Source organism: Impatiens glandulifera, chromosome 4, assembly GCF_907164915.1.
Source record: "Impatiens glandulifera chromosome 4, dImpGla2.1, whole genome shotgun sequence".
Lineage (NCBI taxonomy): Eukaryota > Viridiplantae > Streptophyta > Magnoliopsida > Ericales > Balsaminaceae > Impatiens > Impatiens glandulifera.
In genome coordinates this window covers 52478094-52550182 of record NC_061865.1, presented here as the reverse complement: position 1 = coordinate 52550182, position 72089 = coordinate 52478094, and the positions used below count along the sequence as shown (strand labels likewise).

General features: G+C 30.8%; 6 protein-coding genes across 6 annotated transcripts; 5 read left to right on the top strand and 1 right to left on the bottom strand.

The window, feature by feature from the left end:
* The first annotated feature begins 3085 nt into the window (after positions 1–3085).
* On the top strand, positions 3086–7328 carry LOC124936241 (CDP-diacylglycerol--serine O-phosphatidyltransferase 1-like). The gene is made up of 13 exons (XM_047476724.1): positions 3086–3423; positions 3545–3759; positions 3859–3924; positions 3999–4058; positions 4742–4832; positions 4969–5023; positions 5138–5217; positions 5308–5424; positions 5529–5613; positions 5922–6013; positions 6090–6343; positions 6919–7007; positions 7076–7328. The coding sequence occupies exons 2-13, from the start codon at positions 3584–3586 to the stop codon at positions 7201–7203; spliced, it is 1293 nt and encodes a 430-aa protein (XP_047332680.1). The 5' UTR covers positions 3086–3423; positions 3545–3583; the 3' UTR covers positions 7204–7328.
* An 11200-nt stretch (positions 7329–18528) lies between these two features.
* On the top strand, positions 18529–21907 carry LOC124933694 (ATP synthase subunit beta, mitochondrial-like). Its single transcript, XM_047474135.1, has 9 exons — positions 18529–19078; positions 19150–19225; positions 19317–19405; positions 19467–19584; positions 19663–19766; positions 19857–20015; positions 20748–20972; positions 21236–21547; positions 21634–21907. Exons 1-9 carry the CDS (start codon positions 18605–18607, stop codon positions 21745–21747), a joined length of 1671 nt encoding a protein of 556 aa, XP_047330091.1. The 5' UTR covers positions 18529–18604; the 3' UTR covers positions 21748–21907.
* Positions 21908–27589: 5682 nt separating this feature from the next.
* LOC124935360 (fruit protein pKIWI502-like) lies at positions 27590–30096 on the top strand (the record flags this gene model as incomplete). The annotated part of the gene is made up of 5 exons (XM_047475796.1): positions 27590–28185; positions 28406–28505; positions 29423–29521; positions 29619–29699; positions 29784–30096. Coding segments are annotated over 5 exons (939 nt in total), but the record flags the coding sequence as incomplete, so codon positions are not given.
* Positions 30097–33200: 3104 nt separating this feature from the next.
* On the top strand, positions 33201–40431 carry LOC124933648 (vacuolar-sorting protein BRO1-like). The gene is made up of 8 exons (XM_047474082.1): positions 33201–34213; positions 34295–35248; positions 35383–35472; positions 38469–38537; positions 38611–38751; positions 39294–39342; positions 39463–39566; positions 39656–40431. The coding sequence occupies exons 1-8, from the start codon at positions 33524–33526 to the stop codon at positions 40154–40156; spliced, it is 2598 nt and encodes an 865-aa protein (XP_047330038.1). The 5' UTR covers positions 33201–33523; the 3' UTR covers positions 40157–40431.
* A 1010-nt stretch (positions 40432–41441) lies between these two features.
* On the top strand, positions 41442–41882 carry LOC124935359. Its single transcript, XM_047475795.1, has one exon. It carries the CDS (start codon positions 41442–41444, stop codon positions 41880–41882), a length of 441 nt encoding a protein of 146 aa, XP_047331751.1.
* Positions 41883–56947: 15065 nt separating this feature from the next.
* Positions 56948–57739, bottom strand: LOC124935358 (probable ribose-5-phosphate isomerase 2). Its single transcript, XM_047475794.1, has one exon. It carries the CDS (start codon positions 57737–57739, stop codon positions 56948–56950), a length of 792 nt encoding a protein of 263 aa, XP_047331750.1.
* Positions 57740–72089: the final 14350 nt, after the last annotated feature.

Below are 72089 nucleotides of genomic sequence, written 5' to 3'. Positions count from 1 at the left end.
ATCTATCATAAATATAGAAAGAATGAAGAAAAACACATAAAAAATGCACAAGAAAGATGAAGAATAAAGGATAAAATAAAAATAAAATGTCTGAAATAGTTAGATTGGATTTCAAAATCTACATATACTTGAAGGGCATATATACACAATAATGATGATGATTTTTTCTTTATTTGTTTAAAAAACAAATTATACCAAATATGTTGGGAACATAAAGTCTAAATGAAGGGGGTATTTTATATTTTAATTCTCAAGACACAGAGAATATGCCATGCAATGTCATTTTCCATATTTATTACTATTCACATAAAGTAATAAACAAGTCCCCACACTTTTTATATGGGCCCAATTAATAAGAATGCAAATTAATGTTCTTATTTCAAAACAATCAAATCATTTCCTCTTCTTTATTTGTAACCACATTTTCTATTAGGAGAATTTATTTATTTCTTTCTTTCTTGATGGTTGTATTATAATACAACTACTTAAATAATTCAAAATAAAATCTTGATTTGATCAAAATTGACTTAAAGATATATTTGAACCTATATTAAAGTGATATATCATGTGAAGCTTACCAATCAACACTATTACATTAATTGAAAAAAAAAGTCATTTCATCATTGTATTGTTGGATTGGACCAAACTTTATTTTATCACCTATGTGTTGTCAACTTCTTATAGTCAATTTCTTATTGTCCCATCTTAGATATATATACATGTGGTAAATTATTATTTAATTGCAAAGTTATTGTTTTATCTAACTTTTTCTATTTACCACAATGAAGGTAAATTCCTTAGAGTGTCATGATTTCAAATATTAAAGTGATTAAAGGAAGTACGTTTTTAGTATAGTTCAATTGTTATTTAATCGCAAAATCATTATCTACAGTTAATGGACAAACAATGGTATATTATTTAACTTCATCAATTTACTCCAATGAATTAGTTGTCCTATGATTAAGAGTCGATTTAAGAGATCAAATGTCACGAGTTCGATTTCATCTTAAAACGCTTTAAGTTGAAGCGGGAACTATGACTGTGGGGTATCATGTTAGCTAGTTCTCCTTAATTTAAAATAAAATAAAATTTATTTTGTGATTGATACAAAATTTGAAAAGTTATGATTCCAAATATTAGTGATTAATTGAATACATGAGATATAACGTTCATATTGTATTGGGGCGTCCGATAAAACTATGGTTTCAACACTATTTTTTTTGTGGCGTATATTTTCGGAAGCTCTCCATTAACTATGCTATCATTTCTTCCTACTAATGTCTCATGTTTAAAAGAAACTTTCCACAATGTGTCATGTGCAAAAGAAACATATGTATGATCCTCCATTTGTTAGGGTAATTTGGTTTCTATCTATTTGTTTGATTATAATCCATCGTTTTGAAATTCTCATCCCATTAATTTCATCTTTTATCATGCCAAAGAACTACAACATCTATTTTGAATTTATTCTTTTATGTACTCTACATTTTCGTCTATTTTAAAAGGCTATAAACTAGTTATATCTAAATTTCGATCAAATCTATTCATCATCCATGAATGAAACACCCAATCCACTTTTCAATTCTTATGTTGAACTTCAAATGGGCATTTCAAAATATTTTAGTATTCAATAATTAAAATATTATAAATAACAAATTAAAAATATTTAAACTAATAAAATAAAAAGTGATCTTACTAGATCCATGAATTTTTGTGTAAGGCTATTTTTTTATATTATAAATTAAACCTTTAGATAAATGTCATGTCAAGATGTAGTTTCAAAAACAAAATAAAACTATAAAAATATGTGAAAATAGAATTAATTATAAGAGCTCGTTTGATTTTGAGTTTTTCATTCTTATTAATAACATTTTGTGATTATCAAATCAATTAATACATCTATTAAAATAGTAAAATATAATTACTTTATTTTATTAAATTGAAATTTTAAATACAACAAAATATTTTAATAAGTGGGTGCGACCAAATGTCACGTATTAATTCACATTTAATACTTCTTAAGTTTAAGTGAATGTCATTACTCTAAAAAAAACATTCTACTTACAAAATACAAATAAATATTTTAAACAAATTTTAAATAACTCAACAAGAATTTTTTTTTCCGACAAAACTCATAAATTTATAACACAAACCAAAATCAAACCAACCTTAACTGAGAACTACACGAAAAATGAATAATTTAAAATTAATCATCTTTATTTTATTTTATTTTATTTTATTTTATTTTATTTTATTTTAACGTTGGAAGCAATACATGACAATTCATGTCGAGGTCGGATTGTGGGTTCTGGCAGTAGACTAGGGAGTTGAGTGATACTAATTAACCTTAACCTCCCATGTTCAATAATTTAAGTCAAAATCTTTAACCTAACCTGAATCAAATCTACTTATTTATAATTGACTCAAACCCGATCCGATTGATCTGACCCAACTCGAATCAAACTCTATGTTTTAATATCACATATCTATTTCGCATTAAAATGAGATCAACACAAAATTAAAATAAAACTAAATGATAATTTCGTTTACATAAACCCTAAAAAAATGATGAGTGAGTAGGTAAACTCAAAATTTTATAAAAGAAAATTTTAAACGGATTAAAGGATTTACTTTGAGTTATTTAAGGTCGATTCAATTTTGACATGTTTATTAATTAAGTTAAATATGTCGACCTGATTTCGAATCGAATAAAAAGTACCTGACTCTAACATTGAACTTTTCGTGTTTGGCTCGAGTCAGAAATTGTCGGGGTCTCGATCCTCTCAAGTATACTTTCTTATCAACTTAAATTATTTTAAGTGAAAATCGAACTTATATTGATTTGAGTTATTTGATGGGTTAAACAAACCCACCAAATAAAGGAACATGAAATATAAACCAAATGAAAAAAAATAAAAAAATATTGAATGAATGAATGAATTAATTATGGGGAAATAAGATATAATTAAAGGTATAATATGATGAAATGGTGGTGATAGACAGATAGTCATTGATGTTAAATAATATATATATATATATATAATGATGGTAACAATAACAATAACAATAATAATAATAATAATAATAATAATAATAATAATGTCGTCCTTCTCTCTTCTTTTATCTATTCGTGTGTATCGTTGAATCAAAAATCCATTCTTTGACCCGTCTCTCTCTCTCTTCCTTTTTTGCCGCCGTTGCAGAAGGAGATGCTCTATATCGTCCTCTGAAATTGCTGGTTACAATCACAGTTTAAATACTTCATCCGTATCACCCTTTTCGCACTTCTTCTTCTTCTTCAGTCGCCCCCCTCAAAAACCAACAATTTCAAACTCTCTCGTCATTCATTGCCGCACCAACACACGCCCAGATCTTCGCCGAACCCAATCACCCAGATCCTACGGACTCGATCCCTCCTCTTACGTATGTTCCATTTCTCTATTCCAACTTTCATTACTTTTACCCATTTCAAATTTCGTATCTTTTCAATTGCCAATTTCACTTCCTCAATGTTTTTTTTTTTTTTTGTCTTTCCCCTCTACAGTCTCTCATTCATCAACTGCTACACCAAAGACTGTGATACATGGAACAGAACGGTAATATGAGAAGTAGGACGACTAGGGTTACTTATCCTCAAGAAAACAGATGCGTCAGCCCATCATCATCATCAACCATTGAAGATGAATTTGATCCATGGACGGCTTGGGCATACAGACCTCACACAATATCTCTACTGCTTATTGGTGCATGTTTTCTTGTGTGAGTTTTAGAAATTTCTGAATATGTTTAGTTTTTCCATTTTGTTTCTGTATTTGGATACATAAACAATCATATTCTGTATGCACTGTTGTTTATCAGTTGGGCAAGTGGAGCTCTTGACCCAGGAAGTGGTTCATTAGGAGATGTTGTTACTTCAGTTAAAAGGTTGTTTATGATGTTTAGCTTCTCAGATGTGAATTTTGTATATATTTTATCTTAATGTTTACTTTGTTGTCTAGGGGTATATGGGCAATGATTGCAGTATATCTTGCTTATTCCTTGCTGCAAGCCCCATCAACGTGAGTTTCTCCACTTTCCTTATCTCAAAGGGATGCTTTATAGTTTTGTTTTCAAAAGGTAACTGTATCATTTATGTGAAAAAATATTGAGAGCACAAAGAGGCTGATTGTTGATTACACAAATAAAGAAACTTAGTAGGGGCTCTGTTTTTTTTTTTCATATTTTCATTGATGGGAAACTATGAATTGACTCATTTGAAAGAGTTTATAAACAATTTGTACCATGACAGAATCATTATTTTTCTAGCACAACTCATCAAGATTTTGGGTTGTTAGGTTGTGATCGATTCAACAAAGATATTAGCTCAAGGTTCTCATCTTCTTCCTCCCTAGTTAATCTCCTTCTATAAACAGGTTTCCATAAGTATCATGTCTCCATCCCATTAAAGTTATCACTGATTTGCGTTTTGGTACTTAGCAAGATTAAAAAGTGTGGATGCTTTACAGTTTGAATGCATTACTGTCGCTTTAGAAAGAAAATTTCTAAAGTTTCTCTTCCTGAATGCAAAATAAGTTTTTTATGTTCTTGATTCACTTGGAAGACAAAATCTCTACAGAAAGCCTTATTTTCTTCTTGTCCTGTAATATATCATCCTCTTCTTTATACAAAGACTATAAAAGCCTTGACTTATTTTAGCCTATGCAGCTTTTACACTCGAGGGAATTGTTTCTTTGTATAACAGATTACTGATTAGACCACACCCAGCAATTTGGCGTCTGGTTCATGGCATGGCTGTTATTTACCTTGTCGCTCTAAGTTTTCTTCTTTTCCAGGTCAGTTTCTTCTCTATTTTTAGTTATGGTTTCTTGTTTATATTCATTTAGACAGGATTAGGATTCATTCCTTCTTACTACTGCACATCATCCTCTGGTTTGTCTGTTCCTGTGATACCCACTCTTTTCTTTTCAGAGTCGTGATGATGCTAGGCAATTCATGAAGTTTCTACATCCTGATCTTGGTGTTGGTAATAAGTTGGGGTTGAAAACATTTTCTTCCTGAATAATGAACTTTTTTCTCAAAATACTGACTGAAAGAATGTCTTGGTTTCTAATCGTATTTGCATGATTTACTACTGCAGAACTCCCTGAAAGATCCTATGGTTCTGACTGTCGGATATATATTGCTGAGAATCCCACAAACAGGTTTAAGAATGTTTATGTATGGTTTCTTCTTTAACAATCCTCTTACGCAATTTTTCCTTTATTTCTTTTGTTATTTCCCAATGTCACTATTTTTGTTCATTAACAGGAGACAATTTTTGATGAGTTTGTTCTGGCTCATATTCTGGGGTGGTGGGGTAAAGCTATAATGATCCGCAATCAACCTCTTCTTTGGGCACTCTCAATAAGTTTCGAGTCGATGGAGGTAAGTGTCTCGGCCAAGTCCAAACTAATCTGTTCATTTTTGCTGTTTTTTTTTTATATGTTTTGTCTTTCCTACGAGTCTTAACGGCACTAATGGGATTTCAGCTTACCTTCCGCCACATGTTGCCTAATTTCAATGAGTGCTGGTGGGATAGCATCATCCTCGATGTGCTTATTTGCAACTGGTTTGGTGAGAATCCTGGATTCACTTTTTTTGTTGTTAGTTACAGATGATTTGTATTATATATGAAAATTGCAGATAAATGTGCTTTTCCATAATTGAATAAAGGTTGTCTACTCGGCTCAATGAGACAATTTCTCAATTAAATGAGATCAGCTATATCATTTATGGACCTTTATAAATATCTGGTCTTGCTAGGGTTTCTTCTTGTCCTTCTCATTTGTGTTATTTACTTGCTTTAGCAAATTGGTTGGTAGAATTCAACATAGAACAGAAATCTAGTATGCTCCTTTCTCACCATTTTATTGAATTTGTAGGTATCTGGGCTGGAATGTACACTGTTCGATATTTCGATGGAAGAACATACGAATGGGTTGGTATAAGTAGGCAACCTAACATTATGGGGAAGGTATTGCAATTCCTTCCAAACATTAGTTGTTGTTGATGATGAATGGTATAAGTGAGAAATAACTGTTCTATTTCAGGTTAGACGAACATTAGGTCAATTTACACCAGCCCAGTGGGATAAAGACGAGTGGCATCCCCTACTTGGCCCTTTGCGGTTCATACAAGTTCTTTTCTTATGTATTAGCTTCTTAACAGTGGAGCTTAACACATTCTTTCTCAAGTTTTGTCTTTGGATTCCTCCAAGAAATCCACTCATCGTCTATAGATTGATCTTGTGGTGGCTAATTGCAATCCCAGCCATCCGTGAATACAATTCCTACCTGCAGGACAGGTATTAACTGGTTATTCCTCCTTTTTCTGTTTTTATAGAGGCTCATTTTGCCTTCTAAACTTACCTCAAAAACACGTTTTGCTTCCTCAATTTTTAAAACTGGCTCAAACTATTTTTCGTCGTCATTTCTTAGTTCACTCCGTTAATGTCTTATATTTTTGCAAAGAATTGAGATGAAAGAGATATATAAATTATGTAGAGATGGTTTAATAACTTAACCGAATTAACTAAGAAATGACAACGTGAAACAAGTTTAGCCATTTTTTAAAGTACATGGAGCTAAACCAGCCCTACAGAATTTGAGGAAACAAAACAAGCATTGATGCAAATCTAGGAAGCAAATTGAACTTGTTTGATTCTTGGGTTTTTTCAAACAAACCTTCTATCATTTCAACTATCAAATTTCTTAAATCATCAAATAAAATACCAAAACACCCTATAATGTCAAGTTCGGATTGAGGTTATTGGATTATTTGATTTCATAACACCTTCAAATAACCAAAAAATTCCCCACATCAATCGAACTCTAGTAATTTATACGAGAAGAAAGAGTTAATATTGGTTTGATTGTGTAGAAAATCGGTAAAGAAGGTTGGTGCTTTCTGTTGGCTTTCTCTGGCAATCTGCATAGTTGAATTGCTCATCTGCATCAAATTTGGAAATGGTTAGTTCTTTGTTTGTTAAGACATTTAGTTATGAATTGGAATTGATGTTGAATGAAATGTACTACAGGGCTGTTTCCGAAACGAATGCCCGTTTGGTTAGTGATATTCTGGACGTCTGTTGGAACAGTGCTCGCGGTGTTCTTAGTTGTATGGTCGTGGCATCTTAACCGTTCTTTGGGAAGAAAGAGGAAATGATTTTCTAATTCCACATTCTTTGGGTACGTAGTGAATGATGATTCTTGTTGTAAATACTTTCTTTAGTTTTTTTATTGAGTTGTAGAATATTTTCATTTTATAACCTTAAATGGTAGAATTCTTTCCTTTTTTTACTTTTGTTGTTCAAGCTCTTGTGCATTATTTATATATGTCTAAGCAACCTTGGTGAGCATCATTCCAACAAACATGTAGGCTGCAAAAATCATTAGGGATCGATACAGGGCCGGTCCCTGAAGTTTGGGGGGCTGGGTGAAAAAATGTTTAGTTATAAAAGTAATCTGATTTAGTTGGTTAAATGTTGTAACATTATTAAGATCACTAGTTCAAATCCTGGTTTACTTTTTTTTAAGGGACCAGTGACCCAAATATTTAAACTCGACACTATCTCGGGTGGTATTGTCTTGTTTGGATAATGAACAAAAGAAAAAGGAAAATTCGATAAAAATTATGTTATTATGTGAAAAACAAAGAAAATTTATTGTTTTTTAATTTTAAAGAAGTTAACTTTTTATCAGAAAAATATAAATTGTTATACATTCTACCACTTTGAGAGGTAAATCTTGGATACAACTCTTATATCAAGATGTTGTTTATTAGGTATGGTTAAAGAGAGTTGACGGTTGGTTTCTTCTTGGAATGGCAAGGGTTTACGGAGTATTCATCTTCGAACTTTATTTTCATTTTAACTTTGTTAATGGACCGATCAAATTCTATATCTAATAGGATTATGATAATATATATATTATGATTCTATATTTTAAAACGTTGAAGACTTTGCTTGAGAGTATCGATTTTGGTCTCAATTATGTATCTATTTGAGTTTCGCGGGAGACAGTGTTATGTAAACATGTAACTCTAGATTATAATGATATCATTTCTTTGTTTTCTTCTCTTCAATAATATTATCTCTTCTAGACGTGTGTAACCAAGTTTATCTTGGTGAACCATGTTAAATATGTGTTCTTTATTTGTTATTTATGTCATCTCTGGAATTCGTTCTAACAAACTGGTAATTTAATTGTTTGTTTTCTATTGAGAGAAATTGTAACAATTAACATTAATATCAACAAGTTCGGGTAGATCAAGATGTGGGTTCTGCTGAAACAACATGGTTTATTAGAGTCGTTGAAGCTGTCGACATGAGCATTAATAACCGTCGAGATTGTCATTCTGGAGGAGAAAACATATTCAACAATTATATTATGCCTTGTAAATGACGTGACAGATCAATATGCGGGCTCTACTAAACATAATGGCTTATGAGGGCTGCCGAAACTGTTGGCAAAAACAAAAATAAACGTTTCAGATTGTCATTTTAGAGGAAAAAACATATTTAACAATGTTGTCGTGTCTTGTAGATGATGACATCATCGAGCTCAACGAAGTCGAAGGGTTATGGTTCAAGTTGAAGAGTCTCTACATTATGAAGACGGTCACCAACAAATTGTTTCTATCAATTTTGTTCAACTTATGAATGTAGGAAGATATAGTAAGTATGGAAGACGTTAAACTGTCCTTTATTCGAGAGTTTTGCGCCATAAGGCGGCTGATACTATTGCAGATAGTCAAGTTTTGGGTTGTTTATCAACGGAGGTAATGAGCGAGTGAAAGAGAAAAAAAATACAATAAGTCGTCTCCTTCAAAAGATTTAAAGCCAAATGATATTTATAATTATGGTAAAAAGTTTTGTTCGTCTGAGTTTGATCAGTTCTGCAAAATCATAGGGATTGCTCGTCATTACATAGTTAGGAATAGATCATAAAAAAAATGGTGTAGCTGAGATGAGTCATACATTACTAGAGAGCAATGTCCATGTTCTTTACTATAAAGTTCGATAGAAAGTTTTGAGAAGTATGACTCACTACAACATGTTATTTGCTAAATCGTGGGACTCACATTATGATTAACTGTAAAATACCTAACAAAGTATGGTTTGACAAATTTGCAGATGACTCAAGTCTAAAAGTTTTTTATTTGTATAGTTTATTATATTATAAATGGGGTAACTAGAGCTAAGAGAGAAAAATGAAGTATTTGTGGTTATGGAGATGGTGTCAAAGGATACATAGTTAGTCTTCATCCGAGAAAAAAATTATTTTGAGTAACATCATTTTTTTTATGAGAGTTCTACACTTAACTCTATTGTGATGCCTATAATAGAAAGTAGTAGTGCTGATAAATAGGTGAATTTAGAAATTTCTCTACAAGAAAAGGAAGAACACCACGTTGAGATTGAGCTGCCAAAGTCAAAACCATAAGATTTTCAACTGTCATAAATCATTCATCAAAATGTAACTGAATATCAGTTAAGGAGGATTATAGTCAAACTATTTTAAAGATATATGGTTATGAGTATATGATTCATTAAAATGTAACTGAATGTCAGTGAAGGAGGATTATAGTCAAACTATTTTAAAGATATATGGTTATGAGTATATGGTTGGTTGTGCACTACATGTTGATGAGAAAGAGGTTTATACGTCAGAACCATCCACCCATTCTCCAAAAAAGTGGTATAAGAGATTTGTACAATTTTATGATGGCTCTTAACTACAACATGTGTGCATATGATTGTTATGTATATTACAACAAGTTGAATGATGACTCATTCATCTATATAGTTTTGTATGTATAACATGTTGGTAGCAACAAAGAGCAAGGCACAAATTCAAAAGGAGTATATGACTTGAGTTCCTTATGCTAGCGCAGTATGAAGTTTGATGTAGGCTAGAGTCTGCACAAGATTAGATTTTATAAATACATTGAGTGTTGTGAGCAGATTTATGATATAATTAGGAAATGAGTACTGACAAGCTATGAAGATGATATTTACGAAGAACATATGATGTTAATCTCATACATTGAGGTAATACATAATGTCTGATTATTATTGGTTATTCAGATTTTGATTATGTTGGAGATGTTGATATTAGGAGATCTATGACTGGTTATGTATTCACTTTTGGAGATTCGATTGTTAGTTGGAAAACAATTCTGCAACCTATTGTGACTTTGTTTACAACGAAAGTAGAGTACGTGGCATTGACGTTGTTTAAGAGGGAATGTGACTGAAAAGACTAGTTAGTGATCTAGGTTTAAATCAGGATCATGCAACTATTTTATGTGACCGTCTGAGTGTTATATGAATAGCCAAGGATTGAGTCCATCATAAACGGACTAAGAATAATGACGTTATGTATCATTTTTGAGGAGTGAGAATAGAATAAATGAAAAAAAGGGAATTACTAACAATCATGTTGATATGTTCACCAAGTCATTTTTCCTCATAACAAGTTCCAACATTGTTTGGATTTGTATAACGTCATAAACGGTTAAGTTGTCCTAGGTGCAACTCTCAAAGAGTTAAGATAGAACATTTGGGTCATCTATGTATTGATTAATACAATTGGGTTATCTGACATTGACTAATGTATCTGTGTTATCTTGGCATTGAGTATTTCATTTGGCCAACTAGAGCATCTGAGACATCTAGGTCATTTGGACATGGCAATCATGCATTGACTAATTTATTTGGGTATTGGAGAGAATTAAAGTCAATGTAGAGATTTGAATATTTGAGTTTTCGTGTCGACCCAATTCTATATCTGATATAATTATGATAATATATAATATGATTCTATATTTGTTATGATTTTATAACTATTAAAACTTATTTAAATGTGCAACTGTGCCCTTTAGAAAGTTGAAGACTTTGTCTTGATGAGTATCGTTTCCGGTCCCAATTTTGTATCTATTAAGGTTTGAGTGGAGACCGAATGTTATATAAACTCGTGTCATAACCCTATACTATAATGATGTCATTATCTATGTTATAATATCCTCAATAATATTCACTTTCTAGGTAGACATAACCAAATTTATTTTGGTGAACCACGTTAAAATATGTGTTTTTCTTTATTGTTTACGACATCTCTCACATTACTTTCTAATATTATTTATGATGGTATTTTGTAAGGTTGTAAAATTTGAAATGTTACATTAAGTTTTAATAAGAAAATATTTTATTTTTAATATTAATATATTCGGTATCTGGTTTGAATTTCGCGTACTCCTCATCAGACCAATTCTCAAACAAACCTTGTTTATTCATCTTCCCAAACTAACCACGTTAAATATGCATTCTTTATTTATTGTTTATGTCATCCCTGAAATTCCGTTCTAACAAACTATTAATTCAATTGTTTGTTTTCTATTGAGAGAGATTGCAACAATTAACATTAATATATACAAGTTCACGGGTATATTAAGATGTGAGTTCTATTAAAACAACATGGTTTATTAGAGTTGTTGAAGATGTCGGCATGAGCATTAATAACCGTCCAGATTGTCATTTTGAAAGAGAAAATATATTCAACAATTATGTTGTGCATTGCAGATGACGTGACAGATCATGATGCAGGCTCTACTGAAACATAATGGCTTATAGGAGCCGCTGAAATTGTTGGCAAAAACAAAAATAAAAGTTAAGATTGTCATTTTAGAGGAAAATAGATATTTAACAATGTTGTCATGTCTTGTAGATGATGACATCATCGAACTCTTAGAGAATGAGGTTGAAGGGTTATGGTTGAAATTGGAGAGTCTCTACATTATGAAGACGGATCACCAACAAAATTTTCTATCAACGTCTGTTCAACCTACGAATGTAGGAAGATATAGTAAGTCTGGAAGATGTTAGACTGTCATTTATTCGAGAGATTTGCGTCATAAGGCGGCTGATACTACTACAAATAGTCAAGTTTTGGGTTGTTTACCAGCGAAAGTAATGAGCGAGTGAAAGAGAAAAAATACATTAAGTCGTCTACTTCAAAAGATTCAAAGCCGAATGATATTTGTAATTATTGTAAAGAGTTTTATTCGTCTGAGTTTGATCAGTTCTGCAAAATTGCAGGGATTACTCATCATCACATAGTCAGGCATACATCATAAAAAAAATGGTGTAGCTGAGAAGATGAGTCATATATTAATAGAGAGCAATGTGCATGTTATTTAATATAAAGTTCAATGGAAGGTTTTGGAAAGTATGAGTCACTACAACATGCTATTTGCTAAATCGTGGGCCTCACATTATGATTAACTGCAAAATACCCAACAAAGTGTAGTTTGACAAATTTATAGATTACTCAAGTTTGAAAGTTTTTATTTGTATAGTTTATTGTAATATAGATGGGTAACTAGAGCTAAGAGAGAAAAATGAAGTATTTGTGGTTAGGAGATGGTGTAAAAGGATACATAATATAATCTTCATCCGAGTAAAAAATTATTTTGAGTAGCAACATCATTTTTTAATGAGAGTTCTACACTTAACTCTATTATGAGGCATGAGGCCTATAGTAGAAAGTAGTAGTGTTGATAAATATGTGTATTTAGAAATTTCTCTAGAAAAAAAGGAAGAACACCATATTGAGGTTGAGCTGCCGAAGCCAAAACCATTATAATTTCAACCATCAGAAATCATTCATCAAAATGTAACTGAATGTCAATCAAGAAGGATTAGAGTCAAACTACTTTAAATGTATGGTTATGAGTACATGGTTGGTTATTCACTACATGTTGATGATGAGGTAATATACGTCAGAACCATTCACCTAGTCTCTAAGAAAGTGGTATAAGAGGTTTGAACAATTTTATGATGGCTCTTAAATACAACATGTGTGCATATGATTGTTGTGTGTATTACAACAAGTTGAATGATGACTCATTAATCTATATAGTTTTGTATGTAGATAACATGTTGGTAGCAGTAAAGAACAAGGCACAAATTCAGAAGGAGTATATGACTTGAGTTTTGTATGGAGTTTCATGTACGTTAGAGTCTGCACAAGACTAGATTTTGTAAATACCGTAGGTGTTGTAAGTAGATTTATTGTATAATTAGGAAATGAGTATTGACAAGCTATGAAGAGGATATTTACGAAGAACTTATGATATTATTCTCATACATTGGGGTGATACAAAATGTCTGATTATTATTGGTTGTTCAGAGATTTTGATTATGTTGGAGATGTTGATATTAAGAGTTCTATGATTGATTATGTATTTACACTTGGAGATTCGATTTTTTGATTATGTTGGAGATGTTGATATTAAGAGTTCTATGATTGATTATGTATTTACACTTGGAGATTCGATTGTTAGTTTGAAAACAACTCTACAACCTATTATTATTGTGACTTTGTTTACAACGAAAATAGAGTACGTGGAATTGACATTGTTGAAGAGGGAATATGATTGAAAAGAGTAGTTAGTGATCTAGGTTTACATCAAGATCATGCAACTGTTTTCTGTGATAGTTTGAGTGTTATATGATTAGCTAAGGATCGGTTCCATCATGAACATACTAAAAATATTGACATAATGTATCATTTTTGAGGAGTGGGAAGAGGATAAATGGGGATGACTAACAATCATGTTTATATGTTCACAAAGTCAGTTTTCCTCATAACAAGTTCCAACATTGTTTGGATTTGCATAACGTCATAAACTTTTAAGTTGTCCTAGGAGAAACTATGAAAGAGTTAAGATAGAACATTTGGGTCATCAATGTATTAACTAATACAGTTGGGTCTTCTGGCATTGACTAAAGTATGTGTTATCTTGGCATTGAGTAATTCATTTGGCCAACTAGGGTATATGAGACATCTAGGTCATTTGAGCATTGACTAATATATTTGGACAATCATGAATTGACTAATTTATTTAGGTATTAGAGAGAATTAAAGTCAATGCAGTGATTTGAATATTTGGGTTCTCTTAATGTGCCGACCCAATTCTATATATGATAGAATTATAATAATATATATATTATGATTGTATATTTGTTATGATTTTATAACTATATAACTTATTTAAATGTGCAATTATGCACTTTAGAAAGCTCAAAACTTTGTCTTGAGAACATCGTTTCCAGGTTGGCTATGGATCGTAATTTTTTTTTAAAATAGAGGTGGATATCTGAACCGAAATACCGGATCAGATCGGTAGGTTTGTCCACCCTTATCTATTAGGATTTTGGGGGAGACCGAGTGTTATATAAACTCGTGTCATAACTCTAGACTATAATGATGTCATTATCTATGTTCTAATCTCCTCAATAATATTCACTTTCTAGGTAGACATAACCAAGTTTATCTCGGTAAACCACATTAAATGTGTGTTTTTCTTTATTGTTTACGTCATTTCTCACATTACATTCTAACAATATTTATGATGATGTTTTGTAATGATGTAAAATTTGAAATATTACATTAAACTTTAATAAAAAAAAATTATTTCTAATATTAATATAGTCATTATTTGTTTGAATTTTGCATGCACTCATTCTTGTACTTCTCCCCTCCCTCGTGTTTGACCACAATCCAAACCCGATTTAAAATACCTTAAACTGGCAATCGACTAACCACATATATTGAATATATGAGTATTCATTGTCTCCCCTAATTTCTTCATTTTAAATGATCTTTATAAAGAGAACCTCATCATTTTCTTATTTTGTGAAAAAATTAATTAAAATAAAATATTATATACGAAAAATCAATGGATAAATAATACAAAATAATATTTATAAAATTTTGATGCATCACAAATATAAGAACCTATAATATGAAAAGAAATTTGGTTGAATTCTCTATAATTAATTTCATGACAAATTTATTTGAAATTTAATTATAGGTGAAAAAAAAGAAAAAAATGAATAAAATAATAAAGACGTTATATGCTGAGTAACAATAAAAAAATTATATTTATTCGATAATTGATAATCAATGTTAAAATATTATGACAAATAATAATGGATCATCTCTGTATATTAATGGATCATCTCTGTATATGACAAAAAAATATTAAAAAATTAATGCAAATTAGAATATGATATTAAGATAAATGATGAATTGTAATAACTCTTTTTAACTAATGATAAACAATTTCAGATTTGACGTCCCCATTTTAGACTCGAGAAAGAATAATCAACAAAATGAGAGAATAATCTACTCGACAAAGATTAAAAATGTTATTCAAATTAAAAAAATCAGTCAAGAACAAACTTATTTGGGCTAAATTAAACAATAAATAAAAGTTTATTTCATTTCTTAAAGTTGAATAATTATATGTTATTAAATTATTTTTACACAATTTTTACATCTTAAATATATACTAATTTTTAAATAAATAATAAAAGTGCAAAAAAATAATTTGAACTATTTTTATAATTTTATTTAATGTAAGTTAAAAAAGTAATTGAAATTATTTCATTGTCTCTTAAAAATAATTTTTGCATTTAAATTATTATAATAAGTTAATATTTGTATTTATTATTAAAAAAATCTTCGAATACAACTATTTAAATTTATTGTGTCGACGGATATTTTATATTTAATTTAGTAAAATACTAAGTAAAATATCTAATGTCTTTTATTTTAAAGTATTTATAATTTTATATATTTTATTATTAATATTATTATTATTATTATTATTTATAATTGTAATAAAAAAATTAAAAAATTGAAGTATAAATAATATTATCTAACAAATTAAAACTTGATTTTCACCTTTAATTTAAAAAAGGGTATGACTATGACTTAAGATTTGTTTCATCTTATAAATTTGAAACCTATTAATTATTTTATTTGAATTAAATATTATAAACATTTAAAATATTTGAAGTAATATTTATTTTTTCAAAATGAAATAGATAATAAATTAAAAAATAATTAAACTCCAATTTTGTATATACCTTTTACTCACCCTTCAATTTGCTTACTTTTTATCCGGCCCAAACCTAAGTCCAACCCAAGCCTATTAGGTATTAGGTATTCGAGCCTTTATAAGTTAAAAAATGTTATTCCTTATCAAATAAACTTTTCACATTATGTATAAATAATTTTTTTATATATTTTATAGTGAATATCAAACATAAATGTCTAATATTTTCTCCAAATTGAGATTTGAATACATCTGGCTAGATATGTCATTTTAGCATTGTCTAATGTATTTGTACAAACAAACATTGACTAATTTATTTTTGAGAGAATTCAAGTAAATATAGGGATTTGAATATTTGGGTTCTCGACAACCCAATTCTATACCTGTATAGATAGAATTATGATAATATATATTATGATTCTATTATTGTTAGATTTCATAATTATTAAAACTTATTTAAATGTGTAACGGTCTATTTTATAAAGTTGAAGACTTTGTCTTGAGAGTATCGTTTTCGGTCTTAGTTCTGTTTCTATTAGGTTTGGAGGAGACTGAGTTTTATATAAACTCGTGTCATAACCTTATATTATAATGATGTCATTATCTCTGTTTTAATCTCTTTAATAATATTTTCTTTCTAAGTAGACGTAATAAAATTTATTTTTATAAACTACGTTAAAGATGTGTTTTTCTTTATTGTTTACGATATCACTCACATTACGTTCTAAATGTATTTATGATGATGTTTGTAATGATGTAAAATTTGAAATGTCACATTAAGCTTTAATAAAATGACATTTTATTTTTAATATTAATACAGTCGATAATTGTTTTGGATTTCGTACATTTCCTCATCCCGTACTCGGTCGATTACCTCTTCCCCTCCCTCATGCTTGACCCCGATCCGAACTTGATTTAAAATACAATTCATCCGAGGATAGTCACGGACGAGGATAGTCACGGATATTGAATATACGAGTATTTATTGCCTTCCCTAATTTATTCATGGAAGAAAAGGATCTTTATAAGGAGACCCGTTCTTTTCTTATTTTTTTAAAAAGTTAATTGAAATAAAATGTTACATGTGAAAAATTAATTTATAAATAATATTTATAAAATTTTGATGTAAAATAGTATCACAAATATATAAACCTATAATAATAAGAAAGATAAGAACAATTTTTTTGACAAATTTATTTGAGGTTCATAATAATTATTAAAAAAGTAGGACAAATCGAACAATACAATAAAAATGTTATATTATATATATATATATATATATATATATATATATATATATATATATATATATATATATAAAGATTAATGCAAATTAGAGTATGATATTAGGATAAAAGATGAATTGTAATAACTTTTTTTAACAAATGAAAAATAATTTCAAATTTGTTTGACGTGCCATCTTGAACTCGAGAAAAAATCATCAACAATATGAGAGGATAATCGACTCGACAAATATTAAAAATGTTATTCAAATTTAAAAAATCCGTCACTAACAAATTTATTTGGGCTAAACTAAACAATAAATAAAAGTTTATTTCATTTATTAAAGTTGAATAATCATATGTTATTAAATTATTTTTACACAATTTTTACATCTTCTAAACTTAAAATCTGTACTTATTTTTTAAATAAATAATAAAAATGCCAAAAAATAATTTGAACTATTTTAAAAATTTTATGTAATGTAAGTTCAAAAAGAAATTGAATTTATTTCACTTTCTCTTAAAATTGATTTTCGTACTTAAATTATCCTAATAAATTTATATTTTATTATTACAAAATAATCATAGAATATAACAATTTCTCTTAAATTTATTGTATCAGACATTTTATATTTAATCTGCCTTCCTAATTAAGTAAAACACTAAGTTAAACATCTAATGTATTTTACTCTAAATTATTTATAATGTTACATAATAATAATATTATTATTATTAATTATAATATAAAATAAAAAAATTGAAGTACAAAAAACATTATCTAACAAATTAAAACCTGATTTTTACCTTTAATTTAAATGAGTTTGACTATGATTTAAAATTTGTTTCATCTTATAAATTTGAAATGAAAAAATATTTATCCTAACCTATTAATCATTTTATTTAAATTAAATATTTGAACTCCAATTTGGTCACTTTTTCTATCCTCACCCGACCCAAACTTTTTCTATCCTCACCCGACCCAAGCCCATATCCAAGCCCATTGGGCATTAGGTATTTGAGACTTCATAAGTTTATTTAATAAAATGAGGACATTAGGTATTTAATAAGTTTATTTATATATAATATAACTTTTCATATTATATATAAATAAATTAATAAAACGATAATTATTACAAAATATCAAACATAAATGACTATATTTTCTCCAAATTGAGATTTTTTCTATCTTTATTATTATTATTTGTTATATATATATATATAAATAAATAAATAAAAAAGACATATGAGAATCATTTTTCGGACATTCGAAATAAACATAAATAAAACAAAACAAAAATGAAAATGAAAAATGTCGTGAATGGTAATAAACAGGCTAGCAGCAATAAAAAGAGTGTCTTTGTGGGTCAATTACAAGAACCCTAGCAGTCTCTCTCATTTCCTCCTCCTCCTCCATTTCTCTCTCATCTCTCTAAACCATGTCTTCTCGGAGGCTGATCTCATCTCTCCTCCGATCTTCATCTCTCCGTTCACCTTCATCCAGATCTGTTCTCAGATCTCCATCACCATGTTCCTCAACTCGTTCTTCCTCCAAAGGATTCCTCCTCAATCGTGTCATGGATTACGCTTCCTCCGCCGCTGCTCAATCCAAGCCCGCCGCTTCACCTCCTCCATCCAAGCCTGCTGCACCAACTGGAAAGATCACTGATGACTTCACCGGCGCCGGATCTATCGGAAAGGTTTGCCAAGTCATCGGTGCTGTCGTGGACGTCAGGTTTGACGAAGGTCTTCCTCCTATCTTGACTGCTTTAGAGGTTCAGAATCACTCGATCCGTCTTGTTCTTGAAGTTGCTCAACATTTGGGAGAGAATATGGTTAGGACTATTGCTATGGATGGTACTGAAGGTCTTGTTCGTGGTCAGGGAGTTCTTAACACTGGGTCTCCAATCACTGTAAGTTGAATTTCTTCTCACTGTTCTATTGGAATTTATTGAAATGCTGATTTTCAGATCGATTGATGTAGGTGCCTGTTGGAAGAGCTACTCTTGGTCGTATCATTAATGTTATTGGAGAAGCTATTGATGAAAGGGGTGACATCAGTAAGAACATGATAAAATGATGTTTTTTTATTCCATTCTGCATTGTGTTGTTTTTCGATTACTTGACTATGTTCTTGTGCTTTTGTTGTAGATACTGATCATTATTTGCCTATTCATCGAGAGGCTCCATCTTTTGTGGATCAAGCTACTGAACAACAGATTCTTGTTACTGGAATTAAGGTAATTCAACTTTTGAAAATGTTTTCATTGAATGTTGTATAAACTTAATTTGTCTTTGAAGGTTGTTGATCTCCTTGCCCCATATCAAAGAGGAGGGAAAATTGGTCTTTTTGGTGGTGCTGGTGTTGGAAAGACTGTTCTTATTATGGAACTGATTAACAATGTTGCTAAAGCTCATGGTAGGTCTTGTTTGTGTTTTGCATGGTTATTTTCTGACTTTTTTGTCAATTGATTTATTGTTTATTGTCGTCGAATAGGTGGTTTCTCTGTGTTTGCTGGTGTTGGTGAACGTACCCGAGAGGGTAATGATTTGTATAGGGAAATGATTGAGAGTGGTGTCATTAAGCTAGGAGAGAAACAGGTCAATGCTAAGTTTAGTTATTTGGTTGCTTAATTGAAGGTATACAAACATGTATTTTATTGACTTAATTAGACGTTTTCAATGTATCAGTCTGAAAGCAAGTGTGCTTTGGTGTATGGACAAATGAACGAGCCCCCAGGTGCTCGTGCCCGTGTTGGTCTTACTGGATTGACTGTGGCTGAACACTTCCGTGATGCTGAAGGTCAAGATGTGTTGTTGTTCATTGACAACATTTTCCGTTTCACTCAGGTTTGTTTGAATTTCTAGCCTACTCACGTTTTTTTTGTTCATGATACATACCAATCTACATTTGTTATATATTTAGAAATTCACAATCATCTAGTAAATAATCTAGTTTATTATCTAGAAATTAATCTGCATCATGATTTTTAGCCCAAATGAAAAAAAATGCAATTTTTTATAAACTTATTTGCACCTTAATCCAAATTGCATTTGATTTATTTCTTTTTGGTAGAATAATTTTTCATCTTGATCATGATATATTAAAATTTACATTTGTTATATTTTATAAATCACAATAATCTAGTTCCTGTTCAAAAAATTAATCTGAATCATTATTTTTGTACTAAGTGAAATAAAAGATGACACTATAATATATATCATATCTTTTGAATCATTATAAAAACAATTTATTTGCATTTTGAGCCTTCACAATTTTTTTTAGTTTGTTTCATATGTAGCTTATTTTGCATCATGATAATCTACATTTGTTATTTTAAAAATCACAATGATCTAGAAAATAATCTAGACTTTCTTTATACTAAAAAATTACCCCACAATCTCATGATGTAAAAAATATTTTGTTCATGATAAAACAGTATCTTTCAATTTCACGATAAAATAGCTGTTTCCAAATAGGTTCAATTTATCTTTTTTTTTTGTGAAAGACGACTAGCGTCATTTGGTTCAATTTATCTTTTGTTTCCCCAGTTATACAACTTATGTTTTATGATACTACAGGCTAACTCTGAAGTGTCTGCTTTGCTTGGTCGTATTCCATCCGCTGTCGGTTATCAACCAACTTTGGCTACCGATCTTGGAGGTCTTCAAGAACGTATCACTACAACCAAGAAGGGTTCCATTACTTCTGTCCAGGCTATTTACGTTCCTGCTGACGATTTGACTGATCCTGCACCCGCTACCACTTTTGCTCACTTGGATGCCACAACTGTGCTATCCCGACAGGTTAGACTGATTTCCTTTTGGTGAATTTTGTGTTTGGGTTAAATTTTACTAAAATACCCTTTGTATTCAATATTCAAAATGTTTATCAAAATTAAGTTTGAGTCATTTGGACCTTGTTTCATCTAGGTCATTTGTTTGAAAATATATTTAAGCACCTAATGTCTTTTTACCCAAATATTCCAAGATTGAACGCTATGATTTGATTGATGATGGAATAATGGATCTCATCAAACATTGACCAACCTTGTTTATTTGTGTGGCAGATTTCTGAGCTGGGTATTTATCCTGCGGTGGATCCTTTGGATTCTACATCACGTATGCTTTCCCCACATATATTGGGAGAGGAGCACTACACTACTGCCCGTGATGTGCAAAAGGTTCTTCAGAACTACAAGAATCTTCAAGATATCATTGCTATTCTCGGAATGGATGAACTCAGTGAAGATGATAAGTTAACTGTTGCTCGTGCCCGTAAGATCCAGAGGTTCTTGAGCCAACCTTTCCATGTTGCTGAAGTTTTCACCGGTGCTCCTGGAAAATATGTCGAGCTAAAGGAGAGCATTGCCAGTTTCCAGGTCACATTACTATCTATATATATGTATATACATTCCATTTTGAAAATTTGTAAGAAATTGACATTGTTGTGTATATGAATTAACAGGGAGTTTTGGATGGAAAGTATGACGATCTGTCTGAGCAGGCGTTTTACATGGTTGGAGGAATCGATGAGGTTATTGCCAAGGCGGAGAAGATCGCCAGGGAATCAGCTGCATAAGTCTGTCTGGTCAAAAAGCTTATAACTGTTTTTACATTTCTTTACCTAAATATTTGCGCGAGAATAATTTAGATGTGTTGGCTGCTATGTTATGTATGCTAACAACAACCGAAAAAAAGTGTTGATTTTTTGATGAAATTATGTCGGATTTTTCTCTGCCTTTACCCTCTTTTTTCGAATGTTGCGGAAATCGCAGAGGGTGGCGATCATTATAGAGGCACATTTCTTTTCTCCCAATGATCCCTTTTTTTTATCCACTTGCTTCAGAAATAAGGTGGGGAACTGATTTCTTGATTTGTAAATTTTGGAAAACTTTATTTCCTGGTTCTTAAGAGTCTGCCAAACTGGAAGTTTTTCTTTATGGATCTTAAAATCTGTCTTGTTTAGGTCGAATGATCATGGCTAATCTTGGCTGTACCATGAAGATTGTTGGAGAAACTAAAAATGAGAATGTTTTATAAAAGAATTTGAATGTTTTATTAGGTTGAATTTGACTGTTTTACAACTTTTTTATTTATGGGTAAATTGAAGTCAAATAAATAATCGTTTTTTTTAAATCAAATTATTTCATTTTAAAGTCAAATTTCAACTAATTTATCTAAATCAGATTCATTAGTGTTTTTCTAAAATAGGAAATTAAGGTAATAAGCCTCTAAAATAGGAAATTAAGGTAAAAAGCTCTTAGTTCCGTGTTTTTTTTACTTATGAAGTACAATTTGGTCAATTTTAATAATAATCAAATATGATTTTTTCGATATTTTTATTAGGATATAAATTTTATTGATTTTCCAAAAAATATATTAATATTACAAGTATACATCAAATTTGTTTTAAAAGAATAAAAAAAAAATTAGAATTACATTAATAATAATAATAATAAATTGAATATAAATCGATTTAGACTAAACTATCAATATAGAATATTACTTGCAAGCCTACTTTATATATTTTTTAATTTTAACCATGATGGATAAAACCGTTCAACCGTGACAAAACATATCAACAAATCTATTGGGTTCACTTCAATGGTTTCAATTTCAGTTAGGTAAATTAGGTTAATTTTTTATTTGCTTTAAATTGGTTCGTTTTTTAGGCCCGTTTGATGAAGTGGTTATTAAGGTCTTTTTCAGGATTTATCCCAAAATCTAATATCTTTTTATTAATCATTTTAACTATTTAATCACTTATTTATTTAAATATTTAATTATATATTTAATTTATGTATATATTTTAAGATATTGTAGGTCTACAAAATTTCCAAATGATATTGAATGCTGATAATTAGGACTTAACTAAGAATAAAGATCAACAAAATTTATTTCTCTTTTCTCTTATTATATATTGAATAAATCAAATAAAACATTATTATGTTTTTAAAATGAAGTTTGAAAATTAAAAAAAAAATATATAGATTTTATTTATTTTAATTCCATTATTATTATTATGTTAGTGTACATATTTTAAAATTGTCTCTAAACAGATAATTATTTATTAGTAGACTAATGTTGTTGATATTGAGTTGATGAGTCATATCCAGTTTAAATGAACTGTCCAAACTCAATCTTACACATGTCATGATCTCGGTGGAAGTGCACGATCAAACGGTGAGAAAGCGTCTGAAAGCTCAAGTTTTTAAGGGAGTTGGGACAAGTTGCTTCTATAGACAGAGAGAAAAGTGTGAATGATATATAAAGATCAAGTGTGTAATTGAAATGTTTGATTGTGATAGTGAAATCGAATTTCTAACAGAGCTCGATGGAGACGGAGACCAATTTTTGGGTCGAACTCCGATATCAAATCTTGTGTGGTTGAATTTTCTTTGTGGTTGCTTGTTGTTAAATTTCTTAGTTTTTTGATATATCAAAGAGGAATTCCCCTATAGTGGTATTAGAGCTCGGTTTGAGCAAAATTTATATCAATCTTGAGGAATCTTGGAAATGTCTTCAACGCTGGTTAGTGATACAGAGAAGGAAGAGTTCAGATCAGACATAAGTAGAGATAAAGTTGACAAAGTTCAACAAAAAAACAAGCAAGAGATCAACAAAGAAATTTGCACATTAGGAATTTCAGTGGCAACTAATCTCAAGCATGAAGACTGACGATTGTAACGGAACGCGTAGATGACGTAAACAATAAAGAACGGCACATATTTTAACGTGGTTCACCAAGATAAAACTTGGCTACGTCCACCATAAAGAGAGAATCTTATTAGGATATCGGAACAAAGATTACAAAAGTACTGACTAGGGTTATGACACGAGTTTATATAACACTCGACTCCTTGAAACCCTAATAGATACAGAACTGGGACTGGAAACGATGCTCTCAAATCTCAAGGCAAAGACTTCAACTTTCTAAAGTACCCGACTGCACCTTTAAATAGTCTTCAACTAGGTCAACACAATATTTTGACAAATAATTTCCAAAATACTATCACAATACTTTTCTAGTTATATTACCATAACAAAAGATCACATTTCCTTTTGTGTTAATCTTATTTCCTTAAATCAAGATTACACACCAAAAAGATATATTTTCTTTTGTTCAATATTCTCTTTCATTGCATCATTAACTCAAGACATCTCAACACTGACAATTCAAGGGCGGAGCCAAGATTTGAAATCTACTCGGGTTAAATTTTTTTCACAAAATTTATCCAGGCTAGCATGATAATAATATCAAGTAAATAAAGAAAATAAACCAAGTTTACTATCGCTATTACCCTTTAGCAACGAAAAATTATCAATAACGACAATGATTTACTTGAAAGATAGGTTGTTCAAGGAAAGACTCTTACTCAGAATCTTGATGAGTTCTTGAAACTCTATATCAAGTTGGAAACTCAGACGAGAACGAATCAATGAGCAATGAAACCAGACAATAATCATCCTCAACTCTTTTTCTGAATCCTACAAGGAAGTTCGTAATGCAATCAAGTATGGACGAACAAGTATCACTCTTGAAGAGGTGATTTCGGCATTGAAGTTGAGAGAGTTGGAATTAAGAACAAACAAGAAAGCGAGCTCGAATGGTGAGAATTAATGGCCAAAGGGAAAAACTTCTAAAAAAGAAACCTCACACCAACAACAATTCGAAAGAAAATAAAAGCAAAATATCACAATTAGAATCCACAGAAACAAAAAAGTGTTATAATTGTGGTAAAATTGGTCATCTTCGAAATCACTACTATATTTGGCTGAGAGATAATAAAAGAAAAGTGGAGACTATAGAATATGTGAATTATGGTGATGACTATGATAGTGGAGAGCTCCTAATGGAGTCAATGGAAATGCTTGAAGGGATTGGATTCTTGATTCCAGTTGTACTTTCCACGTGACGTACAGAAAAGATTAGATTTTTAATTTTCAGAATTTGAGTGGTTGTAAGGTGTTGATGAAAAATAACAATGCATGTCAAGTAGAAGGTATTGAAGATGTCAGCATAAAAATGTTCGATGATATTTTGAGGGTCCTGAAACAAGTGAAGTTTGTGCCTTAGTTGTCACGAAACCTCATCTATCTCGGGGTTCTTGATAACTTTGGGTATACAAATCAGATAGTGTCCAAGAAGATAAAGATTATGAAAAAAAAAAGTTAGTAATTCAAGGCATCAAGCAAGAAGGTTTGTATCAGTTGATTGGTAGTAGTTTCAGATGAAGACAAAAAGGCCACAATGTGGCATCGAAGGCTCGGTCACATCAATGAAAATTGTATGTGGATTCTCAGTGACAAAAATATATTAGGCTCAGATAGAAGGGTCTAAAGTTTTGCGAACATTGCGTGTTAGGAAAGCAATATCGGCAAAAAATTAAGACCGGGGTTCATAAGTCCAAGGGCGTGTCCATTCAAACCTATGGGGTTTAAAAAAAACATTTACGCATGAAGGTAACTTGTACTTTTTTGTCAATCGTAGATAATTACTCTCATAAAGTATGAGTTTATCTTTTGAAACACAAAAGTGATGCATTTGAAAAGTTCAAAGCATGACAAACTTTGGTTGAGAATCTAATAAATAGAAAATTAAAGACCCATAGAACAAATAATGGGTTAGAGTTTTATAACAAAGTGTTCGATAGTCAGTATCGTGAGCTAGGGGTTCAGAGACATAGAACATTTCAAATCACATCCCAGCAAAACGGAGTTACTTAGCGCATGAATCAAACTTTGATGGATAAGTCTCGATGCATGCTTTTTGGGACAGGTTTGTCCAAGTCCTTCTAATGTGAAACTATAATGACAACAACATATTTGGTGAATCGATGTCCATTGACAATAGTTGAGTTCAAAACTCATGAATAAATGTGGACTAGTAAAGCTCTGAATTTGTCTCATCTTAAACCATTTGAATTCACAGCCTTTGCTCATCATAAAGAAGACAAGTTAGAGCCAAGAAATGTGAAATGTGTGTTCCTTGGGTATACTCAAGAAGTGAAATGTTATAGGATGTGGTTGAGACAGTCTAGTGTTTTAAAACTATAATCAACAGAGATGTACTGTTCAATGAAGAAGAGTTTGTGTGTCTCTCTCACAAGTACTCTAGTACTAATCATGGACACTCAAGTATAAATGAGAAGGAGACATATGCATATTAAATTACATTAATGTTTCAGAAAGTTAGTGGTATTGGTCAAATGGAGAGTAATACAAAGGATCATGGTTAGGTGAAGCCATTAGTTTCAGACCAAGACACTGAAATGGTTGTTGATAATCATGAAGAGTTTATTGGTACAAATGTTGAACTTTTTGTGGCACAAGATGATGAATTTATAGATAAGTTGAAAGCTAGTTATCAACTTACTAGGGATAGGGAAATGAGACAACCAAAACCCATCCAGAGATATGGGTTCTCGGCTTATACTGATATGTTGGCATATGCGTTTATGACAGTAGTTGAGTCAGACAAAACTGAGCCAAAATATTTCAAAGCGGTTTTGAGTTTTAGTGATAGATCAAAGTGGATGGAAGCTATGAAAGAAGAAATAAATTATCTTTATAAGAATTCAACTTGGGAGATTATTCTAAGTCCATCAAACAATATGTGATCAAGTGCAAATGGATATATAATATCAAGGAAAGTATTTCGTTTCAGGAAAGGGTCAAGTACAAATCAAATTAGTTTTTAAGTGGTTCTCCCAAAAAGAATGAGTGAACTATAATGAGATATTCTCACCAATTGTCAAATACAAAACCATTTGAATCATGCTCTCGTTGGTAACTCAGTTCGATATCGAGCTAGAACAGATGGATTTGCTTAGAGTTCAAGAGACGTAGTGCAATGAAGGCTTCAAACAATGAAGTGATGAACATATTCAATTCCACTAGAACGAGAGAACGACCCGTCAATCCAATGTGAAGATTATTATATATATTGAGTTGATGGTTCATGCCCAGTTTAAATGAAGTGTGCAAGTTCAATCCTACATATGTCATGATCTCGATGAAAGTGCACGATCAAACAGTGAGGAAGCGTCTGAAGGCTTAAGTTTTTAACGGAGTTGAAACAAGTTGCTTCTATAAATAGAGAGAAAAGTGTGAATATAAAAATCAAGTATGTAATTGAAACGTTTAATTGTGATGGTAGAATCGATTTCCTAACAGAGCTCGACAGAGACTTAAACCAATTTTTTGATTGAACTTCAATATGAAATATTGAAGTTGTAGAATTTACTTTGTGGTTATTTGTTGTTAAATTTTTTTTTATTGATCTATCTCTATTATATTTTTCTTTAATTTTTGAGGCAAAATTTAAAATTTTTTTATTATTATTCACTCTAATTATTTTTCTTAGATTTTATTTTATATGAAATTTAAACTCCAATATTATTTTCTAAATATTAATCTTACATCTGGCGGCGGCGTTCTATAGAATCAGGCAGCCGCCCTTTTTATATTTTCTCTCTTCCCAAAATTACAATGACCTCTACTTCTCTCTTCCATCCTTCATCCCCCATGCGATCTTCAAATCCGTTCCCATGGCCATTCTTCGCCACCTAAATCCTAATCGCCGCCGCTTCTTTTCCATCGCCGCCGCCGCCGCCGCCGTCCGCGAAGACATCACCTACTGGACATCCGCGCCCCTCATCGGCGTTTACCCCGCCGCCGAATCTCTCTTCCACATCACAATCGACGTGTCCGATTCGTTTGACATAATCTCATCCCACACACGACCCGGTCAATATCTCCAGGTTAGGCTCCCTGACATCGCTAAACCATCATTTCTCGCCATCGCTTCTCCACCGAAGCTGGCGGAGGCGAGAGGAGAATTTGAATTTCTTGTCAAGTCTATACCTGGATCAACGGCGGAGCTTCTTTGTAGGCTTAGGAAAGGGGATGTTGTTGAATTAACTCAAGCTATGGGTAGAGGATTTGATATTGATCAGATAATGCCATCTGATGAATACCCATCTGTTTTAATATTTGCTACCGGTTCTGGAATCAGGTTAGCATATTATGTAAACAGAAAGCTGAGATTATGTGAATTTAGTTTGATTGGATCTGTTTTGAAGTAATGAGACTATAAAGGATGCATTTTTCCTTTATTCTATCTACTGCTGATAAACTCTTCAGAAAGATATTCACTTCTGAAAAAACAATGAACAAATTGCTATACATTGTTTGTATTATTAGTTGTCCAATTCGATTGTTCTGTTTGTTGGCAGTCCAATTCGGTCATTGATTGAGTCAGGATTCGACGCAATTAGAAGACCCGATGTGAGGCTCTACTATGGTGCTAGAAACTTGCAGAGGATGGCTTATCAGGTTTTCCTTTGATCTTAGCATTTTGTTTCTTAAGTATGATTATTTTTCAAATAATCTTATTCGATGTAGGTCATTGAAAATTAGGTGCTTATCAGGTTTTCCTTTGATCTTAGCATTTTTGTTCTTAAGTATGGTTGTTTTTCAAATAATCTTGTTCGATGTAGGTCATTGAAAACTAGGTGCTTATCAGGTTTTCCTTTGATCTTATCATTTTGTTTCTTAAGTGTGGTTATTTTTCAAATAATCTTGTTTGACGTAGGTCTTTGAAAATTAGGTGCTTATCAGGTTTTCCTTTGATCTTAGCATTTTGTTTCTTATTGTGGTTATTTTTCAAATAATCTTGGTTGATGTAGGTCATTGAAAATTAGGTGCTTATCAGGTTTTCCTTTGATCTTAGCATTTTGTTCTTAAGTATGATTATTTTTCAAATAATCTTGTTCGATGTAGGTCATTGAAAATTAGGTGCTTATCAGGTTTTCCTTTGATCTTAGCATTTTGTTCTTAAATATGATTATTTTTCAAATAATCTTGTTCGATGTAGGTCATTGAAAATTAGGTGCTTATCATGGTTTTCCTTTGATCTTAGCATTTGTTCTTAAGTATGATTATTTTTCAAATAATCTTGTTTGATGTAGGTCATTGAAAATTAGGTGCTTATCATGGTTTTCCTTTGATCTTAGCATTTGTTCTTAAGTATGATTATTTTTCAAAGAATCTTGTTTGATGTAGGTCATTGAAGATTAGGTAAAAACAAAATAGTGGGTAACTGGGTATTTTGGATGATGGTTTAAATGATCCGATTGATTAGTAGATTGTTCATTAGTGGGTTATTTGGAGTTAATCTCAAATAACTCACATCAATCAGGGTAAGTTAATTTATTTATTCATTTGATTTTTCTTGTCATTTCTCTAAATAGGATAGATTCAAAGATTGGGAATCCTCAGGTGTAAAGATAGTGCCAGTTTTGTCACAACCGGATGATGATAATTGGTCAGGTGAACGCGGCTATGTACAAGTAGGCAACCCAATCCAACTCAACCCAATTAAACCTTCATTGATATTCTAAAAGAAACTAAGTTGTTTTAAGTTTTAACTAGTAATTGTTTTCTCAGGCTGCTTTTGCTCGAGCCAAAAGGATCTATAACCCTCAAGGGACCGGAGCTGTTCTGTGTGGTTTTAGGCAGATGGCTCAGGTCTGTGTTTGTTCAAATGCGAGGAAATTTGTTTCTTGGTGCGAGTTGTAGCTACAAATGTTTTTTTCGTGATGATGTTTGCAGGAAGTAACATCTCTATTGGTAGCAGACGGGGTTTCAACTTCGAAGATATTGAAGAATTTCTGACAAATATCTTGGAGGGGTCGAGATTATATATTGATGTTCATTAGTAGAAGATATAATAATAGTATTTGATTCATTTCCACATGGGAGTGATCGATCTCATAGTAAAAATTATGAGTTGCAAATAATCCTCAAAAAGTTTTGTATTTATTGCAGATTCAACCTTTGATTTTGGGGTTTTGCATAATGTATATGTCTCCTGAATTGCTAGATGCTAATTAGGATGGTGAGGTTCTTTCTAGTATTTTTGTGAGTCTTTTTTAAATGATTTGTATCATTTTATAAATAAATTCCATAGGGATAAAACAAGAGTTAAATCTTAATCAATTATACCAACAATGGTTACATGTAATTTTCTATGTTGATATCTTCTTTCTTTCAAAATTTATAATATTATGTGAAAAAACATTACCAAGGTCAAGGCAATACTTTATTACAAATTATTGAATAATGGTTCCACTTTTCAATAATAAATAAATTCATCTCTTACTGCTAGAGATGAAAATGGGTGGAGATACATTTATCATTCTCCTCTTATTTAACTTTGAATTTTTTTTATTACAATTTCTGTCTCGTTTGGTTTCGGAGATTCTTATGTGATACTGTTATATCATATTACGTATAGAAATAAATTTAAAACTCTTATAAAACATGACAGATAAATAAATATATTTGTAACGTTATATATTTAGTTATGTTTATTAATTTTCGAAAAAAAATCCAGATGCCTGAAGAAATACAAATACCATTCTCAATAAATTACCGGTTAAATCGAAAAGAAAACTGCTCCTAACTCTTCCAGATATAATTGTCATCCATAATGTCCATACTTCTACTCTTCTTGTTTCTTTGTTTAAAACTTGTTATATATATAATTCTTTTTTTCTCTTTACCTTTTCTACAATTTTTTTAACATTTTACTTAAATCTATATATTTAAATAAATTAAAAATACTGTTAAAATATAATTTAATATTTGACACAATTGTTATAACTAGACAATGTCATCTGGTCCAACACGACTCACTCTATCAATCGAGAACATGTGCCACACTATATAATACCAATAATATAGATATAAGAATATTGGGAAGAATAAATAAGTGTTACTTTCAATTTTGCTTAAACATCCACTTTACAAATAAAAAATAAAAAATCTGCTTACACATAGTATGACAATCTTTTAATATATATTTTCCCAAAAAAATGTTTTAATATATATATATATATATATATATATATATATATATATATATATATTATATTTAAGATTTTGAACTACTTTAAAACTTTTTTTCTTAATATTTATACAAAATAAAATAATATATATATAATTATATTTGAGCCCATCACGTTCATAAGAAAATAGTTTAGCTATAAACAGAATATAATTATAATGCTTAAAAAAAATACTATAAATTAATTAAACTGACATAATCAAACAAATTAATCGATTAGAAATTGATATCAACTAGAATTACTATTAGATACGGTTTGAAATTTTCACAAATTGACATAATAGGTTTGAGTATAATTCTTTTTATCTCAATAACCGAATTAAACTAATAAAAACATCCTTTATATATATATATTTAACATTTATTTGATAATATATATTCTTAAAAATAATTAGATCAATATAAAAAATATTTAATATTATTTTCAAACAAAATTTAATAATTAAGTATAACTATATTTGGAAATAAAAATCAAATATTTATCTCATTTATTTTATATGCAGAGATTATATGTTCTTCAATATAGATATTAGGGGGAGATCAAACCAAACCATGAATACAATTGTGTCTTTTCTGTTTAAATAAAAAACTGGTCTTTCACAATTTTGTATTGTTCATACTATATTTTTTACTAAAACATAAATCCATATATAACCATATTAAATTATCAAATTGGACTCCATGAGTTTAACAAAAGCTAGGGTATCTTTTAAATCTTAAAATTTGGGACTTATTATTAAAACCATACAGAACAATGTTTCGATTAACATTTAAACGACTTTAACTTATTATCAAAGTGACATTTATAAATAAATAAATAAATTCATATAATTAATTTAATTATCCAATTTCAGCTAATCATAAATTTTGACAACTGATTTTTTTTTTAATTTTGTAGTTAAAACCCTTAATTATGAATGATATAAATATTTTATTTATTTATAAATGACACGTAAATAATAAGTTAACGATTTTTTAAATCATTTACACAAAATCTCGATATATTATAATTTTAAGAATGGAGCCTCAAATTGTGAATTAAAAAAAAAAATCTGAAATCTCAAGGTTAAGAGTCCCTATTTAAGAATTCGGTAAAACTATAATATTTTATTTTTATAAAATTTAAATATTATAATATTATAATAATTTAATAAATTAATAAATTAAAAACTTAATTAACTTACTTAATTTTTTTTTAACAATTGAACAAATAATTAAAAAAAGTCTGAAAATAACTCAGGAGAAATTTGATGGAATGACCTAATAATTCACTTATTTGACTTTTTGACTGTCGTTTAAAATAAAAAGAGTTGGTGACATATTTTTCTTTTTTTGGACGATTTTGTCTCTGTCGAGAGACGTCCTCAATCGCGAGACGAATTTTTTATTATTTTTTTTCCAAAAAAAATAAAATAAAATTTTCACACGGCATCTGGTTGCGTCGGTTGCGTCTAGCAACGGGGCATTTTCATAAAAAAAAAAGTGTCACTAGCACATTTATTTTATGTACTCACCAAAGTCAAATAAATTGATCTTTAGATCGTCTCATCAAATTTCCCTCTTTAAATAAGCTCCAAGTAAAAAAAAAAGAAATTAGAATTATTGAAATAATTTATGAATTATTTTAATAATTTGGTTATATAATGTAATTTAATATTTTAATTAATTGATGAGATTAAAATTGAAATAATAATTGATTAGTTAAATTCAGAAAATTTGACAAAATGACCAAAAAGGTTACTAAATGAGCCCGTTCTTTGCGCAAATGACTATTTTAAAATATTCGGACGAAATTATTCTCGTTGCGTAATGCGTAATGCGTAATGCTGGATTGTCTTGCGAAGAAAACACACGCGAAAAGTTCAGAATAATCGTGCTCTTCGCGTGACGATCGCGGAGTAATTTCACATGCTTTCCTTTTACTTTCTTTTTACGTGACGATTCTATCCTTCGCGTTACGCGACTAGATCGTTAGAATATTTTGAAATATAATTTATTGCGATGGTTATTTCGTGAAATTTTCTGTTAAATCCAACCCATTTTTGTTTATAACTACATCCAGTTACAAAATTTAACAATTGCAAGAAAGCCACAATTACTGTGAAGAAGAAGAAGCAATGAATTTCTGCAGCTTTATTTTCTGATTCGTCATCTCTCTCTTGGAATTGACTCCATTGATTACAAAACGAAGCTTTGAATGTTGATGAATTCATGTAGCTAGGCAACCGCAGGTCAACCGAGAAGATCCAAAGAGAGATTAACAGTTCAAAGGAAATGGTAGGGTAAGAAAGTCAAATTATCCGTCATTGTCTCCTTCTTCCATCCGCTGAACCTTTCTTCCTTACTATCGAAGAAACAATAATTTAGATAGAGAAGTTGAAAACGATCAATCAATTCTCTTCATCACTGTTTTCCTCATTCATCACACCTCAATTTATCAGTAATGGCAGCTCCGTCGTCGTCGTCAACGACGACAGTAAACATCATGCTCGCAATCTACGAGAAGAAGACAGTACAGTTAGATCTGTACCGTCCACTAAGAAACTACATCGTCTTCAATTACTCCGACCGCGATGCTCAGAACGTTGAGGATGATCTCCAAACCCTAAAGCAGATGCGAACCGATCTCGAACGAGGCATCGGCGTTGCAGGTGACTCTCTTTCCTCTCGCCGTGACATTCTCCAGGGTTACTACAGGGCTCTCTGTGCTGTCGAGTCGAGATTCCCGATCTCTCCTGATAAGGATCATGTCAACGCTATTAATTTCACATGGTATGATGCGTTTAAGAGTAAACAGAAGGCGTCGCAGCAGAATATCCATCTTGAGAAGGCTTCTGTGCTGTTTAATCTTGGAGCAGTGCAGAGTCAGACTGCGTTAACTTACGATCGATCATCTATTGAAGGGAGGCGGCAGGCATCACACGCGTTTATTGCTGCAGCGGGAGCATTCGCCTTCTTGAGGGATAACGAGTCGTCCAAGGCGTCGATTGGTAGTTCAACAACGGTGGATATTTCATTGGAGTGTGCAGGGATGCTGGAGAGGCTAATGTTGGCTCAAGCACAGGAATGTGTTTTTGAAAATACGATTGCTAAGGGAAGTACACCAGGGGTCTGTGCTAAAATCTCGAGACAGGTCAGTTGTGCCTTCTTTTCGCTAATTTGAGTTTGATTATTTGTTATTTGAAGGTGATGTCCTAGTTATTTGATTTTATAGGTTGGAATATACTATGAAGAAGCTCTGGGAGCCCTTAATGTTGCTCCCCTAAATCAACATTTCGACAAGACTTGGATCTCTCATATTCAGTTAAAAGCTGCTTTATTTTATGCAGAAGCTTGTTATAGATATGGTTTAGAGTTGCACGAGAAAGAAGAGATAGCCGAGGAAATTGCTAGGTTGAAGAGCGGGATTAGTACATTATCAGAGTCAAAGAAATCATCAACCAAAGGTGCTGCACAGCAGCTCTTAGAAGCAATTACTAAATTGGAAACAAATTTGAATCGGAATCTGGAAAGGGCAATGAAGGAAAACGAGAGAGTTTACCTTATGAGAGTTCCAGCCGCCAGTTCTTTGTCACCTTTACCTGCAATCTCTTTGGTGAAGCCTCTGCCAATGCATGAGGTATTGGATCCAAGCAAAGACAAGATGTTTGCTTCTCTTATTCCCGAAAATAGTACAAAGATTCTATCGAGATATAGTCAAATGGTTGACGATGTTATTAGAACACAAGCTGAGAAATTGCAACAAGGGAGTGAGCTAACCCGCGTGAAGCTGAAGGAAATGGACTTGCCTGATTCAATCCTTGCTTTGGAAGGACATAGTAGTGTTCCAATAGCTCTTAAAGAAGATGTGGAGGCTGTTCAGATAAGTGGGGGTCCAGCCGGATTGGAGTCTGAGCTACAGCAGTTTAGAGATTTAAGGAGAGTAAATCAGGAGTTGTTGGTGCAGACTGAAGAACTACTACAGAAAGAAGCTGCAGAAGATGCACAGTTTAGAAGCCAATTTGGAACACGATGGACTAGACCTCAGTCGAGTACACTTACAAAGAATTTGCAGGACAGACTAAATAGATTTGCTGGAAATCTGAAGCAAGCTGCAGAAAGTGATACCCGCATAGAGCGATCAGTTCGAGAACATTTACCTCTGATGTCGATCCTTAATAATCATCCGGTAAGTAAATTTGCATTTTTCTGCATAAGTGAAAGAAACCCTGACCTTCAACTCAATTTGCAAGCCTTTGTAAATGTATTGCATGCTGATAGTGAAGATAAATCATACTTGCATGTCTAATTTGACATTTCCAGATAGAATCTGCCCTCCCTACTTTGTCGAAGCCCATGATGTCACTAGATGCAAATGAAGATGCTATTGTTGGGGCCTTGAAACAGAGCTTGGTAAGTTCCATATACTCCATTTATTTTAATTCGTAAAATGCATGGTATTAATCATTCATTCCTTAATAACTTAGCTTGGCTTGTTAGATGATTTATTATGTTCTTTTACACAATTTCTATATCATGGTTATCTTTTTTACCTCTTATGGTTAACCACTAATAATCCATTAGGAACCTATAAGGGTAGCTCAAGTGGCAAGAATCTTGTCTAAGAAATCAAATGTCTCAGATTCGATTCCCACTAAAAATGTCTTAAGTTAAAGTGGGGGTTATGACTGTTGGGGGTCGTCCAAACTTCCTAAATTCAAAATAAATAACTAATATTCCATTAGTTGATGGTCCAAATCACCCATAAGTATAACTATGACTTTTTTAAAACAGATCAATATATTTTTTTTTGGAAAAGTGACTTAATGAACTTCGGATTGTCCGATTGAATAAATATGTCGATCTACGATAAATGCAAATGTGGCATCTATCGTAGATCCGACATGTGAAGTAACCGGCTACAAGAAGTGAATAAGAGAATGCGAAACCAATGAAAAAGAAAGCAAAAATACAATCCAAATGGGTCTCCAGCCATGGGTATGCACAACAAAACATCTGACACAAGAACTCATCATTATCTGAACAAATCATGAATATGATTCTTCATCGTCGGGACCAGATGCCTCAAAACACGCACCACTCATATTTATGCTATCGTACCTGCAGAAATTGACGACTAACTCCCTCTGCTCGTCAAATTCTTTGACGCTCTCTTTCTTTCTTTGATCATAATAGTTAATCCCATATTCCACCTATTTTTCCCTTCTCAGTTTGGATTATCTCACCTTCTTCTCCTTGCTTCCTTTTTTGTTCCTCCATTAAGAATTTCCTAAGGAAGGAAGTTCTGATGCTTTTGGCTGATTTACCTTGATTGCGGTTATCCTCTAAGCCGAATGCTTTAACAAAATTCTGAATGAGAACACATTTTCTTTAATATCTCTTAATCATAAGTTCACATAAGCAAATAACTGAATCCAAAACAATCAACCCTCTAAATGATTTTGGGATATCATTATCCGAAACTGTATTTACATCTGAACTGATGCAAACTAGCCTGGATGGTTGAGAATTTTCGTGTAAAATCAATGATATATATAAGATCAAATACTTTTCACAAAAAAAGAAAAGTAAGAGAAAATATTATCTTCAAGGATAACTGCACTGAAATTTTACCTGCGTTGACACAAGTAGCAGCATGGAATTCAACCTTTTATGACGTGTCTTCATCTTCAATACTGGTTCTTTAGTGTCTTAACACATTCTTTTGCATAATTTGTAAATCAAAATCACAATATATGAGTCGATGCAATATTATACTATAGAACAAAACCAATTATTCCTGTTTGTATTTGGGTGAGTTTTAAAGAAGGAAAGTATGGAATATTTTGGACCAAAATAGCCCTAAATGAATGTTGTTTTTAATGACAATGATTAGTATTGGGATTGATGAAAGATATACATACACACACACTCATATATATATATTGTTGAAAAGGTAAAAAGTACAAGAGTAATTTGGAAATATTATTTTTCTTGAAAATAATTTAGAGATATTTTTTTAAGGGTTCTGAAATGATCCAAATGAACTTATAAATTGAGATCTCATATATTGGGAAGGATAGATTAAATGAGAAGTGCCATGAGAGAAGATCTATTGATTCAATCGCCAATTTCCTAATAAATTTATCAACCTTGTAGTTTTGCTGACTTCTTGGTCCTCTAGAATCTCAGTATATCATGTTCTAGAGCTTAATTTCCTTGGAACTTGTCATGTAAGGTGGCATCAAATGTCTTGCCTAACCCATAAATAATTACATCTTATTGCTTATTTACAATTATAGGAACAGAACGATTATGATTTGCTAAACTCAGGGATCTTGCTGTTTTCACTGTTTTAATGATCCATATGAGAACCTTGAGCCTATTTGAAAACTGGTATTTTGTCACAATCAATCAAGGTCTCATTCAAAAATTGCCAATGTTAAAAAATGAAGTGATTTTTTTTTTTCTGTTGGCTATAAGATTGTTTTCTCTAGATGATGATCCAAATTATAGTGCGTTTTAGCTTCATTTGGTATAAAAGTCATCATCTTATTCTTTTTCTGGATTGTGATCCAAATTATTTTATAGAATTTTGGCAAACATAACAAAATGTAACCTTTTTCAGATCATGATCCGGATTATAAAATGTAGTAGCAAATAGGCCCATTGAGTTTCAAAATCCTTTTTTGTTTGAAAAAATGAAAATTTCATTGAAACCATAGTCAATGAATGTCACATCTCCTGTTGTAGAAATAAAGCCAAGTTGATACAGTCATTACATATGTAGTCATAGTTCAAAGAAGAAAGGGATTTATAAAGACATTATGACTTCATCAACGAAGCCCAAAAAGATGCTCAAAACACTAACACAACAAAAGAGGGAGAAGAGTCTCAAGATCTAAACAAACACTCATTTCCTAGCATTGTAGTTTATCCTAGAAGGGATGTGATGCTTCTCTTTCCAATTTCACCATCTCCTTTTTTTCACCTTCATTTCTTATTTTTTATCCGATTCTTAATAGCGTAGGTATCTCATAGCTTCACCCACATTCTCCAAGTCCTCTGTACCAGCGAGTGAGACAAAACATCAGTATGGGATAAGGTCAGGCTTTCACAATAAGCTTTTCCTCCCAATTCTCAAGTGAAACCCTACTTGAATCCGAGTCTTCCCTTTCCTCAACCACATCATTCTCACCTAGATGTGTTTCAAAGTTGTTAACACGTTACTTTTATATTTGAGGAAATAGTGGGAAAAAACATTTTTAGCCTTCCTAACTTGAACTGTGATCTTCTCCTTTAGGGTAAAGATCACTTTTTCCCCTCTCTTTTTTTTTGTCACTTAAAGATAATGAGATTATATATGCACATCCAATTAGCCTTTTGACTATTTTCCCTTTTGACTGCAGAGACAACTCGAGGGTCTTGGTACACAACGCGCAGGGCTTGAAGACATGCTTAAAGAGATGAAGAGGAAGGTAATACACTGATAATATTCATCATCATCTTCTTCTGGCTATCATTGATTGATCACATGCTCTTGGCCTTCAGGATGATATATTGCCCAAGTTGATGTCCTCAAATGGATCGCATGAGGATCTTTTCAGAAAGGAGATAGCAAAGTATGATCCAATTTGCAACGAAATTGCCCAAAATATTGAGACACAGGACCAACTATTGCGGCAGATTCAGGTTCTTGTTTCTTCTTTTTAATGTCTAAAATACTTCTTTTGTGTAATTGTATATTCTCATTTTATGAGTTGCTTCAAGATAGTTTGGCTCTGTTAATAGATGTGCTTATCTCACATGCTAAATAATCAACCTCATTAACTTAAATTATTCCTCCCTTTGGATATTTATTTTATATGTTTTTGGGGACAAAGTAAGGCTATTCGTGAACTGTTGTTTGTCACAATAAATGAATTATTTTTAATGATATATATTATAGTATTATATTTTTGCTTAATTTAGTATAAACATTATTTTCTTGACGACGATCCAGATTATAGTATTTTTTACTTCATTTGGTATAAAGATTATCTTCTTGATGATGATTCAGATTATTTTGTGATCATGATTTATATCATTGTATTTTTTGACAAAACAAAAAATAATAATACCAAAATAATGATGATTAGACGAAGGGAATAGGTTTCTATTTATAGTTATTAAGTCTTTTTATAAAATAGGATTATCCTGTTTTGTAATATTATTTCTTCCTTTGTCCAATATAGGCCCAGAATGATCAATTTGCTGCTATGTTTAACCTTGAAGATTACAAGGGTAAGTAGTTAGTAATTGAATTTCAATTGGTATTTTCTTTACTTCATTGTTGGTTTTGTTAACATATCTTTGTCAAAATCTGAAACATTGGTTATTTTATTTATTTTGGAAAATTCTCAGCATCACGAGAGAAGAGCTACAAGAAGATCGAGGCTGCCATTGCAAAATACCGCGAGATTAAAGAAAATATCAACGAGGGGCTGAAATTCTATGTTACTCTTCAGGCACGAACCCTTTTAGGAAACATAATAATATTATTTGTTTCTAGATCTGAACCACCCCAAATTTCTAACACATATACTTTTATTACCAGGAAGCAATCACTAACGTGAAACAGCAGTGCAGTGATTTTGCGATGACTAGAAATATCCAATGCAGAGAAATGATCGACGAAGTACAAAGACAAATTGGGGGTTTCAGTTTCCAGGACAAGAACAATAGCAGTAATAATTACAACTACACCCCTGTTGGGCAATCTCCTCATCAAACTGCAAGACCATCATCATACTATCAACAGCATCCCGAGCAGCAGCAGCCACCACAGCCAAGTTCTGGCTATGGACATCATCACCCTCCCACTTACGGGGGCCCACCACAGCCTCAACCTCCTTATCAATATCCGCCAGCCGGCGGTCATCCTTACACTCAGCAGCAGCAGCCGGCAGCGAGCCATGAGTATGGGCAACCAGCATATCCCGGGTGGAGAGGCAATTACTATAATGCCCCTACTCCTCCTCCTGCTGCTCAGCAACCAGGTTCTCTTCCATCACCTTACCCTACCCCTCCTCCACACCAAGGAGGTTATTATAGGTAATATAATAATGTTCATTCATCCAACTTCTGAAAGTTTGCTCTCCATTTTTGCTGTTTTTTGTTTCTCCAATATATATAATGTTCCCAATCCAACATTTGGATTGTGATAATGTCTATAGTACTTTTTTTATTTATTCATTTATTATGAATTTGGCTCAGTGTGTTTTTCTGTAATGAATATGGCTCAGATAGTGTTCAAGTTCTCCTACTGCCAATGGTCAAATAAATATTATTTGAAAATATTCAAGTTTGTACTAATAAAGTTTAGCATACTGTGACTCTAATATTAATAGAATTGTCTTTCAATTTCTTAATAAATCTTTTACAACTTAATTATATTTCATGCATGCTATATTAGTTAAATATAATAAATTTGTATTATTTTAAAAAAAATGACATAGTTCAACAGGTTAAATAGTATGTTAATACATATAAATGACTTATGAATTAAACTTTGTTGGTGTTATTATTTTTTATTTTTCTAATTTTGTGTGTATTTGTGAGAGGGAGAGATTTTTGTTACTATTTTCTCGTTCAATTTTGAGAGACTATATTCTCTAAAAAATAATTATATAATAAATTATAAAAAAGATATTTAATATATTATAATAAATTTAAAATTCTTATAAAATATAAAAAATAATTTTATATATTTAATTGTGTTTATAGTATTCGAGATGAAATTGTGATAGAGAATACAATTATCGAGAAAAACAATTCAAAAGTTGTCCTCTTCTCTAGAGACTTTTATTTTTAATTTTTTTTTACTAGTTTCTATTACTTAAGATGTACTTAACCAAATCAGCATAAATTTATAAGTTACAAACAGACATAAATATGACAAAGAAATCATAAAATAATCAAAAGGAGACAAACAACTGCCTAAAATTATAAATATATAACTTAATTAAAGTATGTTTTACACCATTATTTTATTTAAATTAATATTAAAGCAATATATTTAATAAAAAGTGAGAGGTAGTTCTTAAGAGACTAATTGTCACAACGTTTTGAACGAATATGGAAGTCATGACTATTTGGGTGTGCCATGCTAGTTTCTAACGTTATAAATTTATAAATAATATTAATCAATCACAATTGTTTCCAAACAAGTATTAAACATTTAGACACTAGCCAATGTTTATGGTATCACATTTCTCCCATTTTCTCTCCTCCACTTCCCCCTCAATCCCTCTTTCTCTTGTATAAAATTAAAAACTAGAAACACTAAAATTCTCTTAATTACAATCCCCAAAACTAATAATTTTCTTTCTCTCCAAACAAACATGGGTAACTATATCTCATGCATTTCCATCTCTTCACGAATCAAGATACCAAAATCCACCCAAGTAATCCTTCCCACCGGAGAAACAAGTCAGTTTCGCCACCTCGTAAAGGCGGCAGAGCTCATGGTTGACTTTCCCAATTTCTTCTTGGTTAACGCCGGCCCTTTGACAATAGGCCGGAGGTTTCAGCCTCTCCCGGCCGACGAGGACTTGCAATTGGGGCACATCTACATAATGTTTCCGATGAGAAGAGCGTGTTCGATGGTCACGACAGAAGACATGGAAGTTCTCTTCAAGGTTCGGAGCGGACAGTCATCGGAGCCTAGGCTGAGTTTGGACGGCGGCCAGGGGTTTCCGGTGCCGGAGTTTAAGTATAAGGTGGCTATTATGGGTAAGTCTAGAAAACCCATGTTGGAAATAATTACAGAAGAGGATATTTGATTTAGGTTAATTTTTTTGTGTAGTTTTTTTAAGGGTAATTAAAAGAGGAATGTACTATTTTAGATATATTAATTTCATATAATGAATATTCTTTTTTCAAATGAAATTAAATGATCCCCTAATTAATTTTTACCTAATGCAAAAGTAATAAAGATTGAAAAAATTCACTTTCATAATCCTATAGTGAAAATATTCTCCAGATCAAGTAAGTTGATCCCCTACCTAACTTCTCCAGGGTGGAATTAGGGGTGTAAAACTAAAAAAAAATGCTAACTCGAATAAAAAAAACCAAAATAATTACAAAGTTCTGATCGATTCTTAATTTCTTATATGAAGCTGAATCGATTTCAATCTTGACACACATTTATTATTTTGTATATTTTTGTTTTTTTAATTCATTTTAATTTAATTAATATTTTAATATATTTTCTTTTAAGTTAATAACTGTTTTATTAATTATAATTTTATATAAAAAAAAATTCTCAATTAGTTTTTTTAGTTTATTAAATTATATATATATATATATATATTTACGATTTTTTTCATTATTTAAATTATTATATTATATTATATATTTATTATCTTGTCAATGATTAAAACGGATAAAGTATGATTAAACGGATAAAGTATTAATCGAATCGATTTTTTAACTGACCTAATCAAATCAACGTTTAATTATCATCCGACAGATGAAGATTTTGATAAATCGACACCAACTATTATAATGATTTTTTCGGTGAAAAAATCAAACGAACTAAATCATTTATCCCTAGGTGCAGTGGCGGACCCAGAAATATTTTCTCGGGGGGGCCAAATACCTAATAACCTAATAACGTAGCATTTTTTGGCTATCAAATAAATGCATTTTTTAATTAAAATTTTACTCGATAATTACATAAAAATACTAATAAGCACAATTACTAAATTATTCTTGTCCATGAGTCGGTACAAAAGAAGACAAATATCTTCATTACGTTGACTATATCAATCAATCAATTCAAGAAAATTTCCTTTATTTGATGAACTACCTGACTCATCATATCCTCGAAAAGGTAATCCTTGCCTCAATAAAAAGCGTGTTACATCAAACACTGGTAAAAAAAGGGCCTTTACCGACGGTTTTTCCCTGAAGGTTTTGTAAACCTCTCCTAAATACTCCCGAGAGGAACAAATCCTTCGGGATTAAAAATAGATTCCGAGAGGGGTGTAAAACCTTCGGGTTTATTCATTATTACCGAAAGTTCTACAAAGAACTTTCGGTTTTTACCTTCCCAAAAAACCCAAAAAAATTCTAAGTGTTGGATGTGGGTTAATTGCGAAGGTTTTTGTAAAAACCTTCGGTTTTGAAATCCCTTGGTTTTTAATTACGAAGGTTATTCAAAGACCTTTCGGGTTTTCCTTTTTTGAAAATTTCATTTCCGAAAGTTTTACAAAGAACCTTCGGTTTTGCTCAATAAAAAAAATTCTAATTTTTGAATTTGTTTTTTCCGAAGGTTTTTTAATAAACCCTCGGTTTTGACTAATATCAAAACCGAAAGTTTTATGAAAACCTTCGGCCTCAACCTCTATAAATACAAACCCTAACCCTTCTCTTTTTCATTCCGCTCATTTCTCCTTTCTCTCTCTTCCGCCGCCGCCGCCTGCCTCCTCCAAGCCGCGGGTTCTTCTCCTCTCTTCAGGTAATTTGTTTCATTTGTTTTTTTTTGTTTTGTTTATTATAAGATTTAGATTTCTTAAGTTTATATATATATATATATATATTATAGATCTAAATTTATGTTAGTTTACGTTATTTTGTTTGATTAATATATATATATACATATATCTGAAATGCATTTAGGATATGGGTGATTCGACATGGAAGAGACTTCGGCGTACACCGGAGAAACTGCATCCGTGTTACCAGAATCTGATAACACAATCAGAAATTGCGGCACGTGAGGAAGAGGTCAGAAAGATGACGCTGGAAATGGAACAAATCCGATTAAGGGATGCCGAAAGAGGTCGTTTGCTCAGTGAAATCAAAGCGGACCGGGCCGAAATGTCTCAGAGATTAGAGAATCTTGAACAGGAACTTGTCTTGTTGAGGAGTCGACTGAATCAACCACCCCCTCCTTCCACCCCATCTAATAATTAATTTCTAGATTTATTATGGGTTTATGACAATTATGTTTTAATATTTATGAATTATTGTTATTATGTTTGTTTGGTTTAATATGTTTTAAATAATTATGTTTTTGTTGACTTTTCACCTTTTTTTTAAAAAAAAACCGCATCGCCAAAACCGAATGTTTATTTGAAAACCTTCGGTTTTGACCCATTTTTTTTAAAAACTTGAGGTAAAAACCGAAGGTTTTCAAATAAACCTTCGGTTTTGACCCCTCATTAAAAAAATCTGAATTTTTTCTAAGTATGGGGAAGGGTAAAAACCGAAGGTTTATTTGAAAACCTTCGGTTTTGACCCCTCTTTAAAAAAATCTAATTTTTTTCTAAGTATGGGGAAGGGTAAAAACCGAGGGTTTTCACATAAACCTTCGGTTTTGACCCCTATTTGAAAAAATCTGATTTTTTTCTAAGTATGGGGAAGGGTAAAAACCGAAGGTTTTCAAATAAACCTTCGGTTTTGACCCCTCATTAAAAAAATCTGATTTTTTTCTAAGTATGGGGAAGGGTAAAAACCGAAGGTTTATTTGAAAACCTTCGGTTTTGACCCCTGTTTGAAAAAATCTGATTTTTTTCTAAGTATGGGGAAGGGTAAAAACCGAAGGTTTATTTGAAAACCTTCGGTTTTGACCCCTGTTTGAAAAAATCTGATTTTTTTCTAAGTATGGGGAAGGGTAAAAACCGAGGGTTTATTTGAAAACCTTCGTTTTGACCCTTGTTTGAAAAAATCTGATTTTTTTCTAAGTATGAGGAAGGGTAAAAACCGAAGGTTTATTTGAAAACCTTCGGTTTTGACCCCTGTTTGAAAAAATCTAATTTTTTTCTAAGTATGGGGAAGGGTAAAAACCGAGGGTTTTCAAATAAACCTTCGGTTTTGACTCCTCATTAAAAAAATCTGATTTTTTTCTAAGTATGGGGAAGGGTAAAAACCGAAGGTTTTTAAATAAACCTTCGGTTTTACCCATGTGTTGAAAAAACCTATTTTTTTTCTAAGTATGGGGAAGGGTAAAAACCGAAGGTTTTCAAATAAACCTTCGGTTTTACCCATGTGTTGAAAAAACCTATTTTTTTTCTAAGTATGGGGAAGGGTAAAAACCGAAGGTTTTCAAATAAACCTTCGGTTTTAAGAATTCCCAAAAACTTCTGATCAAGGTCTAGACCGAGAGGTATATTTAAAACCTTCGCAAAACCGAAAGTTAATTTTATAACTTTCGGTTTTAACACTAACTAGTTTGTTATATTATTTTGTTTTTAACCCACTAATCTTAACTTCTAACTAATATAATCAATTTTGTGTTGTATTTTAAAAATTTATATTGTGTTTCATGTTCAAATATTTATGATTGTGTTTGATTATTATAGAGAAGTCTATATGAATGTTCATGTTTGATTATCTTATGAATGTATGTAATGTTTGATCATATGGATTGTGCAATATTTTAAAGACATCAAATGTGTTAAATTAATGTTGTCAAAGGTCATTAGAAGGTGAAAAACCAAAGAATTTAACAATTTTTTAAGTGCTAATTCCGAAAGTTAAATAATTCACTTTCGGAAATAAACCATCAAAACCGAAAGTTTTATATAAACTTTCGGTTTTGACATTTCTCAAGAACGAGGGTTTTATATAAACCCTTCGGTTTTGATGATATTTCCGAAAGTTAATTATATAACTTTCGGAATTATCATTTCACAAAATTGTTAAATTAATTGGTTTTCTACCTTCCAATCTAGACTCCTGAGTAATATAATCAAGTGTGTGTTTTAATTTTAAAAATTTAGATTGTCTTTAATGTTAAAATGTTTATGAATGTGTTTGATTATATATAGAAGTGTATATATATGAATGTTTATGTTTGATTATCATATGTATTTGTGTAATGTTTGATCATATGGATTGGGAAATGTTTTAAGGATATCAAATGTGTTAAATTAATGTTCTTCAACGTTATTAGAAAGTGAGAAACCAAATAATTTAATCATTTGTGATGTTGTAAAACCGAGAGTTTAATATATAACTTTCGGAAATATGCATATAAAACGAGGGATTTACCAAAAACTCTCGGTTTTTATAAATTCAATTTAATTATAAAAATATAAAACCGAGAGTTTAATATACAACTCTCGGATTTGGGCAATTAAATTTAATTGGAAATAACAAAAAAAATATATAAAACCGAGAGTTTTAGTATAAACTCTCGGAATTCAACAATCAAAAACCGAGAGTTTTCAATTAACTCTCGGAATTTATTTGAATAAAAAACCGAGAGGTTTTGTTATAACCCTCGGGAATTACCTTTAAATTAATAAAACCCTTCATTCTTCCCCGTTTCCTTTTCTCTCTCCCCGCTCTCATCTATCCTCTTCTTCTCCACGCCGTCCCTCCCGTCCCTCCCGCGCCGATTGAAGACCTCCGAAGACGAAGACGACGAAGCCTTCCGATTGAAGATCGTCCGCTCTCCAGCCGAAGACGAGCCTCCCGATTGAAGACCGCCCACTTTCCAGCCGAAGACGACGACCATCCCGCGGATTGAAGACCGCCCGATTGAAGCAACTTCCTCCGCCGCGACGCCGATTGAATCAACCTCCTCCGCCGCTGTTTGAAGACTACCGCCGAAGACATTTGAAGGTTAGTTAGTTTTTTATTTTAAGTTATATATATTAGTTTCATTTTAGGACAGATTGGTTTTAGGTTAGATAAGTTAGATTTTAGGATTTTGTATGAATTGATTTATGCTAGAATTGATTTAGGTATGAATTGAATTTGATTGTTTAGAAATTGTATTGGATTGTGTTATTGGATTTGATTTTGGAAATGATTTTGGTTTGATTTAGGTTAGATTTCGTTTAATTTAGGTTTTGATTTGATTTTGGTTTGATTTTGGTTGGTTTGATTTGGGTTTAATTGAGGTTTGATTTAGGTTAGATTTCGTTTAATTTAGGTTTGGGTTTTTTATTTTGGTTTGATTTTGGTTGGTTTGATTTGGGTTTAATTGAGGTTTGATTTAGGTTAGATTTAGTTTAATTTAGGTTTGGGTTTTTGATTTTGGTTTGATTTTGGTTGGTTTGATTTGGGTTTAATTGAGGTTTGATTTATGTTAGATTTTGTTTAATGTAGGTTTTGGTTTGGTTTTGGTTTGATTTTGGTTTGATTTTGGTTGGTTTGATTTGGGTTTAATTGAGGTTTGATTTAGGTTAGATTTTGTTTAATTTAGGTTTTGGTTTGATTTTGGTTTGATTGTGGTTGGTTTGATTTGGGTGTAATTTATTGTTATTAGGTTTGGATTACGAATTTCAGCCGCCCGCTGCCCGCTTGTCGATCTACATCCGCTTCTCTTCTTCGTTGCTCTTTTTGTGCAAGGTTAGTGATTGTTGGTTTATTATATGGTTAGGTTTAGTTTAATGTTAGATTTATGTTAGCTTTTCATGTTAGATTTAAGTTTGATTTATGTTTGATTTGATTTATGTTAGATTAGGTATTATGTTTGATTTATGTTAGATTATGTTAGCTTTTCATGTTAGATTTAAGTTTGATTTATGTTTGATTTGATTTATGTTAGATTATGTTAGCTTTTCATGTTAGATTTAAGTTTGATTTATGTTTGATTTGATTTATGTTAGATTAGGTATTATGTTTGTTAGATTATGTTGGATTAGATTGGGTTTGAATTAGATTTGATTTTAGGTTAGCATTGTTATATGGGATGAATTGTGTATGAATGAAATAATGTTAGATTATTTGTATGTTGAATTTTGGTTGGATAATGATAGATTAGGTAGACATTATGTTAGCATTATGTAAGCCTAATTAATTTAGACAAATTTAAGTAAATAATTAAGGGTTTTTTTTTCCATTTTATTAGAAAGATGGAAGTACCCGATAAAAGCTGGATGACCTTACGTCGAGATCATCCAGATTACGAGGAAGGTGTTGACAAATTCCTCGAGTTTGCTGTTAGGAGTACATCCCGACAAAAAGTGAAATGTCCTTGCGTGAAATGCTTGAACACGCCGTTTATGGAAATAGACGAAGTGAAGACTCACCCTATCATTTATGGAATAAATGTGCATTATGAGTACTGGTATTGTCATGGAGAAAAAAGACGTACTACTCAAGTGGTTAATGAAGATGTCGATGAAGATGCCGATGACTACGATGATGATGATGATGATCAGTCAAAGGATGCCGTACCAGAATTCAACGATCCGAGAACGGAAACGAATAATACAGTTAACGAAGAGGTCAATGAAGAACGTTATATGCACAATTTCATAAACGATATGTTCTCCAACGTTAATGATGTCCTGAACAACCATGAACCAGTCGAAGATGCGCAGAGATTTTATAAATTGCTTGATGATTCCAAACGACCATTGTATGAAGGTGCTCGAATAACGAAATCATCGGCACTATTGAAACTACTTCACATAAAGAATGTCTGTCAATGGACAAATTCTTCGTTCGATATGTTGTTGCGTCTACTTAAAGACTACATATTACCGATTGACGCTCAATTGCCAAACTCCTACTACGAAAGTAAAAAATTCATTACTGATATCGGGCTTAAGTATGACAAGATAGACGCATGTAGGAACAACTGTATGCTATTTTGGAAAGACGACATAAATGAAGATTCTTGTAGAGTTTGTGGTCTTTCAAGATGGAAAGTCGACCAAACAAGTGGGACAGTTCGAGAGAAGCAAAATGGGAAATTCATTCCAAAGAAGGTGTTGAGATATTTCCCTCTAATACCAAGACTGCAAAGACTATACATGTCCTAAAAAACGGCTCCAATGATGAGATGACATAAAGAAGGAAGAGTTGATAGTGATACGTTGAGACATCCCGCTGATTCCTTAACCTGGAAAACGTTCGATGAAAATTATAAAGATTTTGCGTCTGAATCTCGAAACGTAAGACTAGGTTTATCAAGCGATGGGTTTCAACCATTTGCAAATGGAAAAAAGTCATATAGTGTTTGGCCGGTTATTCTCGTTCCTTATAATGTGTCACCCTCTACTTGCATGGATTCTAGCAATTTTATTTTATCCATGTTAATTCCGGGTCCGAAGAGTCTGGGAGATGCGATTGACATATTTCTCCAGCCATTGATCGACGAGTTGACTGAACTGTGGCAAACTGGTGTGAGAACGTTTGATGCACACACCTCGCAATACTTTAACATGCGAGCGGCGTTGTTGTGGACCATTAACGACTTTCCCGCATACGCGAATTTATCGGGCTGGAGTACGAAAGGTAAATTTGCTTGTCCTTGTTGTAACAACGACACGGTATCTATTCGATTGGTTCATGGTTCCAAACAATGTTACATGGGTCATAGACGCTTCCTTCCACCGAAGCACAAATACAGAAGGGATAAAGAGTCGTTTGATGGTCGAACTGATTATAGAGAGCCCACTAGATTGTTAACGGGTCAAGAAAGTTACGAGCAAGCACGAGACCTAGAAGACATAATTCTTAGTACGGATCTAAGCAAGAAAACCAAGATATATCATGAAACGCGGGGAGACAATTGGAACAAATTGAGCATTTTCTTCCGCTTGCCTTATTGGAAATCATTATTATTGAGACATAATTTGGATGTGATGCATATTGAGAAAAATATTTGTGATAGCGTGTTGGGAACAATAATGAATGTGAAAGAGAAGACGAAGGATGGTCCTAAAGCGCGTAAAGACTTACAACTATTAGGCATAAAGTCATGGTTACATCCTATAAATGATGAAGGAGTGGTTCATTATCCAGAAGCGCCTTTCACTTTGACATCCGATTATAAAAAACGTTTTTGGAAATTCTTGAAAGATCTCAAGTTGCCTGATGGTTTTTGCTCAAATATCAGTGGTTGTGTAAATTTGGAAGAGAAAAAGATTTCGGGATTAAAGAGTCATGATTGTCACATTTTGTTGGAATATCTTATTCCTTTAGCAACCCGTGTATTACTTCCAGATAATGTGTATGATGCGTTAGTAAATTTGTCTCGGTTCTTTCGGTTGTTGTGTTTCAAAGAGTTGATTCAAGCGGACCTCGAACAATTGTACATGGATATTACATTGACACTCTGCAAATTTGAAATGATTTTTCCGCCGTCAATTTTCGACATCATGATGCATCTCCCGGTTCACTTGTCATTTGAGGCTTTGCTTGGGGGACCTGTTCAGTATCGATGGATGTATCCGTTTGAACATTACATGGGTACAATGAAAAGATATTTGCGGAATAATAACCACCCAGAAGCCTCTATAAGCGAGAGCTATCTTGTAAATGAGAGTATTAGTTTATGTGCAAGGTATATGGAGGAAGAAGAGCAAGAAAATGCACAAACTGAAATCTCGGGCATTTCTATATTTTCATCGTTGGAAGACCTTTCTAACGGAAAAATATACAACTTGGATTATATCGATCGAGTGACAGCTCATTCATACATTTTGAAAAATTGCCCCGAAGCTGAACCTTTTTACATGTAAGATTCTATGTTGCTGTTATTAATTAGCATTAAAAAGTATGCTATTTAATATTCGATCTATTTGCAGAGATTACATGCAGTATTGCAATAACAACGAGTCTCGTGGAGAAACGTTTGCCGCATATTTCAAACATAGAGTGAGTTCATTATAAACCATATATTCTAACTCTTTATATTTATTTTAACAACTACATGTCGGGTAAATGTATGTATAGGTTGCTCAATTAACCGAATTTAACGACATATCAAGAGACCTCAAGATCTTAGGAGAAGGTCCAAGTATGTACTCGTCTATGTATGTTTGGTGTAAAGTAAACAGATACAAATTCTGTACAGAAAAACACGACAAAGGTTTGACAACTCAAAATAGTGGGGTGGTTGTTGAAGGGTTCAATGGTTCTGAAACTATGTCATACTACGGAGTTTTAACAGATATAATTGAAGTGCAATACTTCTCTCACAAACGAGTTGTTTATTCAAGTGTAAGTGGTTTGATACACACTCGGGGGAACTAGGAGTGAAAGTGGATAAATATGGCTTCGTAAGTATAAATGTAAACCGATTTTTAAAAACCCAAAGTCAAGACCCGTATATATTGGCGAGTCAAGCAAAACAAGTCTTCTACGCCCTTGATATGTCAGCCCGACCCGGTTGGAAGATTGTGACAAAAATAAAACCGCGGTTTACAAATATATAGATCAGATTAATTAGGTAGATTATCTGTTTTTTACTATATATTATTTCTTATTACTACTTTATTTCAATTAGTCGCTCATTTATTAATGGTATGCATTAAGAATGTCTAAAGGTAGTAAAGAACCTTGGTGGAGTATGAGGAAAACACCCAGCAAACTCTTAAAGCCGTACCAGAACCTCATTGCACAATCAGAAAACTTGAGGCTCCGAGAATCGTCTACTAGAGATGCACCACCTATTGCTGTAGTCCCGATAGCTACTGCTCCCCCAGCAGACGAGGATGTTGAGGCTGCTGAGGCAGAAGAGTTTGTAGAGAGTACGTTTACTAATGTGGGGGATGAGGACGATGAGGCTGACGACGAGGGTCACGAGGACCCTCATGACGTGGATGAAGAGGAGGAGCATGGATCGACTCCCGACCCATCATCGACAGGTAACTTGTTTACTATTAGTTATAGTTTGAATTGATTCACATATCTGATTATGAATTTGATCTATTTTGAAGAATCTTGTGCCCGCAAGAGACGAGGGAAAAACAAGAATATTGCGTTATCTAAGAGACCAGCGGAGACAAGGATTCCTCTCACTTTTAGAGAGGTAGATGGGAGGCCGGGCGGTGTTGACGTTGGAAGAACAAGGTGGTCTAGACATGTGGGGTCGGTTGTGCGGGATCCCTCAGCCGTCTCGCACCGTCTTTTGAAGTGGAAGGCATTAAGTGCTGACCAATTGGATTACATTTGGAATGCTGCGAAGGTAAAGATTAATTAATTATACATTGATCATTCAATAATTATTTTAAAACATTTGAATGTTTTTATTTTCAGGATCCGTTCGAGGCTACTAATGGTCCTATTGATTATTTTCGAAAGACCGCAATGGGACACGTCAGACAAATATGGGATAGATGGCGCTCGGATTTGCACAAGGAATATATCCGCATCCATAAAGGAGACGAGGCCGCGGTACTTGCCAATCCTCCACCAGACTACGATCGAGATGATTGGGAGTTTGTGTGTCGCAACCATTTCTTTACGGAGAAATTTAAGGTACGGTTTCATAATTCAAATAAAATATGATATTAGTTATTCTAACTTCAATTTTTTTATTTGAATTTCAGAAAAATAGTAGCACAAATATAGCTAACAGAAAGCAGCTGAAATTCCCGCATCATACAGGAAGTAGACCGTTTGCTCAAATTGAAGAAGAGTTGGTAAGATTGTTATGAGTTATATAATAACTTAATATAAAGATTGTTATGAGTTATATAATTTTTTTTTCAACAGGTGATTGAAATGGGACGGGCTCCATCTGTGGTTGAAGTGTTCAAGAGGACCCGTACCCCAAAACCTACGAAAGAAAACCCAACTCCCGTCCCGAATGACCGCGTTCAAGAGAAAATTGTAAGTGAATTGAATTTAATTAAATTACTTATAACTAGTTTATAAATTATTATATAATTGACAAATTATTTCAAATTTGCAGGTTGAGATGGAGGAAGTTCTAAGTAACGAACCGGAAATATCAGACTTTGAGTTGACGAAGAGAGTATTCGGACGCCAAAAACATGGGGGAGTATTCGGTATGGGATCAGGCGTCCGACCCACACACTTTCGTCAGGATCTACGAAGTTCTAACAATTCTCAACGAGCCACTGATCGATTGTTTGAGGAGAATCAAAGAATGGCGATGGAACTTGAGGAATTGAAGAAAAGGGATGAAGAAAAAACTCAAACGATTAATCAAATCCAAGCGGAAAAGGTAGAATTGATTTCAAGAATGGATAGGGAAAGTGCAAAACAGGAGAAAGAAAGGTTAGAATTGAATGCAAGATTAGAGAGTTTTGAAATGTTTATGCGGCAATATCAACCACCCCCTCCCCCCACCAGCTAGTTCTAAGACGTTTCGACTATATGAATTGATTGAATATGTTTAATGGTTTAATGTAAAACATGTTGTTTGGATGATTGATTGGAGAATTTTGAAATGATGATTTTGTTTTATGAATTGATTGGTTTGGCTGAACAGGTTTAGGTTTCGGTATGGGGTTTCGGTTGAGCACAAAACAATAGGGCTATTTTGTAAATTTTTAAGAGAAAACCCGAAAGTTAAATGGAAGCTTTCGGTTTTTCTTCAAAGGAAAAAATGAAGGTTCATTCAATAACTCTCGGTTTTTCTTCAAAGGAAAAACCGAAGGTTCATTCAATAACTCTCGGTTTTTCTTCAAAGGAAAAACCGAAGGTTCATTCAATAACTCTCGGTTTTTCTTTCATGGGAAAAACCGAAGGTTAAGCTAATAACTCTCGGTTTTTCTTTAAAGGGAAAACCGAAGGTTAAGCTAATAACTCTCGGTTTTTCTTTAAAGGGAAAAACCGAAGATTAAGCTAATAACTCTCGGTTTTTCTTAAAAGGAAAAACCCGAAGGTTAAGCTAATAACTCTCGGTTTTTCTTCAAAGGAAAAACCGAAAGGTTAAGCTAATAACTCTCGGTTTTTCTTCAAAGGAAAAACCGAAAGTTCATTCAATAACTCTCGGTTTTTCTTTCAAGGAAAAAACTGAAGGTTAAGCTAATAACTCTCAGTTTTTCTCATTTGAAGAAAACCCGAGAACTAGAGGATATCTTTCGGTAAATACACAATTATTTTTAACGACGGAGTCAATACCGAGGGATGGCGACAGTTACCTTAACTCTCGGATTTTGGTCTATACCGAAAGTTATAGGGTCAAAACCGAGAGTTTTCACTTTCGGTTTTGACCATTTTTTTACCAGTGAAATATTGTCGTTAAACATGTGTGATAATTTATTTCTATATCACGACCATGTGTACGTAAAACGTTTCTCACGTTATGTCTTTGATCTTAAAATGATTTAAATTGAATTCTAGCTTCATTATGACAACTATTTGAAGTTCTCGTATGACGATTGAATCTTTCTAATGCTCTTTTCCAATTTTTGTACTCATCTCCTATAAATGTATCATCTACGTTTTCTCTATTTAAAGGTTTGAAAAGATAACACCAAAAACAAAATAATGCATCTTTTGATATGCTATATTTTAACCATGTATATTTGATCAGTAACATTAGACTCATTAGTATGCTCATTAATTGATTGAGAAGACTCATGCTGGTCATGTGATGTAGAAGTACAAATTCGTTTATAGAACATCTTCATTATTCTATATCCTACATAAAATAAATGATTAAAAATAAATATGTGTCATAACCCCTAAATAAAATCTAAGAAATACATTTATTTGTTGAAATAATTTAAAATTAATTTAAAATTAAGAAATATAAAATAATATTTTACCCTTATATTTATATAAATGGTTATTTTACCCTTATATTTATAAGTAATTTGTATTATTAATTATATTAAAATTAATAAAAATATATATATATATATATAAATAAATTATAATATAAATGTAGTTTTAAAATAAATAATAATATTATATGATTTTTATTATTTTATATATAATTCTTTATATTTTAACTTATATAAATAAATATTATTTATATATTAACTAAAATTTATGTATTATTATAAATATTGTATTTTAGAAAAAAAAATTTGTATAAAATAAAATATTAATAATAATTACTTGTATTTTAGAAAATATTTTTTTGTATAAAATAAAATATTAATAATAATTACTTTAATAAAATTATATTTGAAATTAGAATACTATAATTATGAATTAGTTTTTTTTATTAATTTTTATAAAAGGAATGGTTAGTTTATTATAAATATTAGAAAATAGTGTTGGTATAAAATAAGGGTATAATTAAAGAAATGTTAGAGCAGGGTTTGATCACCTGACCTCTACTATACATTCCAACTCCAAAAGCAATTAGGCAAAGCCTTATTTGATAAATATATATATATATATAATATTTTAAAAGTTTTACCCTGGTTGGGGAGGCCCGGGCCCCCAAGGCCCCCTTTAGGTCTGCCACTGCCTAGGTGGGTTGATACTGATACTATTTATAAATAATGTATTAAAAATGGTTGCAACCGCGACAAACTAGTTATGAATTTAGCAACAATTTATTGAAATTATGGTTGACTTACACACTCGTGATAAAGAGCCTAAAGTTACAAAATAGTATGAGATCTTGCTCGATTTTTCTGATGCCATCATAGGTGGGGTACCGATTTTCTATTTATTTCATTTATTGCCGTTGAAAACAGCCCTTGCATGTTATTTAAGGGTTGTCCGTATAGCTTGTTTCATGATTGTGTTGGTCAAGAAGGAACCTTTTTTTAGATCTTTTGTGTACCATTTGCATGTTCTAGCTATTATCACATGGCCTTTGGCAGTTATGGGGGCAGTTTTTGTTTCTATGGCATGAAGCATTTTTCTAGGCAGTTATATTCTGTATTAAATGTTTTACAAGAGTGCTCTTTATGGATGGGGGTAAGCTAGATTGTTGCTTATTTACGAAGAATTCATCAATGGCATTCTTGACATTGGGCTCTAGTTTTCCAAACCTAATTATCGTAAAAAGAATGAAGGATCTCGAGTCATCTTCTCCATTTTGCATGTCATTATTGTCTAAGATGTAACTTAAGTTTTCTAATTGTTCTCTAGGGCTCTTGTTTCTTTTGTTTTCCAAACCTAATTATCATAATAAAAAGAATGAATATCTAGAGTCATATTCTCTATTTTATATGTCATTATTGTCTATCATGTAACTCGAGATTTCTTATTTTTTGCTTATGGAATATATATTTCAAGGAAACAAACATATACTTAAATAAGAATTGAATTTATGACATTTAATCTTTTAAAAATTATATAGGATATTTTAAACTAATACGAATGTAATCCACAATTATTTTGTGTGCTGTATTCTTTATTTGTTATTTTTTATTCTTTTTTATTTGTTTTTGTTGTTTATATGTTATTAAAATTAATTATCTACACTAGAATCTTGATAAATGAATATCTTTGGGGAAAAAAATTATTTGGTGAGATTATTTATTTGTCGATTAATAAATATAATATTTATTTATCGATAAATGAATAATAATTCAATTTAGATGATATTTTAATTTTTATTTATAATTATATTATTTTGTATATATTAAGTTCAAATATACTTAGAATTCACTATAGTTAAAATTTGTATGTGAATTTAATTATATTCATATTTTTAGAATTTTAAATTAATTATACATGCATGCATGGAATAGATAAAGTGCACAATATCATGCTTTACATAAAATTAACAATTATATGATTATATGCATTTTGGGAAGGAAATAAACAATTAACTTTGGAGCCATTTTTCGAAAAAATCCGACTTATTAATGTGTTTAAAAATTAGTCATTAAATGAAATATATTCATGATGTATTATATAAATAAAAAATATATATTATTTGAAATATAGTGATTATTCATTTATATTTACGTAGAGTCTATAAAAATTTGTTTGTATTTATTTGTTAATGCATTAAGCAAAATTATTGCTTAAACCCATTAGACCAAGTTGAGACCGAAAAAATTTATTCATTATATGAGGTTATTCATTTATCGAACATTTATCGAGGTTCTATCGTATTAACTTTTTATTTTATTTAAATATAATATATATTTGAAAATGAAAATAAAATGAAGGTAAAATCCCCTGTATGACAACTCACAAGGATTCAAACATGTAAACCTTCTTCCCAAAAAAAAAACAACACTAAATAATTATCTTCTTCCTTTATTTAACCTTCCAACTCCAACTTGTTCTTCACTGTAATCCCACATTCACCGGCGACAATAACCGTCGTAGCCAAATCAAGAAACAATCCATGTTCAACAACTCCAGCAATCCTCAAAATCTTATCACTAGCAACTTTCAAATCACCAATATCTTTATCCAAATACAAATCAATTATAAAATTACCATTATCAGTAACAAAAGCTTCACCATTTTCACACATTCTTAGCTTACTCACACAACCAGCTTCCTTAAACAATAACTCCAACTTATTTGCAGTAAATTTCCAACAAAATTTCACAATCTCAACTGGAAAACCCAACCCACTTCCACCCAAATACTTAACCAATTTTGATTCATCAACAATAACAATAAACTTATTACAAGCCATTTCCACCATTTTTTCTCTTAATAAACACCCACCTCTTCCTTTAACTAAATTCAAATATGGGTCTACTTCATCTGCACCATCGATTGCTAAATCGATTATGGGATGTGAATCAAGATCAGATATAGGGATTTCAAGTGATAATGCTCTTTCATGGGTTATTTTTGAAGTGGGTATTCCGATTATGTTATGTAATTTCCCTTGCCGGAGAAGTTCTCCGATTCGATTCACGGCGTGTATCGCAGTTGATCCACTTCCAAGGCCGATAATCATGCCGGATTTTACGAACTCGACTGCCTTGTGGGCTGCGAATTTCTTTAACTCGTCTTGGGTCGGAATCACCGACGCCGGCGACGGAATTGGTGGGTTGTTGTCGGAGGACAAGTAGTGAGAGTAAGCTACTGCCATTTCTTGAAGAGGTAATTGATGATATGGAAAATTGAAAATTAGGGTTTACTAGGGAAGCATATTTATAGATGAGAGAATTATAAAGATTCTTAAAGTTTGATTCTTTACTTATCATGAAAAAGTTACTTTTAAGTTTTAACCTTCTTAATATCTATCTTTTTAAAAGTACCAAATATTAGATAGTTATCTATTAAATATTTTATTATTATTTATAAATTAGGAAAATAAAAAAATATAATAATATGTATGTAATGTTTAAAATTCTTAATAAATTACGAATAATATATTAAAATAAAAAATAACACTTTCATTTTACATTTTATTCACTTCGGTAAAACAATTCATCTTCTTACATATCTCATTACATATTTTTTTTTCCAATAAACATCTATTCTCGTGACCTTGCACTTTTATTTTGGTGTATCAAATATCTGATTCATAATTTTTAATATTTATCATCGTGACCTCACACTTTGGTAAATCAATTATTTAATTTATATTTTTTAAACACTTTCAATTGTTTCCGGCCTATTATCTCTCGACAAACCACATCATAATCACATTTGATTAAAGGATTGTATTTGTTTTGTTATGTTGCAAGTTCGAACATACATAACCGTTTAAAATTTATGGGCGGGTCAACCCACAATTCGACCCAAGTATCCATTTATTCTCACATATATATTAAAATTAACTATAACTCTCGACCCGACAATCTAGACATTTTGAAAATTAAGCATCATTATATATATATTATATAGATTAGTTAGTTAAAAAGTTGAATTTATATTGTAAAAAATGTCTCGAGTTCATCAAATTTAGTGTTGAATTTAAAATATAAAATCTTATTAGTTTAGTTGGTTAAAGAGTTGTAACTGTTTTGTTATGTTGCAACTTCGAAACATACTTACATAATTTTTAATTTTATTTTTAACCGTTTTAAGTTTATGGGCAAGTCAACCCACAATCTGACCCAACTACCTATTTACACATATATATCCAAATTAACCATAATTCTCTACCTGACAATTCAAACACTTTAAAAATTAAACATCATTTTATTTATATATATATTTGATAGAAATATTTCACTTTTTGTTTATTCACTTTTTTAATTTAAAAATATTTTATATAATTTAATTGCATTATTTTATATAAATCAATTTTATTTTAATAATTTTAAAAATAATTTTAATTATTATAATAAGTATGATAAATATAACTTTGTAAAAAGGTTAAAATAAATTATTATTATTATTATTTTAAAATAATTTTAAAATATATTAATTTGATTAAATTTAAAATATGAAAGTGACGTATTTCATAAAGTCTTATGTTATTTTTAATAAAAAAAACTTTTAATGAAAAACTATTTTAAATTTTGATGAGATATCAACCTACAAACTAATAATCTGACTCGTTTATTCACAAAACATGTTATACGTTGTGGTGCGAAAATTTGTGATTTGTAATTTTTTCTAAATAAAGGTGCATGTATAATAATAAAATAATTGTTTAAGTACAACGAAAAAGTATGACAGGGAAAAAAAATAAACGATATTCAATAAGTTACCGAGCTGTAAATTCTCGAGAAAAACAATTAACTCACCGATAGACTCTACTGATTTTTCTACATGAATCTCATAAAACGTCATAATAAAAACATTATGAATGATACGCATCAGACGACTACGATCATTGAAAGTTCGACGATTTCTCTTTAATTATATAGTCCACCAAAAAATAATTGGGATGGTAACACAATATGTAGATTTGTCATATCAGTCACCTCAATCCAAACTTTTCAGCAACTACCCAAAAACTTGGGCATCACCTAATAAATCCTAGTATTACTCTACAAAAGAGTACAAATACTAGTCACCTCTCAACACTGCAAAAGTAAGTGAGTTGTTGATTCAACCTATTATTGACATAAACGACAACGATTAACCATAAGATAACTTTTTTAATGCACATATCATCCATAAGAATTTCACCGTGAATAACGTTTCATCCAAAAAAAGAGATCTTAGATGAAATCTTTGACTCCCAAAATTTCTCCCAACAAAAATTATATGAAATCATCTTAGCAAACAATTTGTAGCAATGCCCCACATAGAAACTTTTTATATTTTGTCAACGCATAACATCTTGTTCAGACGAGGACACTTGTTTGCATCCTACCAAAAGTAAAACTCTATTATGGGACGAAGTCTCCATAATGTTTAATCAACTACTATATATAATTCGACTAGCGAAACCAATAGATCGATGATCAAACATGTCCTTGTTAGTAATATTGTCTTAAAATAATATATATATATATATGTATATATATATATATATATATATATATGTATATATATATATATAAATGATGCTACAAAGAAATTAAACAATTTTACATAAAAACGAAATCACCATAATACAATGTTGATTCGACGCATGTGCTTAATATATTTCCCTTAAAACAGTTTTATCGTCTCCCCTTGTCTTGAAACTTATCACATATGGTTGTTTCCTAAGATATAACAAATTAAATCTAGTAATACTCAGCACTGGAATCACTGCGCAGCGAACTTGACAAAGTACCTGAATCAATCATCGATTTTTAACAAAAATACAATGAGTCATGAACTCGAAGAACACTTAGTTGAGTGAAAAACACGAAGAACACTCAATTGAGTGAAAAACTCAAAAACACTCAAGTAAACAAAAAAAAAACTTTCAAATTCTTGAGAGATAATAAAATGAGTGAATAAGAGATATATGAAGTGTTTCAACATGATGAGATATATAGCTAGAAATTAAATTATCAAAATAAATCAATTTATCAATCAAACTATTGATAATTCATCTAACGGTTGTCATTCATAGACTCTTGGCATTTCTAAACTCTTAATATTCAATCTTATCTATTGGTATTCGATCTTATCAATTGATATTCGATCTTATCCATTAACACCAAAGTTTCACATTTGAAAACATTCAATTTTATCCACTGGTATTCAATCTTATCCATTAGTATTCGATCTTATCCATTAACATTAAATTTCACCAAAATTTAACATTTGAATTTGGTTGAATTTATATTTTTTTGGATTAAATTACATTTAATTTATTTATTCAAATTCCCATTTCCATTTAATTAAAGTAATTAGTTTAAAATTTCATATGTCCTTAAGTGTGACATTTCTAGATATAACAATTGAAGCAAGTTCAATATATGTCGTAAATAGACTTTTAACACTAAACCAAATGTGATCCCAAAAATTAATCGAAGAACCATCCCTACAATGAATCTAAACTACTTACGAAATTTTTTCACATAGAATAAATATCCCTCCAAATGCTACACCCTACTAGATAATTAGACATTTTGGTGAATTAACCAGACCAATCATGACCATACTTACATCTAATTATCGAAGTCCAAAGACTATTCGGCTCCGTTGCAAATTTAGTACACCAATTTGATAGAAGAGCCTTATTAAAATAAATAAGATCTTGAATATCCAGACCTCCTTGATCTTTAACTTTATCACAACTAACTAGATGATAAAACGATAAGTTTGAAGATCTCATAGAAATTTCCACATTAATTATTCTCTCCATTTTCACCGACACTCTTGGGGAGAATGAATAACGACATATATATATGAACATATATATGACAACACACTCTTAATGGGAATTAATCGACCCCCTTTCAGATTATTTTATTTTTCTTCTAGTATATATATCTTTAATAATTTTCTAATAGAGTACAAATTTATGGTTATTTTTCTTTAATAACTTATAAATTTGTGTTAAATTTTAGTTAATTCGTTATTATTGAGAACTTAAGAGCCCAATAATCTATTGGGCAATATAGTTGGATTCTATTTTCACACATTTTTTTAAGCAATTTTTATCATTTTTAATACAGAATCATTTAAAATATATATAATAATGTTTTTTTAATAAAGAAAGAGAATAGGGAATATTTTAATTAATAATATAAATAATGTAATTAATAAAATAATTTATAATTAAATGATAAATTATTTGAAATTAAACTGAAACAAGACAATTAATATAATTTGTTAGTCTTAAAATTATACTATTCTAAAAGGATTAATTAATTGATTTAGATAAATTTATGATTTTAAATTTTAAATTTAAAGATTTTACTATATTAAAAATTAGTTTGATTCTACTATTTTATATCATTTATAGAGATAAAGTGATTTTATATTTTTAAATTTGATTTTTTTTTAAATAAATGAATTCATATAAATGAATGTATAACTATAACTTAATTTTAGTGTTATAAATAAATGCATACTATGGCCCATTTGGAGAAAAAGCACATTGTCCATAAGTTAATGTAGAAACACTTTTAGGCCTTTTACATATTGAACTTCATGGTACTACATCAAAGCCTTATATTAAGTCATAATATCTCTGGCCTTTTACATTATTGAGAATATGATTAATTTAAAGAGCATTTCATTACAATTTTTTTCTAAAAAATTACATAAAATTTGTATTTACAAATTAATTAAACCAAGTACAAATCAAACAAAATCATCATATATGAGGCGTGTTCTTAAGCATACTTCCTAGTCCCGATTAAACATTTTCATTCGTGTTTATCTTATGGGAATATGTATTATTGGGCCACAAATCAGTATTGTGTGAAACTATACTAAGAACAATCAACGATATCTCAAAATGACTAGATTCTTGTATGTCGAAGATGAATCTCCTGAGAAAGTTGTACTAAATAATAAGCCTTTTGAATCCTTTTCTAACATAGAAAATGAAAACAAACAGTCCTTTAATACAATTCATTTGATAGCAAGTAAAAAATGCCCATTCAATTTGACTCAGGTTGAATACATTTGAATGACAATAACTATTGCAGCATGCATATTAATTGCACATGGTAAAGAAAGAAAATATTAGAAAAATTAGGCCAATTTAATGCATGATCAATTCAATACCAAACTTGCACATTAATGCAATACAAGTCATGTTTGAATTCAAAATAAATCACTTCATTGGGTGATTTGATAAACATTACTAATTATTTACTAATGATGACATACCCAATAGATTTATTCTTATAAAAATCATCGACTTATTTTAGAGATGACAATGAGTATCCGTAAACTAGTGGGAAAAGGGTTATTAGCGACCAATATCAGCGAGACGTCGTTGCTAATATAACTTATCAGCGACAGCGACCAAAGAGCCGTCGTTGATAAAAATTATCAAGGACAACAAAGTAACTTCGTCTCTGATACTATATTTTATCAGCGACGACATTATGCTATCGCCGTCACTGATAATTATTATCAGGGATGACAAAGTGACACCGTCACTGATAATTATTATCAGGGACGACAAAGTAACACCGTCCCTGATGCTATATATTATCAGCGACGACGTATTGTTATCGTCACTGATAATATATAATCAAGGACGACAAAGTAACGTCGTCCTTGATAATTATCAGCGACGACAAAGTAACGTTGTCCCTGTTAAGCTATAATATGAGCATGACAAAATAACGCCGTCTTTGATAATAATTTAGGTTTTTTTGCCACATATTTGGAACGTTTATCAGCGACGACATTATGCTATTGTTGCCGTTGATATTCTTTCAGCGACGATACGCGACTATATAGTCGCTGATAGTCTATTAAATAACAAGTTTTTTCTTTTATCTTTCTTCTTTCTTTTTCTTTCCTTCCCTCTCTCTTCTCCTTTATCGAATGTGTATCTTCTCTCGCGCCTAAATACAAATTCTCTTCACAAAACCTACAACCAAGTTTCTATATGCGGATTTACCACGGGAGAGAAGAAGGGAGGCAAAGGAGGAGGAGCGGAGGCTTCGTAAAAAGGAATTCTCAATTGCTTCATTTGTCTGCCTTCAAGAAGATTATTCAAGTATCTATCTTCCTTCACTACAAACTTAATGCATTTTCGATAACAAACATGACGACGAGGCTGAAATTCCTAATTTCTCTCTGTTTTCTATATTTCAATCCATCTGTTCTTGAAATTCCTTCAAGCTTTGGAGAAAATTGGAGAAAGGCAAATATGAGATTTTGGACAACTTGGTTCGATTCAGTTTTGGAGTTGAAGACTTTGAGGACTTGAAACCGACATCCTTCGGGCTTTGGTGAAAATATAATGCGTTATGTTCTGTATTTATTTCAATTTGTTTCCTTTAGGGTTGTTTTGAGTTAGGAGGAGACTTTGTTCATTTTTTCTATGTTTTGGTCTGTGTTATGTCTTCTTCTTCAAATAATGACTATTTTGCTTTTCTTTTCTTTTTCTATTTCAAAGTTTGATGTGTGTGTTTGAAGATTGATTGTTTGTTTAACAAAATTCTTTGTTTTACTTTATTAATTATGCTACAGTCTTAAGTCTCAACTGAAATGCTTCTGGATTTGTAGATGGAGGTATCTATTTTGTTTTAAAACTCAAACTGTAGACATAATATAAAGGTAGACCAAAAAAATGGGCCAAAACCCCAAGGATTATCAGCGACGGCGAATGGGATCTTTTGTTGCCGTCGTTAAAATTTATTGTCTTTTAGGAACGATGTTTTAAGCGATGATATTATTCGTCGTCCCTAATATTTATTAGCGACGATATTAAGGCTATTAGAGACGGTTTCCACTGTCGCTGATGATGCATTTTCCACTAGTGATATCTAATACTTCATGAATACCCGATCAAAGTATTTAAAACTAGATTCGGGATTGGGGTATGGCATGGGGAGAGGAGAAGGTACTTGATCGAATTCAAGGTCGGATATGAGAAGTATAAGAACCCAAATTCGATTATATTAATATTAAAAATAAAATGTGATTTTTTATTATTAAAATTTAATGTGATCTTTCATACATATATCTGGATAAACATCACAATAAATTAATACATAATTTATTTTATTTTTATTCTCACTTCATCCAACTTTTTAAACTTTTAATGTTCTCAATATTATTTATTTCTCCTGAGTCATTATTCTAACTTTTTAATAGTAAAACACTATTTTTTTCTCATTCTCCGTATTCCATCTTTACTTTTAAGTTTATTCTTCAACCTTCATTATAATTTTTTGATATGTCTTTTATCTTCTTCAACCTCTTTCAATGTATGTTTCTTCTTCTTAAGTCTATAATATTTAGATATTTAATAGGTAATGGAGTAACGTACCCATCGATCAGAAATCAAATGTCCGACGAATCGAGGATGAAGATAAAATAGAGATATCAATTGAGTCATTATCGGGTAATAAAATAAAAATCGAGTTTATGGACGAGTATTTCACTAAATGAATGGTTAGAATAACCAATACCATCTCTGTACTTACTCTAAATTCAAACATGTTTCTCTTAACATAGATTTGTTGATCTCTTGTTGCATTGATATTATTTGAAAATAACAAATGATTAAGAGTTCTTAATTTGTTTTTAAAATTTTTTAAGAAGTTATCAAAATCTCATAACTATAATGTTTTATTTTAATTTAGGTATTCTCAATAAGAGTCAAAACTTAGACAATTGATTTGTAGATAAAAAACTATTCTAAATTTGGATATCTAAGATAATCACTTTGATGAATATATGAGTTTTAAGTAAGAAATGATTATGTTTAAATCTAAACATCAATTCAATTATTTTGAGAAGGTTAAATTTGATTGAATGGTGAAGTGAAAAAGAAATGAAAAAATGAAAGAAAAAAAAAAGGCTGAGGTAAAATAAAGTCGTATAGGCATTGATGAAAATGCTGTAGAGATAGTACTGATGACAATAGTCTAATGAATTCCAGTTTTGAAATAAAAACAAAAGAGTAGACAGAAGAATATTTTACTATCTTACCAAAATTGTTTTTGACCAGGCAACTGCCATTCAAACAGTTCTTCTCCGTACATATTTTGATTCTACAATTTGACACTTTTCAGCCAGGCTCTTGTGTTTCTGTCCTTTCTCTCATCCCCCCTTTACCTTTCTTCCTAACTATTTGGTTCAAATTCAACTAGTTTGGTTACCCATTTGTTTTTTCCTAATCAGATTACCAATTTTCCATTACACTTGTCCATCTTTCTCCCTTTCTCTATTTCCTTTTAATTGTGCTTGGAGGAGAGTACTAAAAATGTATGAAAAATGAAATCTTGATTATCATTTGAAATGAATGAATGAATGAAAGTAACTGGAAATTTATTGATCATGTCATATTATTAAATGGTTATTGTTAAGTTTTAGTTGATACATTTGCCCGAGTTTAGGTTTTGGTCAAATTGTCCCAATTCTGATACTTGAGATGGCAATCTATTATGATTCATTTTTTAGGAGTACAACTCATCATTTTACTATGTTACACCCATGTTATGAATTTCGTTTTTATTTATGTCATATTTAACATTTTTTTAAATTAATGAAGAACTAGCATGACACCTCACTACCATGGTTCGCCACTTAAACTCAAAGCGCTTCCATATGGAATCAAACCCGTAACATTTTAATCTTTTAAGCCGACTCTTACTATTGGGCTACCTTGATGTGATACATGTTATATTTAGCATATATATATATATATTATTCAAAAGTCATGTTAATGAGATTTGATTTTCGTTAAGAATCTATTAAATTGAATGTAGATTATACTAGTTTCTTTAATTCAAAAATTAAAATGACTTGATTGAATTCTAATAGTGATGAGTGGTGTGGAAATTAACATCTTTTTAACACCCTACAAAGTTATAATAAGGGAAATGTGAGACAAACCGTGAACATGTCACTGCCTCGACGGTGAGAAGATCGATCTCAATTAGGTCTTAAATATATGAATTACTTAGTTAGAGTTCAAGTTTTTAGAAATACTCGTTATCTCATATAAATCATTATCAGTATGATATACTAAAAAAAATTATTTCTGAAAAAATTATTAAACACAAATGTTTAAGTACAAAATTATTTTAACTTTAAGTGTAGCACAAATGTATTCTAAATTTCTAACTTTGTGTTTGACTAGTTGACTTACTTTATATAATTAACAACCTTTATCATAATTTTTATTTAGATATTTTTCCGATCGCCAAAGTTAATTATAGGACCATAATGTTATCATTAAAGTAACAAGATTTAAAAAAAATAGAAAGCCTATTTTATAAAGTTAGTTAAGAAATAATAAAAAACATAATTGAAACTAAATACATAAAGGAGAAAAAATTTGGAAAAAAAAAGTGAAAAGCTTGGGTAGGTAAGTTACAAGTTTGGACTCATTAAGAGATTGTTTGATTTTTTTTCTTAATAAAAATACAAATATCACATTTTATTTTACCTTTAATCATTCCATCATTTACATTATTAATTAAAAATACTGAAATAATTTTATTTTATTTTATAAATTTTAAGTAAAAAAATTATAATAATTCAACTAATTAGGACTTGTTTGAGGAAAGACTTTTTTGGGTTTTTTAATTGGGTTTTATCCTAAAAATTTTTACGTGATAAAAATTAGGAAAAAACTGGGTTTTTAAAATTAGAAGACTAATTTATCTTTTGACTTTAGAGGATATGGTGTAGGTAAGAGAATGATGGTTTAGAGAGAGAGGATAAAATTAGAGGGTAATTTTGGTATTTATATGATAAAATTATTTGATTTGATGGTTGATAAAATATTTGAGTTTTGGGATAAAAACTAGGTTTTATCCCAAAAACCCTTTCATCACGAGGCCTAAAAGTTCAAGCTAAAATATTTTTTCTACAAATACCCAATAAAATCCCAAATAACACAACATCAAACAAGCTCTAAGATGGGCAATTATGTATGACTCCACATATAGAGGAATCTCATGCAACAGTTTCAAAGTACAAAAACCAGGCAATAGTACTCAATTATAAAAACTTTGAATGGATCAAAACAAAATAATAATGCATTTTTGTTTAAATGAAAATTACAAGTATTTGATTTATATTATTTTTTCAAAGTGAGATATTATAATATTTTGACATTGGCAAAAACTTGGTTTAGAAAAAAGGTAAAATTTAAATTAATGATAAGAAAATATGAAACCTTAAAAACATTGTTCAATCTCAGGTTTTGACTCTCATTTGAACACAAAATTTAGTTAAAAAAAATGTATGATGCTTCTTTTAACACTATCATTCACCCCTTAAACAGCTTTATATGCAATAATTTTTTCAATCATAAAATATATCATACATTTTCCCTTTATTATTATTAAATGTTTTTTATTGGATGAAACACTTTGCATGAGAGTGTTCTTACCAACAGCCAATATAGATGAAATTGAACAATAACAAGTAATGGTTTTCCATCTTGGTCATTTTTACCGATTAATCATTAGACTTAGAGATATAGAAGAATCTTGACAAAAAAAAAAAGCTCAATCGACTCGTGTGATAGTGAACATTTTAATGGCATGGTAGATTTGTTGGAGGACCTTGTAGATACATATACCATGTTGTATGGGAAAATAATGGTTTTGTTTAGACAACTTTTTAGATAAATTTTTTTAGCATAGACCGTTTTATAGTAACGACGGTTTTATAAGGTTATTGATACATCGCCAAAACTATACAACCAAGTGAACAACAAAACAAAAAACAAATGAGTAATCAAGGAGATTAGTAAAAAGTTTTCTTTCTAAGTCACTAGAAATTAAACCCTATAGAATCTTAACTAATTCAAAACTGTAAAATAGCTAATCTTAACTAGAATGATGATGATGGATAAAAGTCTTGTGATACTTTTCAAGGAAGATAGTATACTAAATGACATAGAAATAGAGTGAAAGATTTTTATCTTATTTTGGACTATTGTTCACCACATGATTTCAATATATAATTAATAGTTTAAAATGCTCACACTAATTAATTCTTCATTCAAATAAAAATGGAAAGAATGTGAGAGTTCCACACTACCTCCTATGGAAATATATATATATTTGAGAATCACCTAAGTGACATTTTTGAAAACTAGTGAACTTTTTAAATTTTCACTTATAGACACACCATGACTATCCTTTTCGTGTGGCCGAAACAAATCAGATAAAAAAAATTAAGTTTTTACCCTAGTTGTCACAAGTTTAATCAAAATACAACAATAAACATAAAAAGACAAAATCAATATAAAGACAATAAAAAAACTAACTCAATATGAATTTAAATATCCTTATTCTTACCATACATGTTTTAAAGCCTAATTGAAGCTCGATGCATGTGCATCTTTCATTGTTTTCAATCTTTTTAACTCTTTTCTGTTATAAATACTTTCTTTAACCCTTTTTATAGTTATTTTGCAATTTCTCAACCATAGCTACACATATATTAATTTATAAAGAAACAAAGGAAAAACAATTTTATTTAATAAAGTTCCACTGTTTTAACTATTGCCATGTTCATGATTGAAGGGTGTGATGACTCAACAATAATACAGCTGGATGATTGGATGCATAAAGCTACCAGCTATGTTTCCCAAACATTAGGGTTTTTGTACTTTGTAGGTTTTCTCCCTCTCTCTTTCCCGTCTATCTAAATTTGTGTTCCTTTGTGAGCCTCAGCCATTGCCAAACTCATGCTTCAAACTTCTGCATTCAAATCCAATTTGCCAGTCCCTCTCTAGATTTCCTTGTCCCCCTCCTCCCCCTTCTCTTATATTATAATACCATCACATTAACAAACCTCTTCTTCTCACCTCCCAAACCCTAATTCTTGTCTAAAGATAATTAATGAACTTAAGGAGCTCTCTTCAGTCCAGTCCAAGGAAATTCTAGAGCCGATAAAGCAGCTGCTGACTCGTTCATACAAAAACTCATCGAATCGAAATGAATGGTGGTGTTTTTGATTGAACGAAGCAGGAGCTGCTATCGCTCTTGTTCCCATGTCTTGGACTGAAGGGAGCTCCCTATATATATATATTTGTCTATACTTAATTAAGTTTTCTTGACCATATAATTAATTAGAAAACTCACTGTTAATTATGGATTCTTTGATTGTTTGATATGCAGCCATTATGAAGAATGAGATATTATTGAAGTTGATGAGTCTCGGGTGGTGTCATTGAAGGGATCGATGTACTTGCATGGAGCATTAATATTAAAGAAGTTAATTATTGAAAAGAAATTAAATGATGCTCATATGTATTGTTTGTATGTAAATGATTATTTTGTTTAGGGTTATTTTAATTTTTTTAAATAATGTGATGACTGATCAGTTTTAGAGGCAAATAATTAAGTCTTTAGTTTGGCCAAGAGTTTGGCAAACATTATTATGTTTTCTTAATAAAAAGAAGAAGAAAAGGGAAAGTGGAGAGATTAAAGTTGCTAATTATAACTTGGCAATTAAAGGAAGAAAGAAAAGTACTTTGCTGTTGTGATTTGATTAATACCTTCCTCCCTCCATGTTAACTTAACTTACATATTAACAAAAAAAATCTGTTTTTTCAAGAATATAACTTATCTCATTTTTTCAAGATAATGCAAAAATTGTGTTATAAAAATCAAAATGACACACAAAACAAGTAATATTTGGGAGGTTATGAAGGCATAAGGGCTTAACTTTCCTGAAAAATAAATCCTGATAAATGAGTAATTAATACATAATTAAGTTGTCATAATTAAACAATCTTTTCAAATACTTGTACATTAATATTTTTTCATTTTTTAAGATCTAGCATTATTCTTCTACACCAAATTATGATGTTAATTTAAATTGTTTTAATAAAATTAAATTTAAAATTAATGAGAATTGATCAACCTATGATCTTTAATATTTTAAATAAATTTTGTGTAGTATGTGAATATACATTTGAATTTCAATTACAAACCAGTACAAACAACAAGAAGAAACTATAAAAAAAAGATAAAAGATAAATATAAATAAATAATAATCATATTAAGAGTTTCTACTAATCATCCTCTAATAATAAAAATAACATTTTATAATTTTTCTCCTTACTTTCATTTTGAGTAACTTGTAAATATTATAGTAGTAACTTATGTTGTAATTGTGACATATATTAACGAAAAAATGTTCAACAAAATAAGTTTTTTTTTTCCAAAATATAATAAGAATAAAGTCAAAGTATTGGGTGACCCTTCAATACTCCGATCATTTATTTTTAACACTAAATTATTTTTTAAACAAATCGCACCTCAAACTTTCATAAAACATTATCTGAAAGTTCTGTCAAAATTTTTTTTCTATAAACATAACAACTCTAACTAAAAGCCCTCAAAACTATTCTGACCGTTAACTTTTGGCCTTCCAAATATTTTGAACGTTGACTTTTAACACTTAAATTATTTGTTACACTAATCGCCCTAAAATTCTCAAATGTTCACTTGTGATTCTCTTAAATATTGTTACGGAGGATATGTAATCTATTTTACAAATAGAATATGTAATTTATATCATTTTATGATTAAATTTGTAGATAATTTGCTCTATTATAATCTATCAATATTTTTTTTTCTTTATAGAATAATGTCAAATAATTAGATGAAAAAGTGAATGTTATCTAACATTACAACATCATTCTAGACTAATTAATAATCATTTAAATCCTAAAAGAAAATAAACGTGTCAATTGGAGCACATTTATAGTCACAACGTAAAAGAACATGTTCTTGTAAATCTCAATAATCTTGCGAGAGTCTAATAAAAGTACCGAAAATATCAGTAATCATCTTTGATACATTTTGTTAAAAAGAAAACAAAAATCATTTTTAACACACTATAATTAAAAACACAAAGAGCAGTAAATATATATATATATATATATAAATATATATATATATATATATATATTATATTATATATACTATATATATATATATATTATATTAAAAAGACAAAAACAAAATCTGCTTTTACCATTTACAACATTCATATACTAAGCTCTAAAATAGTTTTTTTGGTTCTATGCTTTTGACTAGTCACATTTGTTAGACTCCATTCTACACTACTGATGGTTGAAACTTTATGAGATATTTTTGTTGTCGCCTCCAATAAATAGTTAGAAGTCATACAACATTCATATAACTTGATGCATTACACAAATTAGACAAATCTACTTACATATTGGTTATTGCCCTCTTAATGTCTCATTCCTTTCTTTGCATCTTGCAAATTTTAGCATTGTGGCAATATATTTTTATCATTGATAGAGTTTAAGACGTGATTGTAAATAGTGATGAATAATTTTATTTTTTTAACATTTGTTAACACATTAATGCACTTTTAGGTCATGTTATTTTAAATCAACTACATCATGACATCATGGTAATCCTAATAGCTCCCACAATCCACAAGTAAATATTGTT

Coding starts and splice junctions, on each gene's coding strand:
- LOC124936241 (XM_047476724.1), top strand. CDS start 3,584: ATGGAACAGAACGGTAATATGAGAAGTAGGACGACTAGGGTTACTTAT. Junction 5,218..5,307: donor ACAGGTTTAAGAATGTTTAT/GTATGGTTTCTT, acceptor GTTCATTAACAG/GAGACAATTTTTGATGAGTT. Junction 7,008..7,075: donor CTGCATCAAATTTGGAAATG/GTTAGTTCTTTG, acceptor AATGTACTACAG/GGCTGTTTCCGAAACGAATG.
- LOC124933694 (XM_047474135.1), top strand. CDS start 18,605: ATGTCTTCTCGGAGGCTGATCTCATCTCTCCTCCGATCTTCATCTCTC. Junction 19,767..19,856: donor TTAAGCTAGGAGAGAAACAG/GTCAATGCTAAG, acceptor TCAATGTATCAG/TCTGAAAGCAAGTGTGCTTT. Junction 21,548..21,633: donor AGAGCATTGCCAGTTTCCAG/GTCACATTACTA, acceptor ATGAATTAACAG/GGAGTTTTGGATGGAAAGTA.
- LOC124933648 (XM_047474082.1), top strand. CDS start 33,524: ATGGCAGCTCCGTCGTCGTCGTCAACGACGACAGTAAACATCATGCTC. Junction 38,538..38,610: donor TTAAAGAGATGAAGAGGAAG/GTAATACACTGA, acceptor CTTGGCCTTCAG/GATGATATATTGCCCAAGTT. Junction 39,567..39,655: donor AATTCTATGTTACTCTTCAG/GCACGAACCCTT, acceptor TTTTATTACCAG/GAAGCAATCACTAACGTGAA.
- LOC124935359 (XM_047475795.1), top strand. CDS start 41,442: ATGGGTAACTATATCTCATGCATTTCCATCTCTTCACGAATCAAGATA.
- LOC124935358 (XM_047475794.1), bottom strand. CDS start 57,739: ATGGCAGTAGCTTACTCTCACTACTTGTCCTCCGACAACAACCCACCA.